The 60,948-nt window shown below is 40.5% G+C and overlaps 2 protein-coding genes across 3 annotated transcripts; one reads left to right on the forward strand and one right to left on the reverse strand.

Moving 5' to 3' along the window:
• Window positions 1-37,329: 37,329 nt before the first annotated feature.
• zic6 (zic family member 6) lies at window positions 37,330-60,665 on the reverse strand. Of its 2 annotated transcripts, none has more exons than XM_072717348.1 (3): window positions 60,527-60,665; window positions 39,847-40,822; window positions 37,330-38,049 (listed from the first exon to the last, which is right to left on the reverse strand). In XM_072717348.1, exons 2-3 carry the CDS (start codon window positions 40,802-40,804, stop codon window positions 37,445-37,447), a joined length of 1,563 nt encoding a protein of 520 aa, XP_072573449.1. In that variant the 5' UTR covers window positions 40,805-40,822; window positions 60,527-60,665; the 3' UTR covers window positions 37,330-37,444. The 2 variants fall into 2 exon arrangements, with proteins under 2 accessions (XP_072573449.1, XP_023650721.1); XM_023794953.2 differs by lacking the exon at window positions 60,527-60,665 and adding an exon at window positions 47,883-47,947.
• Window positions 48,068-52,743, forward strand: zic3 (zic family member 3 heterotaxy 1 (odd-paired homolog, Drosophila)). The gene is made up of 3 exons (XM_023794954.2): window positions 48,068-49,345; window positions 50,060-50,223; window positions 50,391-52,743. Exons 1-3 carry the CDS (start codon window positions 48,346-48,348, stop codon window positions 50,571-50,573), a joined length of 1,347 nt encoding a protein of 448 aa, XP_023650722.1. The 5' UTR covers window positions 48,068-48,345; the 3' UTR covers window positions 50,574-52,743.
• Window positions 60,666-60,948: the final 283 nt, after the last annotated feature.

Raw genomic sequence — 60,948 nt, forward strand, 5'->3', positions numbered from 1 at the left:
AAAACTCAAATTTGGAGAAATTTAATGGAATCCAGCTCTGGTTTCCTCTGATTTACCACTGAATTTCACACCTTCTTTCTTGAACACAAGCCACACTCCATTTCCTTCCAGGAGTGTAAAAGACACAAGTAAAAGTCTCCCGAGTCGCGATTCTCTCTTTATTGCCCTTTAAAAAGCATTAACAGCTGAATCTCGAGCCGCTAAAATGCTGCTGATGACGGTAAATGTTTTAGCCTGAATCGCGACGCTGTTACTAGCGTTTGCGGCTAAAGGGCGGAAACACTGGCAGCTGCCAACGGAAACAGTGATCACAGATCAGCTGATCAGGTGCACACACCTCCCCCATGTGCCCCAAGGGCCAGCCCACTGCGCTGGGAATGCTAATGCCCCGAATCCTCATCCAGGGGTTTGTGTTGCTCGGCTGAGCCCGGCTTTCTCAAAGGCTTGACCTGCATGCTGAGAGTGCCCTAATGGAGCTCAGTTTGAGTCCCTGCAGGAATGGCTGCCCCCCCCCCCTCCCCCGGATATAAACATTATTCTAGGCTACAGCAAAGGTGGGGGAATAGGGGGTGCAAGACCAATTAATCTCTCAGACCCAGTTGCTCATCTGCACTGTAATTCTTCAGAAAGTTCTCATGAAGTAACCTGCCTTCAACACTACATCAGGGGTTTTGAAGAGTGAGATCACAAGGAGTGCCATGGGTGAACAGTTAGACAGCCATGCGACCACTGATGGCATCACCCCGCTGTCATCTTCAGCAAGAAAACAAACACAGGGAGCAGTGACAGAACATGGAACACGAATGACGAGACAACAAAGCCAAGGAGCACCATTCTGATTGGTCCCCAGCAGAGGTGAAAAAAACACACCGGCTGCTTTGGATTGCTGGATGCTTGACAACTTAGCCTAGAAATCCAGAAAGATCCTCGCATTTAAAAATGGGACTGCGGATTTATTTAAATTAATGCCTTCATAGTATTAATAATACGATGCCCTTTAACTTGAATCAAATGGAGCTCCTCAGTATGAAGAGAAAAATGGAAGTGTTACATAATAGCATGTGAAAATGCCTTAAGAAAACTCGATTGGTAAGTTTCAGTGATGTGAAGCTTCCAGTTGTCTTTGCTTTGATGTCACCAGGCATCACCTCCCTGTGCTTTGAAATGAAACAACCAAGAAACCCTAACTTTGTTATAGTGGTAAATTCTCAGAAATGTAACTATTTTGAAGGACCTGTCTGTTGACAACTGGTGAAAAGGTGTTCAGCGCTCCTGGATTATTTATCTGCTTTGCAGGAGTCTATTCCCAAAGCAGTGTTTCCTACTTCTATGGTTTCCCCATTTCCCAAAGGAAGCAGCAGTGCCCTACATGCTAAAACGAACAGCTTTGTTTGCTTAAAACCACAAAAACGACCGAGTTCACCATTGGTTTAGTCAAAGCTCAGACAATTTTTTTTTCAGTTAGCTTCTGATTTTTTTTAATCTTCACAAATCACTAATAAGAGAAATGAGTGATGTTTACCAAATGCTCGCTCCCTGAGTTATGGGAGGAGGTACCTTGTACTCCGGAGCTGTCTGTTTCCCTGTGATGCACGTTATGTAGTCAGGAGAGGATCTTCACAGAGCAGCTAAGTGTTTTGCATGAGCTGAATCACATAAGAAAGTGATTTGCCAAAACGGCTGTCACTGAACAAAGTCTGCTTTCATCTCACACGTTCATAACTTAACTTTTCTGCACTGTGAGGCTTGTCACTTGTCCTTTGTCTGTGTTTTTTTTGTTTTGTTCCACTGCTAACACCACTGACTACAGTCTAAATGCTAGCACTCTTGCTTTTGTGCAATAATTTGGTCCCCAGTACCGCGTCTGAGGATTTTCTGCTGAAATGGCTCCTTTATTATGGTGTTGAGCTGATCTTTACCCTGCACCCTGAAAAATCTTGCCTTCAGTTTCATGTTGTACTGTTAACTTCCTTGTCCAAACAGTTTCACATATATGATTTCAAACTTTAAATCCAAGAATAGCATTAATCTCCCACTATCAACTTAACAGGAAGTGCTCATGAAACAGCTTCATCCACAATTTGCTTTTTGATCCACGATTCCAGAGCTTTTAATTCTTCATAACCCCAGTAGCTAGTCCCTAGTATGTCTGTGATGTACCATTACAGTACGTGTCATAGCAGAGATTGCGAATAGATTTGGTTCAATTTAATGTGATTGTCTTTTAAAATTTAAAGTTGCTTAATATTTGTTTTGCCTTGCAGGTCCACCGCCCCGGTCCTGCCCCTCTTAAGGTGAGTGCCGCTTTGGTGAATACATCACTCACAGCCTAACACAGGACTAGGCCGAACTGTGTTTTTTTCAGCCACTAGAGACAGAGAGTTTAGGCTTGGTTGGAAGCCTCCCCAAAAGCCCTTTTAAAACATACTTATTATTTTACGTTGTTCTTTGCCTACTGGTGACTGAGGATCACAGGTGGGAGTCTGCCTCCACGGAGTAAGCTAGTTCACTAAGGACGGGATTTGGCGCTGTTATTTTTCTATTAGGGAAGAATTATGCTAAGCCTTTGGAAGCCATTTTTGCGTTGCTATGGCAGCGCACATTTCCTGCGGGGTTGCGACCTTGAATGACTACAGTGCAAAGCCAAGTACCACTGCGACCCTTTGAGGATTAGAAACGTGCAGCGCATAGTTATGCAAAACACCTCAGATATGACTGAACCTTGTAAGACTGAATGACAAGTTCATTGAGATAGTCGCTCTTTTCATCTGATCATTATCATGCGAATATTGCCGATCGTTTGTTATTTCTCTCGGCGCTATTTTACCCGTTTTTCTTAGTTGTATTGACCAACCAATGTGTAATTTACTCTTTGGAGAAGTGTAAACCTCTACATTATCTACGCTACGTAGCGCCATATAAAATTCTTTTTTAAGAACTTGCCTTTCTAGTTAACATCAGACACGGCGCTTCCTTTCTGTCATATAATTGCAGACACAACAAGAAAACATGCAAATAAATTGAGCAACGACAAAACGAACGTTTGCATTATGAAGAAATATAAATGGGCATTTCCTCTGTATTTTTCCTTTTTTAATTAACATTAATTTACGGGAACAAAACATTAAACTGGAGGCTCAAATTCAGAGTCTGAGGTACAAGTTTGACATATACTATGGTATATGTCACGCCTGGCAAACAGGCAGACTAGATTAAACCGTTTTGTATTGATGTTGACTTACCATCATTTATAGGCTACACCAATTAAAAACACGCACGTTTTGTGTCATTAGTATATTAAAATATCAATATTCTTAGAATTGGTAAAATTATTATACAAAGGATAACATGCTAGTTATATGCTAATGCCCTTCATTATACTTTAATTGTTTTTTTTTTTTTTGGGGGGGGGGGGGGGGCGACTTTAAATTATAGTCTAAGCAATCAACGTGGACAACGGACATAAAGAAAAGACGGCATTTAATGGTATGACATTGGCACTTGTATGCATTAAACACGCGACAACTTTGATTTTACTAGGGTTTGGAATTTCTGTGAAAATATTTAACGAAACGAATACACGAAAAGACCTGCTAAATTGATGTAGCCTATTAAATGTGAGCTAGCCGGTTTTTCCCTTCTCAGCCCATGTCGCATTTGCACAATGAATTAGAGACAAGTTTAGACACATTTCTGCATGCTTTCACCATTTGCTGGCCGTGTCCAGTTTGTAGTCAATGTAACCCACAGTATGTAAAGCCACATTCATTTCGTTATCGGCTAACGCTCAGCACCATCTGCGTTGTCACCATTTAGTTAGGGACTGACATCACGGCCTCCTCATTTTGATGGTCTTTTGTCACAAAGCCATCCCGCGTCTTGCTCCTGTTCATTCCTACGCAGGTTAGTCAGCTTTGATGGTGGGATCTCGCCAGAGAGAGTATAAAGGCGGTGCCCTGGCAAAGGTAGCGCAAAGCGGTATCCATGTGAATTATGGGAAAACCGAAGTTTCCCACGTTTTGTTTTCGGAAAATAACGAAATGAAACGAGCAGCCAAAATCTGCATGACAGGTATTTTTCCGGGAGTGGTAGCAGCATATATACTGTAATGCACACATAAACACAGATTGACATTGAATTAACAACAACGACAATAATAATAATAATAATAATAATAATAATAATAATAATAATACTTTTTATAAATTTAACATCGCGAAAGACCAACACCTAGCCTAACCATAGCCCTGTCTTTGATGTCATAAGGAAATTATTATTGTTAAACGTCACCATTATAGCCTTTGACACGTTTTTTAACTGAGTACTTCAGAAAAGCGTCTTATGTTGAACTTTGAACTTGCGTGTCTCTAGTACCAAGGACAGCTCCGTGTCTCCCGAAAAATCACCTGATGTGATACCTGGAATTCATATGAGAACTTCTATTGTAACCTGTATGTGCATTAGTTATACATTTGGTAATTACTAACAGTATAAGTAGTTTAAGCTTAACTGTGCCTGTGTCGTTAAGGTGAATAAGAAACATATTCTTTATTATATTGATATGTTCAGCTGTTCCGGTGCAAAACTTAGGTATACACTATAAGTTTCAACTGAATCTCAAATCTCAGAGCAATACCATTTAAAAGGCCGTTTTACATGTTATTTCACATTTAATTGCATGCATACAACTACTAATTTTATTTTACGTGCAATACTATATGTTTAATTGTTAAAACAAGATTTTCTCTGTGTGACGCGTATACTTTTTACTCCGATGCAATATATTATGCTGAGTAATAAATACACAGGTCTTTCGAGCTCGTCGAACTGTATTCACAAAAATGGTTTATCTTCCTTTGATATGAACATTTTTTAAATATGTAATAGATGTCCTCAATAACGTCATTATGAATTTCACCATATTTATTGATAGGCCCATTTAGAGTTTCTCTGCGCAGCACACGTACAGTATGTAGACCATTAACAGGTCTTTATTGTTTGGCAGTAAAATTTGGGCTACAATACCTACTCACATGGCGCTTGCATTAGGCATGAAACATTTCTTTATTGTACGTAAATTAATCGATTAGATTATAGGTCTTGGAATTATAAACACGTAGGCCTATTCATGCATAGAAAAAAAAACAGTAGCTACCAATGATCTCTGTCTCCTCGAAAGACCAATATTGATATATAAACCTTTTTAATCCCTGGATAAAATTACTGTATTATTCTTGATAAACCAAATTCAGCATGCAGCTCATAGACGATACTAGGCATACTAATGCATTATACATTATAATATAATACATTAAATGAAAAATACGCCGTTCGATTCGACTTCAGTATTTTTCGACTGTATTGATGTGCACCTTCAAAGCGGATGGTTACTTTTGCTTGATGAAATGTTTGAAGTAAGCTATAGTCAGATTAATATATGTGAATGTTTCTGAAAGTCCCTTCAGAACATTTGATTTCCTTAATAGGCCTATATCAAAGGAAATTGGAGAAATTTAATCCAAGATCAATACTTTTCATTAATAAAAAAAATATTAAAATTTACAGAACAGCTCGTTTCTAATTGGTTATTTGCTGGTCGGATATTTTCCTCCTTCAAACCGTTATATACCTGTGACTTTAATTTGCTACGTGCCTGAAACACATGCCGACTGTACCATCTTTCAGCACGTAGCCCTGGGTGAGATGAGGTGTGACGTGGAGATTACGAGCCCCCGGTGTGTCCTGCCTACACCCCCTTAGAATGGGTTTGCATTGGCCTGCATCTCTGTTTATGGCAGACGGGAAGCACCGCTTTTCTTTACATTATGTAAACACGGGCCTGCGCCTTGTGTTATTCAGTCGCATGACTTCCCTGTTGTGTCTGGATCGCATGCATTTGTAGACGCGCAATCGGCCTCGCTGCGCTTGGAAATCGCTTTGCTCTTAAATGTCAGTGATATAGCGTGGAAGCCTTGTTTTCGTTTCCCACACAAGTTTCGAGTTGAAATCAAATGATTACAGAATGTTTTGCATTGACTGCAGAGACCTTCCTTTTTAATTAATGACACACACGTTAGACTATAGTTCATTCCACTTCTTCGCTGTCCTAATCGCTGTTTTAAACAACCTTTGTGATTCAACAATTAACGCGGGTTGCCTATTTAGGTCACGTTTGCGCATTAAAGCCGAGGTCAAACATTCTTTACATAAAGCGTGGTGATTAAGCTTTTAATTACTATTGATCTTTCGTTCCGATTTGTGATTTAATTCATTATCAAAATACGCTTTACGTCAATTAATTAACTACAATGAACTACAGCTAAAATGGTTTACAGGTTTATTCAAAAGTTAACTTTAGCCATTGTTCAAAATAAGCCTACAATTAAAAATGTACTACGCTGTCATAGGTCGGTTTTAGAGAAAAAACAGTTGAAAACAGTAGCGCTGCTGTTCTTGACATATCGCGCAGAACAGATAACCAGGAATAAAATAAAATCGCCACGGTCACCATCAGTTAGTCTTACAAGCATGTGACGGCAACCAGATAAGGTGACTGTTTCCTAGTGTTCAAAATTACACACGGCGTATTTGAATCGATGAGTTTACAGGGTCTGTGAGTCCTGCATATAGGACACGCGGGTAAAGGAAACGGATGGCGGTGTCTGTGAGTCGTGAAAGGATCACCACCTGCATTTTATATTGGCCCGCATATGTCATGTTGGGTCCTTGCATTGCCGAATATTATATGGGTGATAAATATGTGAGCTATGTTTAAGTGTTAAATATGTCAATATTACAAAGAATCAAGATAGAATTCTTCAAGGAACCGTCACAAATAGGAGAGGGCTCACAGACACAGACAGACAGACAGACAGACAGACAGACTAGATAGATAGATAGATAGATAGATAGATAGATAGACAGATAGACAGATAGATAGATAGATAGATAGATAGATAGATAGATAGATAGATAGATAGATAGATAGATAGATAGAGAAAGACCGACTGAATTATTCGATTGGTTATTCCAATAATAGAATATTCTGATTAATTCAGTTCAAGTTGTTTTTACTTATCGCTCTTTGCAAGTCGATCTAGGGCATCTAAAATCTTTATATATAACCTAAGGTTTGAAATATCCTCGAGTCATTTGTAAACAATACCCAGAGCGCAAAATTTTCAGTATGTTCAAAACAATATTCAATCACCTATACAATTTGCAGTATTATTATTACTTTATTCAATGAATTGAATGTGCATTAATCATGTTTCAGAGTAGGCTATTATGTATGTCAAATAATTTATTCGAACATTGTAAACTACCTAATTGCACAATAATCAGTTAATAATCTTACCAATGCAGAATCCGTTAATAATTTGTCGGTACGCTCTCCTGTATTCCAAGCAATTTAATTCAATCTAATAACAAGAAATGTTAAACGAACCACTGCTTAAATTACTGAAATATTTCTAAAATACGAGTTATGAACAACCGAAACAGACATAGCACCAAAATGACTCCGAATAGTAAGTTGATGTAACAGGACTTTCAATCCCATTATTCGTACCATAAATTTGCGCTTCGTTTGATAACTCCCAATGTTTAGAGTAACTGCGAATAAAATCTGAGAATTAGTGTATCATAATGAGTAGATTTAAGTGGAATTTAAATTGAATTTAAGTTTTATTTAAAAAGCTGCAAAGGTTTAGAACTTCTGGGAAAGCAAAGTTCTAACTGAATACGCATTTATTGTGTCATAGTACAAGGATTCTGTACTTGGTTGCCATTTGTATTAACGCCGTTTTGATTAAAAGCATCGGGGCAATCACCTTATAACGTATCCCCTATGGGTGACTTAAATAAAGTCTCCTTAGTAAATCATTTTATTTATGACGCCGACATTTTTTGGTCAATTTTGACAGAAAACATTTTGTACATCGTACAGTATATGTATGAAATCAGTTCATACATTATAAAGATATGGCTATTTTTTACACGTCGTTAACTTTAAATAGCAATGATCTACCTGTGAAAGAATATGTTAGATGGCGGTCAGACCAAATCAGAAACCAGATCAGTGTTGATTTATGTTTTATTTTAAGTATCATCAAACTGAATCAAATGCGAATAACCTGCCCCCTTTGGGCTGTAGGATGAAAGGGCACGGTGTTTCCTAAATAAAAACCATTACATCCATCCATCCATCCATCCATCCAACCAACCATCCATCGATCCGTTTTTTCCCAAAAATGCGTATCGAATGCAGGGTCGAAATGAATCTGGAGCCTGTCATTGGATTCAGAGTCAACAAGCTATAGTGGACACCTTGGATGAGATTATAAACTTAATTTCTTCATATGAAGTTCAGATATAGACCCCTGAACTTATTAACTTAAAGTTGTTTGTCAGATCAAAACATGTGAATCTTAAAGTGGGGTGTTTCGTGTCGTTTCCACAAAAATCTGGCATTTCATTTATTGACATAGGTTTTGTCTACATTACTCATAATCGAAAACGAAATGTATCCTACTTTTGGAACTAATCGAAAAACAACAGCGACTGTATTTATAATCTTCACAGGCCAAGGGCAGTGCAGAATGTACTGACAATCGTGACTGGGAATTTTAATTCATATTATTCGAAGCCAATGTTATTCAATTAACATTTTAAGGCGTCATAGAATTATCTGAGTTCGTCTTCCATAAAAATGTGATATTAAACATCTTTAATTAGTCTCTATGAGTTATAGGCAAGCCGTAATTTTGAGTCTGCCAGATGTCTTTCTAGAAATGTAAATCTGGTGATTTCTGAAACTGGTATAGAAGTAAAATTCCCTGACTATGGATCAGGCGTTTTGAGTAGTTAAGTAGGTAGATAAGCGCTGGCTTTTTTGTAACAGTTTTTGATCACTCGTGTTTAGTTCCTATGAAGCTAAAATGAACCACTGAAATAAAATAACCAATGATACAAATTCTTTTATATTTGTAATTGTTTTGTGATCTGCGTTAATTACTGTTTCTGCTGTCATTATTGCCTGATGTTGCTTATGGTTACTTTATATAAACTTTACTGGCAGTCTGCAAGGGGGTTGCAAATAAGCATCTTGTATTCAGAATATATCACAATAAATTGAATTTGAACTTAAAATGACCTCCGGCATTTAAGACATTCCACCAGTATAAGCCATTATGACTGCGACTCTTATGATTAAATGGCACATTTTAATTATGTTCACTAAAGATCCGATTACCGGTTTAATACGCGGTCTTGACCATTACTTACCATTAAAATAGACGTATTTCGTTCACCTGTTGGAAAGGCACACGTAAAGGATGGAGAAAAGTTAAAAATCCTGATCCAGCAAACACAAAAAAATGTTTTGTTTTATTGTATTTATACTTTATGTTGTCAACACAGATCAATTACAATTACACTATACAACAACACTTAGTTTTGAAGTAAAACACTGTGCATTAAAAATGTACATTACCGCCACATTTAATCCATTAGCCTACATTATACATTAAAAGGAAATATAGATGATAAATAAAATTCTTAATCTGAAAGATTTCTGTAAGAAAGCGTAAGAAATGGTACTGTACGGTGATTTCGAATATTCCGTTACAAGAAATACACATCAATGAAACAACTAAGTGCTGTAGACAGTTCTGTGCATGCCCGTGTTTTAGTATAAATATTAATTTAATAGCTACATACTTCAAATGTACATTCCCTATTATTTATAACATTCGACAAGAATTCGGGTATTTAACTTCGATCCAAAGGCACTATTGATATTTAAAAATTAATGAAATCCCCGGAAAAAGAAATTATACGTTTTTTTTTCCAATGTTGTCATACAACATGCAGTATAAGTAAGTTTTACTAGACATGCTTATACGGGTTTATTAACGTTTTAGAAAAAACTATAAATTAAATATAAAACTTGAAATTTAATTGAACCTCGGAAACAGAATGTAACCCTGTAGAAAATAATGCAAAGTCTTGCTTGATGGACTGGGCTGGCGCGAGCCGCTGCCCGAAGACGCTAATTTAAAATCGCGACTTTATTTTGCTTGGGCTTTTATTGATTTGTAGGCAATTGTTCAGGCGTGTATACCGGAGTGTCACTTCATCAGACACGTTTTTGCAAACGAACAGTATCCCACAATACATAACATGTTTGTTTGCATGTCAACTCTGTGGAAGTAAATGACATAGAAGTGCGGGGGACACACGTCTTTCGTTGGAGTACGTTTCTAATGTTTTAGATTATGAGGCAATCAATATTAAACCCCACGTTACTTGGGCATTACCGTGCTGCGCGTAAGCAGGCGGGCATTTTGGAAAATGTGGGAAGCTCTGAAAACTTTGCATCGTCAGCAAGCTTAATGCCTGTGATGAAATTTACTGCAATACCAGACATGTAATTTATTTTACTGGGTTATGCTTGCAGATTTATGATGTAAAAACATTCTAACAAATTCAAAAAGCCATCACTTTTAAATGGGGAAACAGTCCGTCGACTATTAAATGTACTATTGCGTTATATAATTAAGTTGAGTGAGTGTAAAACGATGACACTTTTCACGACTGAATTGAGAGTAGTTCTTCAAAACCCTGGTCATTCTCATTCCTTATTTCTCAGAAACTAAAAGATATGTAACATACAGCCACCTTCCATAGCTCACTGCCCAGCGTCACCGTGAGCCTGCAGCCTGTCTCTGGAAACACTAGGCACGAGGCATGGGGACACACCCAGCAGGATGACAGCCAGTCACAGAAAACACACGTTATGGAATGTTTACAGATACCAAAGTGGCAACTGAATGTTTATGGACCATGTGAGAAAACCTTATGATTACCAATAGGAGAACCACAAAACCCCCAGCGGCCCCCCACACAGGAGGGACAGGATGGGAATCAAACACACGACCTTGCGAGTGTCAGGCTGCCATATTGTCCGCTGAGCTGACGCGCTACAGGAAATTAGCTTCACAATCAATTATAATTTTCTTGGTTACCCATTATGAAACACTTTCCATTGTAAACCACAAGCACTAGCCAATCATCAAAGAAGAAAAATAGGACTTTCATCTGTATCGATCTATTTGTATCTGACATACTTTGAATTTAAATATTACCTCCCTCCCCCCATCAGTCAAAGTACACTACTAGGAACAAACCAGTGCTTAAGTGTCATGGTATATATTATTATAGAAAAGAAGAAAAGTGACAGGAGAGGTACCTGATGCCTGATTTATTGTTGTAAACTGGCAGGTCTTAGCAGCTCTCGACTTACGTGAAACTATATATATATATATGAGACAGTTAACACAAGCGCTAACAAAAAAATCTTTTATTCTTGATATATCTTTTCATTTATTATTATTTCATTTATTACTAGTATATTTCTGGCTTGTGTGTTTTTTGCTACAAGGTGTATTGAATGGTACGGGAAGGTAAATCTGACTCAGGTGAAATTTGACTTATGTGTGCGTTTGTGGAATGGATCACTTACGTCACTGGAGAACTGCATGTGTATTAAATCTTGATGTCTTGTTTGAGACACGCATCAGTGATTGGGGCGGTGGGCTGGGGGAGTGGACAGGCACACCCCTTAGAGGCAACCTCAGTCTACAAATAGCAGCTGAATAAAGCAGAGCTGGGTGGAGACTGGGCATGACCAGGCAAGCAACAAGGTGATGCACATCTCCACAGGCAATGCCCGGCATTACAGATGGGAGGCAGATAACACAGCTGCTTAGCAGAACGGTGCTAAGACAGAGGAGAATGTGTTTAGTGTCCATCTGCTAAAAGCACTACTGTGACATTCATTCATCAGTGCTGTGAAACTATGAAACGTTACTGTAATATCCACCAAACAAAAACAGCTATTTTTATCTATAAGGAGCTGCTGTTATCCCTATCTGATGCTGATTTTTTAGACCCTGAACACTACTGTAATATATAGCAAGCACTTTCATACTAAAAACTGTTGCAATATCCACAATACTCTGGTGTAATATTCGAAACTGTGAGAAACAGTGGTGTCATATCGAAAATGTGATACAGCTCCAGCAAGCACTGAAACATTATCATAACCACTAAACCTACATTGTCAATGTTTTGGGGGGGGGGGGGGGGGTGGGAACTGCTAGGTTAAATCTAACAAAATTTATTCCAGTATTGACCTGACACAGCTGTCCTGCAGACCAATCAGTACTCTTTATTTATACTTTATCTTTTTATAAAATAAAGTATACTAAAAAATAAAATTATAAATAAAGAGCACTGAATAGTCTGCAGGACAGATCAGACCAATCAGTACTCTTAAGTTGACCAAATACAGCTGCTGATGTATTTGTTGTTTCCACACTGCTGTGACACCTACAGTATCTCATTAATACTTTGAAGAAGTCTCACATAAGCTTGATTCTTTTGATGATGAAAAGGCAGGATACAAATAAGGATAATTTAAATTAGAATCACTATTCATTTTGGGCATACGATCCCAATGCTTGGTGGAGATAAGCGTGTTTGCTGGTAGGATGCCTCTCCATGTGTGAGAGATGGACAGCAGCTTGCTGGTCCACCCACTGGTGCACTGTTCAGGATTTTCCTGATGCCTGGGGTAAATTTCTCAAACGGTTTCCAGGGAAACACTCCAATTGAAAAAAAAAGAATGTAGATTAGATGAATGACAGACAGACAGACAGACAGACAGATAGATAGATAGATAGATTCATTGATTCAGAAGGAAATTGCTGGGATTTAAGCAGAAATATAGCACAACTAGGCCATAAGTGGCACTATGAATCGATCCAAGTAACAATATTCAAAAACAGAGCAGTTTAGAATTTCCAGTGCAAGCCGGGGTTGTCACTTCATGTGCCTCCCCTACACTGCCTGTCACACAGCTGCAAAGTTCCCCATCCAGGCACAGGATTCCCGGATGGATGCCCATGCGACGCTTTCATCTGCAGCCGGGTGCATCGCGTTGGGCTGCGTCACTTCATCGTGACTCTGCTCCGCCTTCTAAATGTTCACATTCTGCTCGATTCTTTTCTTCTCTTCACTTTTGTCCTTAGAGGGCAATTAAGAAAACAAACGTTTTCACTGAGATTAGCTGACTGCCAGCTTTGCATACTAATGTGAAGGCGACTGATAGCAAACGGCAATGCTCTCTAATTGCAGGCACTGTTTCCAGAGGGAAATTGCCCCATTTGCTGGGATGAAGCCCCTGTGGCTGGATTGAGAAAAACCACATGCAGGGACACACTCATCCATCAGCACACACAAATGCGGATGCTGGGCAAGGCAGGAGAGCCCAGTTCGGGAATACGGCGTCATACGTGCATCAGGCTTTCCTGCTGAAGCTCTCCTCAGCGAGTACCTGTGCAGACGCAGATACAAATGCAGTTACGGACACAGACGCAGACACAGACGCAGACACAGACGCAGACACAAATGCAGATACGGACACAGACGCAGGTACGGATTAAGACACAGACACAGATCCAGGCACAAACGCAGACACGGATGCAGATGCAGAAACAAACGCAGTCACAGAAGCAGATGCAAACACAGGTGCAGACGCAGACGTGGACACAAATGCAGACACTAACGCAGACACAGAAGCAGATGCAAACACAGACGCGGCTCACTTCAAAAAGCCCACACTCATCCCAACAGGAGAAATCAATTTCTGCACTAGAGCTCCACAGTGTTCAGTGCTGCAATTACCCAGGGCCGCCCCCGCGCCAACGCCGGCCTCATTAATGTAAAACATACGTGCTCCCAATTCCACGCTTCGAAGGACTGAATGCAAAACGGCGCCTTTGGCGACGCAATTTAGTTTAATTACGCAACCGCCGCGGCCGTCTGCGAGCAGGGTACTGCGATCTTCCTGCAGGAGAGCATTGTGTGTTTGGGGGGGGGGCTCCTCTACAATGGGAGCCCCCTCTAAAAAGACAATTATAAAACGGATAATGTGTCAGATGGCAGTGAAAGCGGCGCCACCCGCAGAGCCGGCCGCGACGGCGAGGAGGCGAACGCAGCCGACCACACCATGCCTCCTAAAAATTATAGAGCAGAGGTGTGACTGTCATGACTGGTAATTCACAGCCCCGGCTTAAGTAATAAGATACATGAGCTGAGAGAAGCACTAGGGATCACTCGCGTTTCCTCATGCAGAAATCACCCCTCTGCACTCCAGCGCACGTTTATCCACTATTTTTACCTGCTTCTTTTTATTGTCATTAATATTATTGTTGTAGATGTTGTTGCTTGTTTATGGAAAACCTGTCTTTCCAATAGCTGGACGGTTGCCTGGGCGATTAATTACAGCAATGTGGGTCACCGAGAGGGTGGCATGGTGTCTCAGTGGGTGGCACTGTTGTCTCATACGTCTGGGGTTGGGGGTTCGAGTCTCACCATCACTCTGTGTCTGTCATGAGGGTCTGCTCCCAAAAACATACAGAAAATAGTTGTTTCTAAATTGCCCATGGAGTTTAAGTGTGGGAGGGTCAGGTATACATTAAATCTAAAAACTTGTTATTCTGACATTAGGGGACCATTTTTGGGGGGCAAGCAGAAACTCAATTTTATAAAAATCTGTGACTGTAATGGAAAAGAAAACAAAAAACGTCAAAAGGGAAGGGTTTAGGTTGTCATTGTTGGGATTAGTTTTTCCTATAGAAATTAATGGACAGTCCCCACAAAGACGTGAATACAAACATATGTGTGTGTGTGTGTGTGTGTGTGTACTCAGTGATGAATTGCCATCTGGTCCACCAGGAACCCCTACCTCAAGCCCTCCTGCAACCCTGAACAGAATAAAGGGTAAGAAGATGGATGGAGATAAAGGCTGTTAAACTAACAGCATTGGACTGAGGGCCTGCCTGACTTTAGGTATGTAATTTGCCAGAATAAAGGAACCAATCAGAAACACTACAGCAGCACCTTCAAGAAAAACACCTGTACGATGCTACATTGTGTGTAAAAACTGCTAGATTTTATATAAACTATGTCCATCCATCCGCTCACTGCTGATCTTGATCAGGGTCTTCAGAGGGCTGGAAGCCTAGAGCAGGGCACAAAGGCTGGGGTACAGCCTGGACAGGACTCCTGTTCATCACAGGGTACAAACATGCACAGCAATAGCATCTCAGTATGAGAACCAGCTTAACTTCAACATAGCTGGCTCTAATACTGAGATATTACTGAAGGGCCCGATTATCTATATCAGGGGTGCTAAATTAGGGTTGTACCTAAACTCTGAAAGATGGCAGATGTCCAGGAGCAGGGTTGGGAAGCCCTGAGTTAGCCTAACTACACATCCTGAGATTGGACCGGAAACTGGAGGACCCGTAGAGAACTCACACAACTAAGGGAACACGTGCAAAGTCAACCCACAGAGCAGAGGGAGTTTGAACCCTAGACTAGAGGTGAGAGACATCAGCGCTACACACTGAACCACTATGCCAGTCATAAGCATGCCGAAACAAACCCACTGCATTAAACTTTACAGACTTTACCGTAAAATGCTGCTTGAGCTGTATGGAAAGAGGTTTTGAGCACAACAGTGTAGAGTTAAAGATGAAGCACATTTAGCCTCAGTTGACCTCTCACTGTGCCTTATATTCCCAGAATATGTGTCCATCAGCATAAACAGAAGGCAACCAGCAACTCACACACACACAGACACACACACACTCATATGACACTGTGTACTTCCACGAGAGTCAGCGCGTCACACTCAGTGCGTCACCCAGCCTGTGCCAGGTGAGGGGCACCACGAAGACAGCAGGGTCTGGCCTCATTGTGGAAATTCCCTCGCGCTCATGTAATGGGCAACCTGGTCGCCAATACAACAGACAACCCCGCGCCATCGAGGTTTAAAAAATACAGACTGACTTCCAGAATTCGTATTTGTGCTTCCTTAATTTTTCACAAGCTAAATTAGTGTTGTATAAACATACACGGGTGTGCCGAACGGAGGGCCATCCACCCGCGTGTGGGGCAGCGCCTCCTACTGCAGGGACTGTCGCTAACTGAAAGCACCCCTGTGTTTCCTTCTACTAGCATAGATGGGTCCTGAGCTCCTGCCCCCTGATGGGGGGGTGAGATTTTACGCTTCACTGAGGTCACCCCGGCCCGTTAACCTGCCCCACCCTCTGCTGTGACAGATTGTGATTCCTCTGAGTCTTGTATCTTTATAAAAACTAATACATCTTTTTAAGGATACTCTCTCTCTCTCTCGTTCTCTCTCTCTCTCACACACACACACACACACACTTTTCCTTGCTTTTCCCAAGCACTGTCCTTTAACGCGAGTTGGACACAGGGGATGCTCCCGTGGATCTGAGGAGCAGTGTGGTTGGCTCTCCTTGGGCTCGGTTGGAGTTGTTGGAGTGTGAGAGGAGGATTTTAGCACAATGCGAGCCACGCCAGAGCTGCAGACTCCTCGCCATCTGTCTCCCCTCCATCCCGATCTTGCCAATTTCATCAGATCTTTTTTCTTTCCAATCCTCCATCTCCACTTTATTCCTGTTCACCAGGGTTTTGGTGAAACCAGATATGAGATCTGTAAAATGAATTTGAATAGAAAAATGGCCCAGGAGCTCAGATAAGGCAAAGCTCACGGATGGAAAAGCAGTTGCACAGAACATTACTGACACTTTCAAAACACAAATTGGATTAAATGACACCTTTGCCAACAGCATATTGCGGAAACCATTGCAGCAAAGTATTAATAGCTGTAGGAATAAGTGAAAATGAAGAATGACCCTATTACCTGTTACAAACACATTCAGGTACCCTGGCTGATATATCTTACTGCTATACATGATGCAAAGATTACATTTTGCAATTTCACAATCAAATTGACCTAAACTTCTTTTCTTGGCCAAAACTAATCAACAGAATGTTGAAGTTTTTTTTCTAGAGCTGTTACACAGTCATTTTTTTTATATTTTATGGACATAATGCAGAAGGACCAACACCGGGCTTTATTTGCTAGAAGTTCCATGTGAGTTCTGCTGTTGAGGATCTACTTTCATATGGGGTCTCCTTGTCGGTCCACTATCCATCCATGTATGAATTATTATGGAAAGTTTGGAAATTAAATCAAGTACTGGTTTATCAAATGCACAGCCGTACAGCAAATAGCGGTAGATGCAGGTAATGAAATGAGTTTCCCAGAGCGCCCCCTATAGTAAGTAATAGTAATTTGTAAAAAAAAAAAAAAAAAAGCAAGTAAATAGTAAAATACAATTATACATACATATATATTTAAAAATCTACAAATATATATATATACAATATATATATTGAAAATCTATACAAAAATCTAGAAAAGTAAAGAAATTTGTCAACTGTCCATACTAATAGCCTGATTGGCTGCTGAGTAGCTTAACTGCCTGAGGACAGAAGCTGTCTCACAGTCTGTCTATGAGGCGACGCTCCAGTTCCGTTTACCTGACGGTGGCCCAGTTTGTGACTGGGATGGCTGTGGTCCTTGGGGTTAGATCTGGCTTAAGGAATTCACAGTCACTACTGTCAGTCTGTAATACGTGTGCATATGTGATCCTTTCTTGCTGATATCTTTGATAGGTAGATATCTTTATTGCCATTTGCACAGGTACAGGTCAGTACAAGTACATTAAATTCTTGTGTGTTTCTCCCAGTCGTTTTTATAAAATAGAGAGACAGAGGAGAAGAGACAATAAAAGAAAAATATGAAATAAAAATAAATAAAAGCAGTAAACACTAATTGCAGGACGGAGTAAGTAGATACACACTGTGTACAGATGCAGATACAGGACACAGAGTGCATGGCCTGGGGGGGGTGAGTGAATTATTTCACAGAAATAATATGAAGACAGTATATTGTACACAAAATCACTATTTGATAGTGAAAACTGTAAAATATCATGTGTGGAATTACACATTGACCAAACTAAATCAACCTCGTGCTTTAAGCTCGTCAGAACGGCCACCCTCTGCCTGGATGGCGGCTCTGCATCAGCTTGGCATGGTCCCAGCCAGCATCATGACGCAGCCACCTGGGATGCGCTTCCAACTGCCGGGGAAGGGTCCCCACATATGCTAAGTGCTTCTTGGCTGCTTTTCCTTCACTCTCGCATCTAATTCATCCTGAAGCGTCTCTGTTGGGCTGAGGCTGGGTGACTGTGGAGGCCCGGTCATCAGCTTCTTTGCCAGACAGTTTGTATTAGCATAGTGGGGTCTTTTTGGCACCTGCTTGGTTTATGTGCCCTGTGTTTTTACTTTGTCTACTGTCTTTTCATTGCATTTTCCAAAAAGGAAACGGAGGTAAAAGGCTTAGAATTGACTTTAATCAAAGAAACCCAAATACAAAGATGAGTTTGCACCACCATGGATCTCCTGGCCCCCTGTGGTGGTCTGATGAGGTTGACCTTTGACCCCATAGCCTTGGGGCAGCTGGGGTCAAGGGGACAGGAGATCAGACAGGGCCCATGTATCTGGCTTGTGTTGACGGTCAGCCTACAAGGGGGTCCTCGTGACACCAGCCCACCGGCAGGTGTCCAAGACTCAAATAGGGGGTCTTTGATGCCGACCCAGGTCATTCTGCTCCGACGGATCCAGCCCATTGATCCAGCCAAAGATCTGAGGGCGCAATGCCAGGTGTCCCCCACCCCCTGGCTGGCTGTGCATGCACTCGGACAGGGAGACGGCTTGTCTGAAAGTCCTGCCGCTGGGACAGACACAGAGGAAACGCAACAACACGGCCAACCTGGGCTTCAGTCCATCTGATCTGGTGTGGAACCCCACATAGGTGGGTTCTATAAATAGAACAGCCAATCAAAATGCAGATTATATAAACTCTTCAGGACAGAGTGGTCTGTTCATGATTCTGCTCAAAACATAGACCTGCTTTTAGGCGATTGCTGGTGTTGGAATGGGGAAGTGTTAGTCTGTGTAAAATATCCTCCTTTTTTGGTGTCTATCGATCTAAAGTGTTTCCCGACCTCCTGCCCTAAGGAAGGCAACCCTGGAGTACTCCTGAAAGACAATGCCTAAAAGAAACCATTTTAAACAATATATAAAGAAGCCATCATTATTAATCGGGGGGGGGGGGGGGGTGACCCAGTGTCTGGACTCAGTGGTCAGTCCACCAGGGTCAAACCCAGATCCAATTTGTAACTGCTTTCAAGTCAGATGTTTGTGTAACAGTTGATAATTTAGTTGAGCAGGGTATTGTTTTAAGAAAGTGAGTCGTTTGTCTGAAGACAATGAAGAACCAAAATGGCTTGTGTGAGAAACAGGAAGTGAAAGTTTTCACCCTGGTATCAAATCCAGCAGAAATGTACAGTGACACTGCTGCATCGACCCATCCGACTAGGACAGGGGACCTAGAGTTTAAAAACAGGGCTGGTCTTCTGTTATATATAAGGCAAAAACAAACATTCACCATTTATGATATGGATAAATCTGCCCCTCTCTTTCATATTAAAAAATCTATGATAACTAATGGTACTGTAAATGAAAAGCAACAAGAAGATCTGGATAAAACGACTTCTTCCTCTTCAACATTAATTCTGAACAGAGGCATTTTAATGACTCATTACAGGAAAATACCACTACAACTGGAGTTTCATTGATTCTGGGCCAGCAGTGGGGGGGGATGCATTTATTGGTCCAATCCCAGCACCTTCTGTGCCTCCGAAATGCTCAGTATGTGCATATATACAGCAGGCAGATGGGCAGAACAGACTCCTACATCACCGCTGAGGCTTTGGGTCTGAGGAAGCCGCCGTTCGCTGGAAGCAATTGTCTTCTTCACAGATCCTTCACATCACGAGAACAAGCAGAATCGCCACTCTGAAGCCACCGGTACCCACGCAGACGTCGTTCTTGTTTGCGTCTTACGACCGTGACATCTCATCCATCGGGACCAACACTGCGGCCAAACGCCGCCACTGGAAACTGGCAGGTGAGGTGGTGTGTTGTTATTTTTAATAAACAGTGCAGATCAAAGCCCACAGGAGCTACTCCAACTGACATGAAAGTGACACACTCTGGCTTAATGCTCCCCAGGGCGCATTATGCCAATGCTCTTTGATTTGAAATTATTGTATGAGGAATGGATTGGTGCAGAACCAAAGCAAGCGGACGCTGTGGCTACAGACCGATCTTTTAAAACCTCGCCCACTGACTCTTCAAAGCCTCTGAGAGCACCGGTAGCGATGACTACTGATGGGAAGAGGCATGCACCAAAACAAGTGCAACGCATCATGCAATTCAAAATGGCCAACCCCTTCCTCATGCGGTGACCCCACCCCACAATAACGCCTTTGGGGATGACGGCTTGTATAAGTTAGTTATTTATGTAAGTCGCTCTGGCTAAGGGCGTCTGCCAAAAGCCGTAAATGTAAATGTAATGTAAATGGCTTTTAGGGGAGTGAGGGGACGGAGCAGGGAGGCCGTGCAGAGACCTTCTCCTGCTCATTAACGATGCGCTTTTGCAGCAGGAAACAGCGCCAAGTCAGGCCTCTCCTGGCACACGCACACACCCTGCTCACCATCCCTCGCCACTCCATCTGCACTCCCCCCGAGAAGAGAAGGAGGCGCATTTTAGCAAAAGACCTGCACAGAAAAGCCTGCATGTCCCTGTTATTAACTGCACTGGTGATGTTCAATTCAGAACACAAGCCAAAGTGGAGGGTTAGTTTGAGGAGGCAGGTCCTCTGCGGGGGGGCTGGGGGGCCCGGCCTGCTCAGGGAACTCACCACTGATGCGTTCAACCCCACCCCCAGTACTCCTGGAAGCCGCCCGTCTTCCACAGAAGGATTGGGGGTGGGCTTTATTATTCTCTTCTTCTCCTGCGAACAACACCCTCCGACAATTCAGAAATCAAGGGGTCCCTGAACAGATTTCGCTGTTTTAAAAATAAAAAGCGTGCGGCACTAAAACACAACGGCGGACATTTTAGGAGCCCGTCTGAGCCCCGAGGAGCTCAGAGACGTGGCACCCCACCCCCACTCCTTCTGTACCATCAGAAGAGCAGAGTGTGTGTGCGAAGACGAGACGCGCGCAGTCACGCGGCCCCGAGTGCGCCACACACTGATGGAACCACTGCGTGGTCCTTTAAGGACACTGGCATTCAATCTCAAGAAGGCCCAGGGTTCTGTGGATGGATGGATGGATGGATGTATAGATAGATGGATGATGCATGGATAGAGGGATAATATAGAGGTATGGTTAGATGGGTGAAGGACAGACAAATGGACTTTTGCTAATATTGCAGAATACAAGATCTCACCTACTTCACAGTGTCCAGCGTTGTCGTCCTGTACATACAATTTCTACTTGTTCATATTTAAATACTCATGCACTGTCCTTGACAGACACTTAGCTGTCATGTCAATAAGAAGGTTAAGTCATAGGTCACAGGGTTTCTCCTGCTTCCCTCCTCTGACCTGCTGTCTCCTTGCTTTACTTTTTGTTGCCGTTCTCCTTGCAGACTCTGTGTCACACCTATGGAGGTGGCACTGGGTCTTCTTGCCCGGCCCTGCATGCTGATCTTGTGTTTATATGGGTTTCCTCTGGCTTCTCCCAAGCGTCCTCCCGTTGGCATGCAGGTTAGACGGATTGGTGTCTCTAAATTGGCCATCTGTGTGTATGTGGGCGGCTGCCCTGTATTGGATTGGCACCCAGCCCATTGATTCCCCTGTTCCGGCTTTCCTGGAATCTGCTCCAGGCTCACCGTGACCTTGCACGGCATAAGTGGATGTGCAACACGTGCCCTGAGCTTTTCACACTTGGGGTAAATGCACCAGTATGACTCCAATCCCGAGCCACATGAGTGTGGAGCTGTTACTGGGAAAGCTAAGCGAGCCAGAACATTCCCACTGATACGACATCACAGGGCCCAGTCCACCTCACTTGTAATTTACAAAGCGGGGTGAGATTGGGGGTTAAGGGCCCTGCTCAGGGGCCCAATGGTGAACCGGTTTGAATCGGTGACCTTCACATCACAGACACAGCACCCTAACCCTAACCCATGAGTCAAACACTCACCTTGATAGTTCCCCAGTTTGTGCATCAATGTGATGCTGTAATACCCAAGGGCTAGTGCCGCCCACCCATTGACTAATGACTGCACGCCTTGCGGATGCCGCGGCACGTCGTGTCCATCTGCTCCTCACAATATGCTTAAGCTCATATTGGTGTAAAGTTCTCTGGGAGGCTGGAGTACCCTGTGCTAATGTAGTGGGACCGTTACAATGCTGTTATTATAGGACCTGCACTCTTATAAGACCCAGCGCCGGTCAGCCCATTAGGCGACATAGGGGGCGCCAACTTAGCAAACAAACTGCCGTCACCAAGGCATGCTTCCCTGCCAGCACCATTCCCCCCCCCCCCCCCAGCACGACCATCCAAGACAAAGTGAGATTGGCCAGCGATCGCCTGGGGCATCAAATGGCTTTCAGGCGGCACTCGTAAGACCTCAATGGAATCATAGCGGAAGAGTGCAGGTTCTATGACAGCTAAACGCTGAGAATATGTGTCTGAGGCTGTATTACTTTTGCTTGTATATAGGGCTGATTTATAGCCTCAAGACCCAAAAATGCATCTCCACACACATGAAGTTTCTTAGGTGGAATAAAGTCGATCCAAAATCACACAAACACTCATGCACACACACAAAGATTAATGAGCTTGTGTGTGAATATTCTAAAGGCTTACCGACAAAAAAATAGGAAACACATATGTATGTCATTTAAACAAAGGCTAAACACAAAAACGTAGTGAAATATATTTTGTCACATCCAGCCTATTCCAGGCAGCAGAGCACACAAGGAATGTTTACAACCAGAGTGGAGGCCAGTTACATTTCATTTATGCAGAGACTTCATATAAAATGTGAACTATAGAAATATGTATAAATGTGTATACAGTTATATATGTATTGCTGGCTCTTCTAGATGAGGCACAGAAGACATAACGGTACATAAATCGATGAACGCTTCTGTCACATTTTTTATGCCGGATATTCTTGGAACAAATGAAGATTTGGCGGCTTCAAATCACTTGGGATTAGGAAAAGGACACGGACAGAGGGTGTAATGCCCACTCAGCTCTTGTCCCTGTCCCAGATCAAAGTCGCTGCCCGACCAGACTCTCCGCGGGAAACTCGAAAATCTCCCGGCCTTTGTTTGCCGTTGCTAGGAGACTCGGACACAGTCTAAAGTATTCGCGGTCGGCTGGGAGATCAAAAACATTTTCAAAATAAATTTTTGAGACTGCGATGTATCTGTGCCACAGCCTTACAGAAGGCAGGCGTACAGACGACGTTCTCAACAGAAAAGACATAATGATTTTTGTGACTTGCAGCCAGGTCCTGCAAAGCAATCATTAAAGCAGTAAACCAAGGCTTCCTGCAAAAGGGCAGGAAAAACAGACCTCAGCTCAGGCTGTACGGAACACGGGGGTCAGTGAAGCTGCAGTACCAGGAAGTTCTAGCAAATGAACCCCACCCGATCTTCTCCTGTGCCATTCATGTGCACTAAAATATGTCTAAACATTTAAATGAAATAGAGAAATCAAACAGAGCAGAAAAGTACAAAGACCAAAATCTCCAGAGCCATATTCATATTTAAAAATAAAAAAACATTAGCACGGCTTCAAATAGAATCAATGCCTTTAGCATCTAAATACTGCGACCACCTCTGTTGCTCACTGATAGCAAGAGAAACACTCTGATTAAATGAAAAGCAGCTGTGATACAAGATAACTTGTGGGTTCTGGGTTCAGAATGCTTACACTGAGATGGCTCATGCCTGGCCTGCAGCGGCACCATTGTCATTTCAGACATGATTTCACAAGCCTAGCTTGTCCTGAACATGGAGAATTACAGGTCCAGTTCATTGCACAGACTTATTTGGCCATTAAATGAACTTCCTTTTGTTATCTGGCCATACACTTATCCTAGTGTTATCTGGCCAATCCCAGGCAGCTTATCCCAGGCAGCGTATCCCAGGCAGCATATCCCAGGCAGCGTATCCCAGGCAGCGTATCCCAGGCAGCGTATCCCAGGCAGTGTATCCCAGTGCACAAGGCTGGGGTGTAGCCCAGTCAAGATACCAGCCCATTGCGGGGAGCACAGGCACGCTACAGGAAACTCGAAAACTTGAAAAAACCCAAATGGACAGGATGGGTTGTGTAGGTTCTAGTTTGTCACAAGTAACTAGGGACCAAATACACCAAAAGATTACAACATAATGGTATCTTTAACACATCTGTCTAGTATAGGTCCCAGTGAACCGGTAGCCTATCCCAGTAAAAACAGAGACCACACATAAGGAGCATCCTGTCCATACAGCGAACATCTCACATACCACCTATTGAAGCACCACGTTCTCCAGGCTAAAACCAGCTTTAAAAAGGGTTAGGGTTAGGGTTAGGGTTAGGGCTAACAACTACTCTACATTCTATTCTGATTCACATCTGTGTCCATATTGACGAAATATTTCCTGTTGTTAACTGGATGAGCTGATTAAAGCTCACGGTAACGACGTTATCGTGATGACCAAACATAACTGTATCCGCGATGCGAATGACCCGCACGTCCGGCCCGATTAAGATCAGCGCAGCGACAGCGTCGTGTTTTCAGACCGGGAGCCAGCTGGCACAAGTGGGCTGCCAGCCTCCCGTCTGTCGTGGCGACGATGACAAGCAGCTACCGCATGTCGCGCGAGTACGAGGGAGGAAAATCTCTGCGCGCCAAGGAAATTTGGTAGCTTTGCTAGCAGAGAGGACCGTCACAGCATGGCTTTTGTGTTGGAAACGCATCATTCCCTGACAGGTCAGTGCCGAGCCATATGACAAGTAACTAAACTGCAAGGACACGAGATGCAGAAGTGAGCGGTCTGACTTTAATTTCAGGTGCTTGGTGAGCGTGGTGAATAACATACTCGTGTCTTTTTTCCAATAAACTAGCTTTGGTGCGGGACGTGCAGTTTCACTGCTTGGTTAGCAGGACATCAGAGGGAACCACATGATAACATGGAGCTGGTGGCTGGCTTCTGCCACCCTGCAGCTTCCAGAGCGGGACAAATTCCCTGTCCTGTCTTTCTCGTTTTGAAATGCTGCTCGTTCTCCAGTCACAACACCGTAGCAGCTTTCCTCACCACTGCAAACATGCAACGTAGCGTCACTCTCAGAGGCCTGTACCTCTGGCATTTACCCTTCAAAAAGCAGCTTCCTGCAGTGTACAGGGGCAAAGCCGTACTGGGAATGCAATGGGCCCAAATAAGGGCAATACGAGGTTTTGATCAGTATCCTAACATGATCAGCAGAGACAAGGATCAATGCCGGTGTTATGCCGAAAAAAGCATCCCTGCCGTAGAATGCATACCTGTCTCTAAATTACCGATTGGTCGCTAATCTGAAACAAGTTCAGCTACTTTGTCGAGTTAGGCTACCGTAGTGCTAATCGATAGCCCTAAGCCTAACCCTAACCCTAACCCCCAAAAAACCCCTAAAAGCTCAATTCGTCAGAACACCGGCATGCATTCTACGGCAGGGATACTTTTTTTGGCATAACACCAGAAATGACAGAGCACACCGTTTGATATGATACCACCTGTAATTTATCTTACAGTCACAATATTATTCTAATAAGAAGTACCTGGTTATTCTGAGTCAGCTAATACAATCACCTTGAGCCCCTCGCTTGGTCTGGCATAGAATGAATTTACAGAGCGCGTGGGAGTCTCCCTTGGTTGATTTTGCCAAGGGGGGGGGGGATGGGGGGCATAAATGGCTGGGCCCCCTGAATCTTCCAGGGTATCCGTGCCCCTCCGATTCCCCTGAGGGCAGCATGAGTGACCACAGAAGTGCCAAATAACGTGAGCATAAGTCAACTGAAAAGACATTTAAACTCATCTCTTAAAATCCATTTTATTATAAGATAATTATCTGGCGTAAGTGAAGCTGTGAATTACTTCTTATTAATGACGCTGAGAAGTGCCCCATTGAAAAGCATGGCAGCTGAATTTGTGAGGCTTTTGTGATATCGCGCAAAATTGACACTTTCCAACATCTTTAAATCAACACTGATTCTGAAAACTTTGAGCATTTGTGTGATGCTTTGGGTATCCATCAGCTTCTGGGTTACATTCTTATATATATATTTGTGTGTCATCCAAGTGGATTTCACCTTAATATTGTGATGAAGATTGTTGAAATATATCACTTTCGGTTATAGCTGAATTCTCACAGAAAACAGACATCAGTCCTTCATGCTTAATACTGTGTGTACTGTATTCCAACATACTGAATCTGATTAAACATTTAAATTAAAACATCATCTGTGGTTAAAATACCAGTTAAGCAGGGTGAATGTAATTAATCAGAGTTTTTCCTGGGTTTTATATTAATAGGCTGTATGTAGTTGCCAGGTTAGGGAGTACAGATCCCCTCTCAAGCCTGCAGTGTTAAAAGTTCATTTCCTCTCCTGCCGCGTGACCTCGGCTCCCCGCAAGGCGACACTAAAATCCTTCAGTTACTCGTAACTTTGTAATATGTTATGTCTCTAAGTGATTTAGCCAGGCCGACTAGTTCAGAAATGCGATTGTCGTGTAAGATAACAGGAGAAAAATGCACTACGTGGAAACGTTCAGTGTTTAATATATGCAATATGGAGATTTTAAATACAATGTAATATAGCCTATTTTTGTCTGAAGAGACGTCATTAATAAACTAAATAGACAATTTAAAGACTAATTCTTGAAGTAACGATTTATTCACCCGAAATAATAAAGAATATGTAACTGTTTCAAATCCTAGTTACACTATTAAATGTAACTGCAAATCCTAACACTGATTAAACGCACTTTTGTTTATGTCATTCCTCGTCGTTAACCTGGTGCGCAGACTTGGTACTGCTCTGTTACAATTTAGCACTTACATTTTTTTTAATATAGATTTGAGTATCGTTACTTTCGAAACAAATGTGCGTTTTTCTTGTAGGTCCCGACCTACGTGCATACATTCATGACAATATTTGCCGATGCATGAATATTAGTGAAGGATTCAAATAAAGACCTTTATTCATGAACTAAGTTGGTGAGGATGATTTGGGGTGAGATAATTTTCTATTGAGCCTAAAGGCATTATAAAGCATAAAGAGAGCGGACAGAAGGGCGTCGGAGCCCAGGAGTCACCCGCCGTGTGCTCGGCGTCTTCACCTAAAGGCTTTCCGACCAAAACTTCGGGCTGACAATGTGGGAGGACAGCCCGTGAAACTAGTATCATCATCAGTTTTGAATGAATGAAAGAAAACATATCTGCCACAAAAACGGAGGCTCATTCCGATTCAGCTGCGTTGTTAGGACGACGCCAAGTATCCCTCAGATGATTAGTTCCACTTCAGAAGAATTTACTTTCCATGGTGAATGCGCCGCTTTTGTGTCCACACACAGGGTTTTCACCGCCCCAAAGACGAATCGTATGTTGGCTTCGTCTGTTTATTTTTTCCCCTGTTCACAGTACAATTGTATTAAATAAATAGAGGACTAGTCACAAAGCGCTGTCCCCTATAAATACACTGAAAAGACAACGTCATAAAAAATACAACAAAAAAGGGCTGAACGGAGTTAGTCCAGCGATCGGCGCCCCAAAGCCATTAAATAAATGACAGAGATTGAAGGGCCAGAGACGTTGGCACCAAGCAGCATTGGTGGATCGCGTCCATCACCTGGAATAACAAACAGCTTGGATTACAAGCAGCTCTCTGGCTCCATTCGCGGGAATACCGAGCATCTTAATGCCAGTACTGAAGAAACCGTCACAGCAGACGTGCCTTATGGAAGTAACACATGTTGCTATCCTTTATACAATTGCTTGCAGCTGTCTTTTATTATTAATTTGCTTGTTTGAAGATAGTTTTATGTTTTTATATTCCTTAAAATGATAAATAGCACAAATGTGAAACACAAACTTCTGCATTCTGCAGTGCTTCCAGTTTAATTACTTAAACTTTTAGTCATTTTCTGACTGATGCAGATACATGCAACCCTTAGTGATGAATATATCGTTACTGGGTATGTGATTGTGGGCGGGGCAGTGGCTCAGCGGGTCGCACTGCTGTGTCACAGTTCCAAGGCTGCACATCTGCTTTTTTTGTTGTGGGGAGTGTGCTCGTTCACCCCCATGTCATAGGGGCTTCCTCCGGGTGCTTCTGGTTGCCCTGCAGTCTAAAGACATGCATTTAGGCTAACTGGTGTCTCTAAATTTCCTGTGGTATCTGGGTGCATGTGTATTGCAATAGGTTGTCAAGGATGCCCCCCCCCCATGTATCCTATGCTGTCTGTCGAGGATGAGTAGCTGGAGACCGACAGATGAATGGAAGTTTGATATACATATTGTTGGAAATCTATAGCCCACTTGAAGCAGCACTTTTCAGATCATTGTAACTTTTTTGGGGATGGGGTTGCTGACATCCAGTCCATTTATTAGATACGACTCAAGAAAGTATGAATAATTCTTACTTGGAAAACAGTGATTCAAAACTGTTAATGTTATCGCTTGACCATGGGACTTAAGGAATCTTTTTGTTAATGATGCTGTTATTTGCACAAGTATATCGAAATGCTCCCACTCCTCCCCAGCTCCCCCCACATATCACATCTTGCATTCCTTTGAGATAGAGTCACACACGCATACAGCAAAGCATGAGTTCTGAATGCAGGGTTGGGTCATTTACCCAGCAGCCCTAGAGCATTTCAGAGAGCTAAGGGATTTGCTCAAGGACCCAAAAGAGACGGGGTTTCTGCCAAGGCCCGATCTGATAATTACAGCCACAGAGGTCTAACCCACTGAGCTGACAAGTATTGACCAGGCTGGTCCCTGCTTAGCTTCCGAGATCAGGTGAGATCAGGCATATTCAGGATGGTTTGGCCTGATCTGGTGACCTTCTGATCACAGGAATGCAGTCTTAAGCTACAGATATGCGAAGGGTTTGGGGGCACCTGTGTGAATAAATCATGCGATAATAAATATTGTGCTGCATTAATTCAGTCTCAGCCAACAATTTGTAGCAGCAAGTTCCAGAATATGCACCATGCAAACCATGCAAAGTTTTTAATATTCCAACTGCCAAGGACCAAATGTTAAGGACTATTACAGTAACATTTAAAAGGCGCTGACATTGTGACAACGAAACCAGGATGATTAAAATGATTGGTAGTAAGTAAAAGCCTTAGTATAGTTATGTATAGTTCAAATAAAGTGTTTACTGTACAATGACTTCAAAACATTTGACAAATAATTCAGTGTTGAATATTTTGTGTAGTGGATGTGGATGTTTTGGGGAATGGGTCAGGTCTGGGGACCACCCCTTTACTCACCTGTACCTACTTTTGATAAAAGTGTAGAACAGCTTCCAGGCTGTGTGCCAGAAGAGAGCTAAGTCACTGGGTCTCGTGACTTTGCCAGACTGGCTGGTTTAAGTTCGCCATTTCCTTCTACGTTGTTCACTTTACCTTCTTGATGTGTCCTGGCTTTCATCCTCCAATCATCATGTCCAGTGGGCCACAAACCATTCTTTTTATTGTTAGTAAGTTTTGATTTCCAAAATGTTTCGTGTTATGAGAAGTAGGGTGAAACCATAGTGGTTGTTCATTAACTGCTGTCACACTCTTCCCTTGGTTCCTCAGTTGTTGCTGTTCCTTTGTTATGCTGCTGTATCACGGTCAATACTAGTGTTTTTTTTTTTTTTTTTATTGAGCCCAAAACACAAGCCTTTACATAATTGCCTAACAAAGTTTATTCTGATTGCGATCCTGAGTGAAAGCTGCAATTTCCAAAAGACATTTTAAGCTTCCCAAAGCCATTGTTAATCCATGTTCAATGTCCAGACGACATTCTACCTGGGTACCTTCTATAGAAATGTGAAAATGACATCAAATAAAGGTTAAATACTGAAAGAAAATTGTTTTGGATTTATTTGTGTCATAATATAACATACATTGTCATAACTTATAATCACGTATGGGTTGTAATATTGTGATACCATGACTAAGTGCGGCATGGTGGCTTAGCGAGTAGCCCAGCTGCCTCATACGCCCAGACTCCCCAGAGCTAGAGATGCGATTCCCGTCTCGGCACTGTGTGCGCAGTTTGCACACCCTCCTACTGTCACATGGGCTTCCTCCGCTACCCCAAAGACACACAGTTAGCCTGTCTCTAATTTGCCCATATCATATAGGTATATACCCTGCAATGAACTGGCATCCTGTCTGAGGCGAACCCTACCAGTCTGTGTAGGAAAAGGCCCCTCATCCCTCCCCCACAGATAGCTGGTTAGCAGATGGATATTGAAACTTCTTTCTCTACATTTAATCCTGTCCTCAAAAAGGCACCATATCTCCACTGTGCTCAGTTTCATTGAACTTGTCATTGTAGTGTCCCTATAATTAAAGTTCTTTCATTGCTGTTTTTGCAAACATATGGATATACAAGATCAAAAGACAGTACCATCCAGGAAAAATGAATACAATTTATTTATCTCAGTGCAAAAATAAATCAAAGCGGCATGAGAAAACAGTGTGTTTTCCTCCTATTACCAAAGGAAGAGGAGGATGAAGAAAAGTCATCCGTAACTAATTGCTTCTTTCATCTATCTAATTAGAGATGGAATTTTAATACAAGTTTATTTCTTATTTCGATAACTTGTCTGAATGCCGGAGCCTTTTTAAAACTATTTCGGAATGCAGAACCAGTGTTTTCACTTCCTCTTACATTCTCCGTTGATTGGGCTCAATTCAATTCTTTATTGTCGTCATTGTACACGTCACCTCCATATGATTCACAGCAAATTTGGTGATCATTGCCATTTTCTGTTACTTTCCCAACAGACAAGTCAAGTTAGTTTAGAAAGATTTATATACATCTGGATTTTTATAAAGAATATACTGATGTCTGGGTTTCTTTCATCTGACTGGGGACTGCTCACCCAAGTGACTTCATTTTTGGCACCAAAGATTTGCGATTCTGCCTTACATCTTCATTCTCATTACTAGCTTATGAACTTAATGTTTAATTGAAGTTGTACAATCATTACTGTTGTATTTTTTTGTGCAATACAATATTTAGGTCAAAGAGACCTTTGAAATAATGAATAAAAGGGAGAAAAATAAACCGAAAGTAAAATATACATTAATAACTGCAGATCTAAAAGAAACAGCTGTGATGAAGAAAATTATTTGGGGAGAAAAGATCTTTAATTAGAGTCTGTTTTACTTGATCAAAACCTCATTATTGTCAATAGCTGTTTTTGTGTTTCTATTTATTTTTTCTTGTTTTAATTGCTTAGAATCTGAGGTAACCAGGACACTTTAAACGCTGAGTTTAAACACTAATAGTGTTCTTTGACACTGACCTCACATATGGTCATGTCAGCTTCTGGAAACATATTACTGATGCTGCACAACCAGGACCATGAGGGTCCTTCTGTGTGACCAGAATCATCAGGGTTACTCTGCATTGCAGATTCATCTAAATGTAGCAATAAGTTGCCAATGTAGTGCAGGTTAATCTCATTATAATATCGGGTTATACCAATTGCTGTAGCTGTCTGCAATTAGCACTGCAGTAGCACAGGAAGCCCATTAGCTTCTAGCTAACAGTAAGGTCTCCAGAAACTAGGAACATTGTTCTAGCAGCAGACTCTCAATCTGAGGGCAACCATCACACAGTAACCCCACACAATACCGACGGGAATTATGTTCTGCTAACACTAGCTGTATAGGTTATCATCTCTTCAATTACAAGATAGAACTATAATAATCTAAATTCCTGATATGAAAGCTGTTTGTAGAGATTATGCACATTTACCATCACTGGTGTAACAACAATCTTGCCATTCAGGTCACTTGAGTCCAAAGTTTACTCTTGCGAATCCCATGGCCACTCCTGACCTGGAGCGTCAGGAAAACTGTATGCAGAAAACGTGAATAATTAAAAGTGGTGTTTTCCTTTTGAATTTTAAGTTCAGAAGCTTGACTACACTAAACCCTTCACCCCAAGTTAGTACACAACCGGCTTCTGATGCAACTGAAACCTTTTGAACGCAACGCTGCTGTGAAATATGCTGAACCCCAATCCATGTGTTTCTGTATCTCATCTCTCCTTCAACAGAACAGTTTTATTTTATTTTTTTTCTTCAAATGAAATCCTTAATCGTAATGCAACAGATGCAAATTGATCATTGAAATATGAAGCCACAGAGACAACGGGCAGTTGAGATGGTGCAGTATTTACAGCAAGGCAACAGAGGACTGGGACACCTTAAGATCCAGTTCCAGGTAATGCTCTCTATGGGAGACCAGGACCAACAACGCTGGCCGAATTCAGTCCTGGTGATCACTGTTAGGTCCTCCACAGGCTGAAGCATCAGCATCTGAAGCTGTGACTTCAGGAGTACAGGAAACACGAGCCCTGTCCTTGTCCCCAAGCCCCTTGCTTCCAGTTGAGACCCAGCATCTAAATATTCCCCCGCCATGAGGTCATTCATGCTAACAGTGGGGCGAGGCAGTGTGCAAACTCCCCAGCCGCACATGCACCAAATCATCAAAAACTGTCAGAGATCTTTGGTGCTTTGAGGGTATATGGATAATAAAAAGAAGCTGTCTGCGTCTACTGGGAGGATTTGGAAACCCACAAATGCTTCAAAAGAGACGGAGAACGGAGGGAGCATGGGAGGAGGAGGCTGATTGTGCTTCATGCTGTTCCTGCTGCACAGTTGGGGACTGACATGTCTCTTGTGTTTAACTCAGGTTATATTTATATTGGAACGCAAGACATAATCTGACATGTAAGTGGAAGGAGTTCGCATGACAAGGGGGAGTGGGGGGGGGCTGGGGGCTGGGGTGCAACCCCAAGTCTGTGTGCTGCTTTTGTGTTACCATCTTCTTTTACTTCCCCCCAAAACATGGTTCAAACATAAGAATATATCACAATGCGCACAAAAACACTACACCTCAATCGCAGCTTTTGATCACGTTCATTTAGCGAATCTAAAAAAATCTTGAAGAACATGAGAAACGACAAAAAAGTTCAAGGAAACTCTGAGGAAATGTGATATGCAGTGCTGGCTCATTAGACAGTGCCATGGATTAGAATGGGCACTGGGGGGGGGGGGGGGGGGGGGGGGGGGGGCAGCATGTGAGCTACTGCCGGTCCAGGAAGGAGGACTTGTTCACATAGACTGGATTCTGTAAGGACAAAGGTGGGACTAAATGATTCATTGGGACCACACATGGGATTTGGAAAGAGAAAATACCCCAGAAAAGAGAACGACAAGAGGGTAAAGTGAGAAAAGGGAGTGTGGTAAATGAAAGGGAGAAGAGCAGACACATTGCTGGCCTGACCTGGGGGGGGGGGCTGAGAGAATTAGGACTCCAGATAAATTCCTATTCCACCACCACCACAACTATAAGAAATGTCACACCAAGCAAATGCAGCTGTTGTTGATGCCGTCGTACGGTACCAAGGTGGACATACATTGGTGTGACTATCAGAAACAATAAACCTAAACACAACCAATAAGGAATCACAGCCACTGAGCCACTCAACCTTCTGCACATTCTGTCTTACATGGTATGGTCCCATTTACGCGTGGACGGAGCAGGGTTAGAGCAACCAAAGCCCTGTAAATTGCTTGCGGTACATAACCCACCAGCTCCTGTTGCTAGGCAGAGGGAGCACTGCAGGAAGGGAGGACAACGACTGGTGGGGGAAACAGGGTTTCAGTCATCTCATGCTGAAGATGTGAGCAAAGAGCAGGGGGAGTCGGTTGGGGCGGCAGTTAGTCAACGCGCGACTATACTGGCAAAAACCCAAATCCATCAATCACAAAAACCACAGCGGAAAAGGAACATCATCTTTCAAGCAGCAGATACCGCCTCCTGACACTAACACAGGGATCCCAAACACTGGTGCATCACTGTCCTTGGTTGGAACAGTAAGATGTTCCTGTAACCAGACGAGCAAAAAATGTACAAATGGGTAAATGATCCACTTTTTTGGTCCCATGTCAGCTTGCTGCTGCACTCATGCAAGTACAAACCTTCTAATCTCCTGGACTCCAAAAATCCAAAGAATCACACCAAAGCTTCACATTCATGGACCCGGAAGGTGAACCAAGTCCTTTGTTTGTTTGTTGTTGTTGTTGTTGTTGTTGTGTGCAGCTCCGAAGAAATAACTTCAAAAACAGCATTTTGTATGTCAACTTTTTGACTTTAATTGTATACCAAAGATTATCATGTTATTGTTTGAACATAAAACAACCACGTCAGCAATGGTCAGCAAGAAACAGTCCTTAGTTCTTACTAAAGTTTTCCATCATCCTTCCATCCATCCGTTTATACCAGGGGTGGGCCATCTTACCCAGAAAGGGTCGCTGTGTATGTGGGTTTTCACTGCAACTCCCTAATTAGATTACTAATTAGTGGACTGATTGGCTGAAGAGTCCTCACACCTGGGTTTGAGCAGCTGACCTAATGGTTATCCCAAAAACCTGCACACACACCGGCCCTTTGCAGATATCATATAATTGATTTAATTGATTAGAGGACACACCAGTGCATTAACACAGCCATTTTATGAGCCTGCAAGCTGATTCTTGCCAGTTGAACTAGTTACAAATGTGTCCAGTAACATAAATCACTTAAAGAAGTGTAAAGTAATGAAGCATAAATACTTTGTAACTGTATACTTAAGAAGGATTTTTCCGGATTTGTACTTTACTTGAGTATTTTAAGTTGCAAATTTTACTTAACTTTGACACTTTTCTGAGCCAAATAAGTTTTTTACTCCAAAACATTCTACACGACCATTGTTACTCACCCAATTAAAATATATATATATATATATATATATATATATATATATATATATATATATATATATATATATTGCACACAGAGCACCTGAGTTGTAGGGCTGCATGAATCTGGTTAAAATATAAATCACTTAATCAAAACTTTCACCCACGGTTCTTGAACATTTTTCTGTTTCCTCTTTCTATTCCCTTATATTATTAATTATTGTTATTATTATTATTCATTAGGCCTACATATGGTCTTTATGAACACCGATAAACAATAAGCAGCAGGAGAGCTACTGCTGAAATGATGGTGACGACTGGCTTTTCCGTAGTTTTACTGGGTAGTATTTTACTGGTTTACTTTACCTTGAGTGACATTTTGGTGTGATATCTGTATTTTTAGGCCTGCTGAAGCATGATAATTGACTACTTTTCCCACCACCGATCTCTTAAGATTAGTACATAAGCCTATATCTTAAGTAACACCACATAAATGGAAGGAAAGTTGCTTTTTACATTTTAGTCTCATTTGCTGTAAGTCGTCACTTAGAAGTATGGGGTCACAGTCCAAAGTCGTCTTTTGGTCACTAATAAAACGACATAATAGCATGCAGTGAATTATCACTGACTGGGCGCGGGGCCGTCTGTGAGATCACGCATAATGTAGAGCAGGTGGCCCTCTGAGCCGCAGTCTGCAGCCTATTTTCACTTTCTGTGCCGCTGGTCAGTGGGCCCAGGATTCGTTATTAAAACATATTTGCACGCCACTGGAAAATCCAGCACACTATCAAAGCTTCAATTTACAAAATGAAATTACAAAATGTGTAAAACACGGAAGACCGTTTTCCGCCAGCAGAACCGAGTTGTTCCCTCATAAAATAACTGATTCGGCTAATATTCCAGTAGATCCCAACTGCGAAAAGGACATGCGCAACATAATTTTATAACTCCACCTGAAACCAAAAAGTTCATTAATGTTGTCCTGAGATTTCTATATCAGTAAATGAGGAGGCTAGAGTTGTCTTTATTGTAGCTACCGTCAAATTGTTGTCCAGTCGTTACGTAGTCAAAAATGGTTATATTTTTATGCCATAACTTTCAACTATGTGCCCTTAACACGTAAAACACAAGAAAAACTCTAACTTCAAAATCATAAATTAATGTTTCATTTTAAAACGTCGCACTCAGCTGTGGTGCTAAATTAATCTTTAAAGCTGTATGTCTATCAAACAAACTACGGAGGCCGAAGTATATTTGCGAAGGCAAAATGACTTTTTCAATAAAAAAAAAAAAACATATTTCATTTAATTTAAATGGCAATTAAATCCAAACTTCCTGATTTACCTTAAGTTACGCAAAATTTAACAATGTTGCAGTAAACAGGGAACAGGAGCTTTGAGACATGCCTGACGTAACACATTGGTCTTAATCACAACCGGTCTGATCAAAGAGAATACAGATACTTTAGTAAAATATTACATGCATAATTAATAGTACAATATATACATGTATATTAAATATCAGTTCTTACTATGAAGACGGCAGCTACATTTTAGTCAGACACACTATACATATCTATACAAACAAACGGGATGAAAATGGCGGGACACAGAAGAGCGTGAGACAACTTACTCCACACTAGCATCCTCCCGCCTCCTCCACATATATTCGACGCGAGTGCTCGTGTGTCGAAGACGTTTGCGTGCTCGCACTACCCAGAGATCACAGGAGAAACCCGTACAGATCGAACTTCAGCATAACAATGATACGCACCGTGCAAATAGATGCATATGTACTTCAACAGGTGACACTGCTTTAAAAATATAAACACCGAAATATGAAATACACAGAAACGCTTCAAACAGCTCATTTTATTATGGATTTCAGTATCCTGAATTAAATTATACACATTATGATATCTGGATTTCACTCTTCACAAGTTACATTTTATATAGGACTCCGCAGGTTTTTTCTCATAAAAAAAATGAAGACAACCTCGTTTTAAATGTTAAAGTGATCCGTTGTTTCAATATCAAGCCGCCTTAATATTGGGCCAATTAATATGGGTCCATATTAAACCTTGATTAAAGACTCTTCGGTTACACAATTACACGCGACTGCGGTATGTCTTCAACAAACATTCCAACTCTTGCAGGAAAAAAATAGCCTATTATAGTAATTTATAATTCAAGTAGCCTATAAAAGCTAAATGTTAAAGGCATTAACAAGTATTACAAACGAGTTCAGAAAATCTAAAAGCCAAAGAGAAATGAAGGTGTTATATTTTTGCATATGAGGGGAACGGGGTTAAAAGATGGTCATGAACCTTCACAAACGCCTTACTAACACAGTCAAAAACAGAGTAATATACATAATTTAAAGCTTGTCAGTCCCCGATTGCACGACATTAAGTCACATTAAAACGCAAAGATTAAATAAGAGCATCGTTAAAAAGCAAAGCGCCCATTTTATTACTCTGTCAAGCTGTACATAGGCTACTACACTTTCGTATATTTCGAAACACTGCTTCAAACAAATCACTTAGAGTATTATTCTGATGATCTACACATCATCATTACACTGCTTTGAGAGGGCCGCTGGCCCATTATGACAAGTGTACCATCCGTTTGCGATACTTTTTTGGAAAGCGGGCCCATGAAAAGTCCTGTTACTCTGGGCACCGATGTGGGACTGATGGCTGGTGCTATATTGACCCGAATCAGTCCTATAATCGCCTCTCTGTAGCAGCACTGGGTCCAACAGGGGCTGTGACCTTTCTGCAGAATATCCCAGGCTTCGGTCGAGTGTATAGAAACTTGGCCCATTTCTTGTTTCGGGTGATAGCGAACCTCGCAAGGACCGTGAATTGGACGGAGCAACTTCAGAAGAGGAAACGCCTCGACGAGCCGTTTCGTGGGGCAGCCTGACCTTGTGAAGGTGCTCCCCGTCTTCCCCACTCCCCTCATCACTTTTGGCCATGTAACCCTTGAAATGAAGCTTCATGTGCTTGCGGAGTGAACTTGGATGGGTGTAACGCTTCTCACACCCTCTGACTTTACACATATAGGGTTTATCACTGGAGTGCACGTGGGAATGCTTCTTCCGGTCACTGCTGTTAGCAAATCTCCGACTGCAGCCATCAAACCCACATTTAAAGGGTTTTTCACCTAAATGTAAAAAGGAGGAGAGATTACCGCGTGTTATGTGAAGAACACTGCTCTACTAATGCACATATAAGAAAACCTCACGGCGACATAACGTTCGTTTGGTCAATTTCTTATTTTCTAAGTACTATTGACAGAACGATTCAAAATTACCAGAAAGTTAAATACACCTGGTTGAGCCCTGCAATATCGCTGATTAAATATCACGTGAGTGTTCTGAGTGCCTCTCTGCGCAAGTTACCCTCCCACTGCTCACACGACGCGACGCTGTCAGCCATCATCCAATACGTACATACATTTTTTACGGTGTCATAAAAGTCCAGGGACTTAAGTCCTTTAAGGGTCATTCATTCATTCCCCGCCCCACATTACAACCACCAGATAGGCCTATGAAGAATTTCTGCAAATCATAAAATAATAATAATCGATACTTTAGTATTTACTAAGATTAACGTGAACACGAATAGATCTATACTGTAAATTGTACATAAAATTGTTAATGATTCTACAATAACGGTAGCATTTCTGCAGTTTAAATGCAGAAATTTAACATTTTGCACCCGCAGCTATTTTATTCGTACTGTAAAAGGATTGAATACTAGATTGCAAATTCTATTGGTGATAACGAATGCGCCTTAACTTCCACATCAGTCTACAGTTCAGTTCTTCACAAATTAAAACCCATTGTTTAAGATCCCGCTACGTTCGTATCGTGAGACTATATCGAACGCGCGTGTGCTTTAATAATCCGTGGCGCTCCTCAGAGCAGCAGGAGCTTTCCGCAGGATTCCGGGGCGTGCAGCTACGTCACAGCTCTCCGGTGTCCCGGCCTTTATTTATTTATTTTATAACTGACGAAGGGAGGGGACCAAAATCGGACATGTTTTATTCTGTCAGACTCAACCCATGAATGTACAGAAAGAACATGCTACTCGTCTTCTGCACGGAAAGATGCAGAGATGAAGGTGGAAATACTGTATACATCTATAAAAAGCAATGATATAGGGGGGCTAACTTAATTTAAATGTAAAGCTCTAATTTATGGTGGGACAAATGAAACCAAATTCATATTAAGGGTTACACAGCCCCCAGTCCCATTGGTTCCTAAGCCCTTGGGTGTATATTTTGGTTATATGTCATGTATAATGTCGGAACTTTTCATTGTACAGCTGGTAATATTTAAACAATAAAACAGAATACTGCTGCATCTAATACCAATGCTATCCAGTAACGTCGGCAAGTAAGAGTTATAATTTAAGTTTTTAATAATTGATATTTAGTAATGAATACTGAATGCCATAATAAAAATTTTGAAGACTGTAGGTTAATTCTTCCTAACCCGTTCTTAAATGGGTTGAACGTGTAATGATTTTGTCCAAAGCCTGCATTGTACAGATTAAGGGGACATTCGGTCCCATATAGACCACACAAGCATTTCGAAATAGCATTTTTTGTAACTAGCGAATGCCAATCCATTTTTGAACCTATACTGAAACTTCAACTTTAAATTTTTGTTGAAAATACGTGACCATGCCATAAAAAATTTGTAATTTACCATTATTCAAGCTAATAGATATATTATAGTATTAATATTTACACATTCTAATCATAAAAATCAGATTGACCGTTGTGTTATGGCTAGTAAGTGCATTTATTTAAATGAAAACCCTGGAAGAAATTGTATTTTTGAATTTAATACAGTTCAATAATTAAAAGTATATTACTGTTAAAAATCATATTGTTTGGCTTACTGGTTAAGAGGCACTCATGATAAATTGCTTTAGCATTATTGTTACCAACCTGTGTGTGTTCTCTTGTGGATCTTGAGGTTTTCTGACCTGGCAAACACTTTCTCGCAGCCATGAAAGGGACACGGGAAAGGCTTCTCTCCAGTGTGGACTCTGACGTGATTCACCAGTTTGTACTTGGCCTTGAATGGCTTTCCTGACCTACAGCAGCTCTCCCAGTGGCAAATGTACTCAGACTGGTCATGTCCTCCAACGTGCTCCACAGTTACGTGTGTCACCAGTTCATACATACTGGCGAAGGTCCTCATGCAGGGGCTCTTCCCAGCCCCCTGTTGGCCGCCACTCCACCTGCAGACCAAGTCACGCTTTGGGTTCTGCCTGGAGTACCTTAGAAGAGAGTCACTTCCTCCATGGATGGCCATATTGAGAGGCTTGTAGAGACTCAGGAACTGGGTGACAAACTGCTGACCGTGACCCCCTGAGCTGCCCAGGGCTTGGCTGTACGGCTGCGTTCTTGAGAGAATGTCCCCAGGTAGAGCCACCATTATTTGACCGCCGAGCTTCCGAGCTGAGTCAGAGGAGCCGTGGGCCTGTTCTTGGTACGCTGTGAAAAATGCATGGCTCCTGCCTTCTCTAGAGCTGGGAAGGTCACGGTACCTTCCACTGGTACCATGTTGGGTAGCTCTTGGTGCAAGTTGGTCAGTGACTGGTGACATGGTTGTTCCAGAAAGATCTGGTCCACCGATAATACCCTTAGAGCTGCGTTGTAGACGGCGACTGGCGTATCCAGAGTGTGAAGATCGAGGACCCAAATAGTCAAGATACACACTGTATCTTGCCTCAGGATCGTCTCGTAAATTTTGTGCGGGGCAGAGTTTTAAGGAAGTGCCAGTGGGGTGTCCTGTGTGCTCCGCTGCCAAAGGTGGCAGCATCACGCTGGCTTCAGTATTGCTCTCCCCAGGGTACAAGTGAGAGAGAGGGCAGCCACTAAACCTCGACAGGCATGACATGTTTTGTTGTTAGTTTGGCTGTGAAATTGGAAAAAACAACCATCTTATGTTAAGAATTTACCTAGTAGTTCCCATCCCTTTATCCCTGCTATATATTATCTGCGTGTGAAATTCGCAAGCTGAACAAGACATAGTAAGTTAAAAGTTGGTATGTGCCTCATGCCGTTCACTTTGCTCTTGTGATTTGTGGAAGTAAGCATAGTAGTAAAACTGGCCGAAACAGGCCGTGGTGCAATATAAAAGCACAGCAGGCAGAACCGCTTTTAAAATAGAACGCTTTGGGATTGGCTGGAGTCCTGTATGATTGATGGAGGCTAGGGTTTGTTTTAAAAGGGACACGCATGCGTTCGCTGCAAGACTCCGTTTCAAAAAAAAAAAAAAAAACTACAGAAAATGCTTTGAAATCTGCCGCGCATGCAGTGCCAAATCTGGCCGCTCTTTGACTTCCAGACGCTGCATCAGAAAAAAAGAAGGACCGGTTAAGTTTCAAAGTAAGAACACGGAGGCTCGTCACTTTAGTCTGGACATCCCAATGAGGCCAAGTATCCTCTCCATGACTATTAACCTAATCATACAACCTCATTTAGCAATCAGTGTCACAATTCGAAAAAAATAGACATAAATAGGCAAGTAAAACAATAAGAAGACTAAATTGTTTTATTTACAAATGAGACATTATTATAGTATAACATCTCACGATTAGTTAAAATAATGCTTCTCTAAGGTCCAAGCAGTTTTAGAAAAACAAAACTGAATATTTTTATGAATACATCTTACTTTTTAAATATTTTGTGAAGCAGTGGGTAAAATTACCGATGTATAAAATGGATGCACTTTTGACTTAGCAGCCGCGGGCAGGAGCAGACAACTAGCTAATCCACCTCGTGCACACCCGCAATACACAAACGCGTTCATACATCCTGCCAGTAAGGAATTAGTAAAAATCATTTGCACGTGATAAAAGTGATACACACCAGTGATGTTTATTCATATAAATGGATAATATAGTCATGTATCTTGTTATTAGCTGGCTTTCACGTTGATCAACTCCAACTTTTATATTAATCCACTCGATTACTTTAATTTTCCCGATTTACTCGACTGATTACTTTTTTGATTGTTAATATTATTTCATTTTCTTTAAATAAATGTGTTATACACATACTGCTACAAGCATTTTTGCCCTAAAAAGAACGGTCAGACATCCTAATTTGATTATATAATGATTCAGTAAAACCGCACGTAATACAAATCCAAGTCACATATGCCAGTGACACAAGTCTAAGGGTGCACCTTGACAAGCCTTGATCTTAAAGTACAGGTATAGCATGTAGGCGTCAAACCGATTTGTGGTACCATTATCAGACGCGCTATTTTATCATGGCAGTTATTCACTATAGTACATGGGCTAACGGGAAAAAGATTATATTCTGAAAACCTACAATTTAATGTACAGTCTTTAAACTAGTAGTTTAAAATAAAGAACAAGACACAGACTGACCATTTAAACATCATTCAATCGATTCCCGAGATGCCTCCGTCAAATTAAATATTTTTCACAATTTTTCATATAGCCTAGTGTTTCAGCGGACTCCATTTTCACGTAGTTTGTCGTCTAAACAGTAACATTAATTATATAATATTTAAACAGACGAAATATTTTACAAGTGACTTGTGCATGGTAAAATTCGCAAATGAATGCATATGGAAAATTTTGTCGAGTTTATTATATAAGCTACTTTCGCACGTTACAATGTTATTTTCAAAGTGGTCTAAGATTTCTAGAAGACAATGTAGCCTAATTAGGTCGGACTGCTAATGTCGCCCAAGGCATTGCACGTTTTCTGTAAATTCAAAGTGCACGTAGTATGAGTAATTTTAAAGTAATTTTAAATTTCAGGCATACAATCGTGTGGTGCAGTCATTTATACGTATTACACGATTTTAAATCGTGCACAATATATTCTAAATCTTGAAATAGTCTTTAATAAAATACATTGCGGGTGAATACGTTTTAACGTCATTCGAAATATTTCCTAGGACAAAATAACGCTAAGCGAATTAGCATAAAATGAGCTGCTCATCAAACCTTGCACTGAATGGACAGTGTGTCAAAAATTGGCCATTCCTCAAACAAATTACTAATGTCGCCATACACATGGGAAAGGTGGGCAAAATAATTTCAGATCTAGTTTAAAGATAAACCTTTCACAAAAAATATTAATCATGTGTATATTCTTCCAGTAAAACAGACCTTGTTATTATTCGAACATCAATGTATAAAAGCGGAGTAAAGAGTTATCCTTGATAGATATTGCTTAAATTAATTATTGTTTATGAGTTCGACTGAAAGCGTTTGAAGTTCTTTTATGAGCTAAAACATCTTTCTGGGGTGTGGGAAATGACGCTCACCACAAAGCCACGCATCTAAAGTCTAAATAATAATCAATTATTTAAAAAATAATAATAATCGTTCACCTTATGCGGAGACGATCGAAGGTCAGATACTAGTCCAGGAAACAATTTTTCAATTCAAATTTAATCTGATTTTAATACAGCCCACGTATAAACGATCCAGCACTGGAAACTGGAATAGAGTATTGGATATCAATACACTAAGGAACATCTACATATTATAACACAGCATTTAACAAATTTCCATGCACACGCGATGCTAATGCTATATACATGGGAGACACTAATATGACATATTTAGCATTGCACAGTTACAGTAAAACCAAACTGACATTAATAAGTTGTAATATACGGACCTAAGAGTAATCCATCACCTGATAATTAGTTAATTGGGTAATTGATATTAAGCATACATAAATTATTCTCTCTTTGGCTGAGCAGCCCAAAAGGTCTGCCCTGCTGCAAATACAAAATAACCAATTAGCCATATATTAAGGTACCAGCATTTAATTTAATTTAATTTAATTTCATATATTACATTTGGGCCACCCAGTTTTATTGGGTTAGTAACAGGCCTACTGTACATTATGTCCAATTCTTTATGTTGTTGGGATCTAAGTCTGTACCTGTGTATCAATTCTGTTAAAAGCATTAAAAGTGAACACAAACAGAATCTGGGGTCTTTTGAACTGTGGTGCATAATTAAATAAATACTGATGTACTTCACACCATAAAGACACTACCTTAATTGTAATAATTAGATTCAAAGCCTTTAAGTTATAACTTTGGTAGTAAAACTAATCCAACTGTTGAGTTCATTCAACAGACACAAACTTCTCAGCTCCTCCATTGTTTAGTGAAGTGAAGTAGAAGTAAATAAAACACCCGCTTACGTTTGGGGGAGCTGCAATGTAAAAGTATTGTAGGGTCCCTAATTATCAAATCAAGGCAAAGGTTAGATGGTAGAGCTAACAAAACACAGCGTCAATAAAGAGGAGAGGAAGAAACTAGGAAAGGGCACAGTGACGGGCGGCTAGACCGTGGTTACCTTCAAACTCACACACATCTGTAACAGAACCCTGGGTCGCCTAGGAGAGAAGAGGTGAGCTCCACAGCTGATCATGCCAGACAGTGCGAAAGTGCACAAGAAGCAGCAGCGGGATAATATAACAAAATAGCAGAGGAATAGTATCAACGTGAAGTCAGAGAGAAAAACAACACAGTGCTTCAGACCAGTCCTGTTACTCAGCAAGTCAGTTTATTACTCTGGATTAATAAATCATGTTCAGTTAACCATTGCCTGTTACATAAATACATGATACGTTAAGAGAATTGTCTAATAAAAATATAAATGTATTATTAAAACCATTATCATTATTAGTAGTAGTTGTAGTTCCAGTAAGTAACCTCAGCAGTAGAGGTATTTTACTTTATTTCATATGTTGGTAAAGTCTAAGACATACTCTTTCTAAATGTGGAGTAGAAATACATGCTTCACGCTTGTGGAGGCTCATACACATTGGGACGCCATTCAAGTCGCTCTCATAGATACAGCTTAACCTACAACTTCTTTTCCCAGTATAATCTTATCACATGGCTTTAACAGCGGGTGAATTATAAGATTTCTCCACATATTTAATACTTTTCACCAGTTATTTGGAAACAAGTTTCCATATTTTAAATGAAAAAGTTGGAGAATTTCTGCTGTATTCTGTATCGTCTCTGAGTATTTAATTATAACAGTTGAGTATTTCTATATTGTTTTGGTTTTTGTAACTGGTGTTCAATCTAGTAGTATTTCCTCCATACATTTTGATCCACATCTGGGACCTGAAGTAAGTTATTACGGGTCATTCCATGAAGTGAACACTACCATGTATCACGTCTACAGTAACACCGTTTATAATGCAGACTACAAGCAATCCCTCAAGTGTGGCTTCCAGCCATACCCAAGCGAAGCAGGCCTTCGCACACAGAGAAGCCAGCCACTCTCAGGCTACAGAAAGATTAATGTCCTTAAATGTTAATCACAGGACCAGTGTTTGTATGAATCCTTAATTAGCCTCCTTGAGCTTTCGAAACTCCCATGTCATTAAACAAAGAAATTCTGTGCATACTTGACATGAAGTCTTTAACTGTCAAAGGCAAGTTATAGTAAATGGAAGATGTATCATATGGAGAGGCGATTCCATGAAACACGTCTGTCTTGTCTGACAGCCCACTGCTCACGGTGGCATAAAGTGCAAACATTCAAGTTTAACAGAATGTAAAACTACAGGGCCACAAATGAAGAACAAAAAGCATATTTAGAGGATGTTTACAAAAACTGCCTCCTTGTATTAAATTATTATGGGACACTGTTACAAACAGTCAACCACTGAACGTAAAATCCAAACAGAGGTAGTAAGTATGAAGGCTTTTTTGGCAGAAAATGTACAACCTCTCTGTGAATTACTACTGCTTGCTGCATTTTCAGTCTATGTAACTCCAAAATTCTGTTGGACCAGAGAGTAAAGGTACTCTGCTGGACTGAAGGAACAACCATTATGTTCTGAGCGGATGTCCCTATGGGAAACCAGCTTAAGCGATGGGAGGAAAGGATATCATTCTGTTATAGCCATTTTCATTAAATTATGTATCATTTAAAGAAAACTTCCCCTGTACTTTTCTATGCAACACCCCTGGTTTCTTGTTATTAAAAAAAGTTTTCTACTGCAAACAACAACAGAACAAAAAAAGGATCTACTGCAAATGAAACATTTCTTGTGGACTCCTGTTTGTATAGCCATTATATTCTATAACTGCCATATTCGCTACATCTGAGGGGATTTGTACTAGGAAAAATCAAGAACACTGGGAGAAAATTAAGTATTGTTATATACCATAATACATGCTGGGGTCTCTTTGGCCTGCAACAGTTGATTTAGATTTTTTTGTTAAGACGGTAACCTAGAACAACACATGAGGTCATTTCTTATTTCTGAGGCCAAAGGTCAGTGTGCCTCCTTGGCCTGATGGTCCGCAACTTCAGAAGCCAAGTACAACGGAACAGTCAGCTGACGATCCAAGTCAATGATTTGCGTTTGTTACGGAGGCCACGATGCACGCGCCTACGCTCGCAAATTATTTTAAGCATACAATCCTACTGCGAACATACCGGGCGTAATAACCTCTCCCAACAGTTTCGGTTCAACGGGCTAATAAAATATGGAAGACCGAAGTTAAGAAAACTTAACTGCCTGTCAGCTGTGAAAGTTCACACAAATCAACATAAATCTCAGAGTTTAACAGCTCCCAATATATTTATCTCTCACCGCGTGAGCGGGGAAACGACAGAGCTACTGATGTTACTTTTAAAATATTAGCGAGACCGATGGAGCTGCATGGTAGGTGTGATTAGTGACTCCATAATTTACAGGAAGTAGTAATTGTACTTACTTTCCATAATCTAACATTCCGCTATTTATTTTGCATTACAGACCAGTATATAGAAATATAAAAGGTACTAAGAAGTACTAAGACTTCTTGTGGGTGATATTTATACACAAGCAAAACATTCCGCACCCTCACTACTTAAAACTAGATATTAAAAATAAACAACTAAAGGGCAAACATCAGTTATTACATTTAAATATTTTAAAAGCGTCGTTTTTAACACATATCAATATCAAATACTTCGGTTAACTCACCTTACATTTTAAAATACTAATTTGGGAGGAATTACTACGGAGTAGAAGAACGAATGCGAACTGCAGTGATATGAAGATTTTTCTCTTTTTCTCCCAGGATTTGTAAAATAAAGAATGTGAACTCCATCCTGGGCCAAAATGGGGGAAAGAGACGGAATTACAAAGCGACGCTTGAAGCACTCAACGCGTCTCTGAACTTGATCAGATTTTATGTTTCCTGCAGCGATTCGGCGGCGGCCCTGTGAAAGTCGCTGAATAGCAGGAGTTTTTTGGTTCAGTGAAAAAATCTCAGGATATTACAATTACTGCCATCTTTCTTTCTGTCCTTTATTCCTGCATCCTACACCCTATAGTGCTTTGGAAAAATCCCCCTCCCTTCCCACGCGGCAGAATAAAGCTGAATTTCGGAACTCTGCCAAATATAGAATACTAAGACAAGGAAATAATAAAATTATCCACATTCACAAATCAAGCTTTAGACAAGCAGGCAAACAAAAAGATAGAAGAATAACGTTTTTGATAGATCGTTACGATTCAAGCACGAATTTTCGTGATGTGCGTTACCACATTCAATTTTATCTTTTGGTGCGTTATGATATACATACATTCTGCTTAAAGGCATCGTTGCTGTTTTTACAGACTTTCAACTTTGATTTTAGAGCTTGCAATATAAACGAAACTTCCCTGCTTGTCACAAATATTTTCTTTGACCATTTTCAACGCTATTGAACACAGCCGACTGATAGGAAGTTAAGAAAGCGGCACCATGTCAGTCAGTAAATGTGTGTTTTCCCGTTAAGTTACACTGCTATTTGGTAAACACTCGTTTTTTCCGCCTGCTCATTTTAGACGAGCCTGCTAAAGAGCTAAAGGTGGATGGTTATACTTAGGCTATAAGTTTCAGAACATTTTACATGCTTAAAACGGTAAAGGGAGCATAATTATTCAGGGTAGATAATGTCCAGTAACCTTACCTGTAAATAATGCTCTCACTGACCAATGGAATTCAACCATTTGAATAAACTGCCATTTCCAATACTCAATTGTGCCAATCAACGCATATCTAGCCAATTAACGCCCTGTTATTGTGTCACGTGCCAAGGCAGTGGCAAGCTTCTTATTGGGTATCGTAGCGCTGCCTCCCGAGCTCATTTATCTCCAAGGAGTGAGTGATTGACTTTATCAGTCCAAGGACATCACTCGTTTGGAGACGGGGGAAGTCTGATTCTCAGATGCAGGGATCCCATTTGCGGGAGTTTCTGCCTCCCCGTTAACTGACAGACGGACTGTCATTTAATATTTTTTAGTTGTGCATTGCTTTCCTGAACAAACCCCCAACAAAATAGTAAGTTAGTTTTGTCCGGTGGCCAACAGCAGCCAGTCAGTCTGGATTTTTAAATTTGTTTTCTTTTCCCCCTTTTTTGTCAGTTGGTCACAATGACCATGCTGCTTGAAAGCGGTCCGCAGTTCTCTGCGATTGGAGTCGGGGGCTTTGGAACACCAAGGCACCATGAAATAGGCAACCGAGATCCCGGACTGGGGCTAAGTCCATTTGGAGATACTTCCCATTCTACAGCTTTCAAGCTTAACTCTGTAACTCACGATCTAGCATCCAGCCAGACATCTGCATTCACTCCGCAAGCCACCGGCTATGCTGCCGCCCTGGGACACCACCACGGTGGCCAAGTGGGTCCTTACAGCGGAGGCGCCTTTAACTCCACCCGAGAATTTCTGTTCAGAAACCGGAGCGCCGGCATTGGGGATACCGCATCTACCAGTGCCCAGCATGGGATCTTTGCTGCTTCGGCGGGGAGTCTGCACGGACCCCCTGGAATTGCCGACAACTCTGGGCACATCTTATTTCCTGGACTACACGAGCAAACGGTGAGCCATGCTTCATCGGGAGGTCATGTAGTCAACAGCCAAATGCATCTGGGTTTACGCGGGGACATTTTTGGAAGACCTGACCCATATCGCCCGGTCGCCAGCCCCCGAACGGATCCTTATAGCGCTGCTCAGCTGCATAACTATAACCACTCAATCAATATGAACATGGGAATGAACGTACCGACACACCACGGCCCCGGCGCTTTCTTTAGGTATATGAGGCAGCCCATTAAGCAAGAACTGTCCTGTAAGTGGATAGACGAGAACCAGATCAACCGACCGAAAAAAACCTGCGACAGGACTTTCAGCACGATGCACGAGATGGTGACCCACGTCTCTATGGAACATGTAGGAGGACCCGAACAGAGTAACCACATTTGCTTCTGGGAAGACTGTCCCAGGGAAGGGAAATCTTTTAAGGCGAAATACAAGCTAGTGAATCATATTAGAGTCCACACTGGAGAAAAACCGTTTCCTTGTCCATTCCCTGGATGTGGGAAAATATTTGCAAGGTCAGAAAATTTGAAAATTCACAAAAGAACTCACACAGGTAAGTGTGTTCTATTTAATGTATGTCTTGTAATTTCACATGAAATTTCCCAGGTTTTTAACGTTCGTCTTTGTGTGTGTGTGTGTGTGTGTATGTATATGTATGTATTTATTTATATATATATATTTATTACTTAGTAGCGGGGCGGGTTCGGCAATACAGAGAAAAAATAATTTGCGAGGAAACTATTGATAGGAAATGAAAAAGAACCATACAGTTATGGTCTAAATCGAGAATTAGTGGCCGCACAACCCCAGCTTAGTTTTTAGTTGTTCCGGTTTTAAATATATTTTGGGTGACATTTTGTGGCCTAATCACGAAACTTATCGGCGTTTCAATTATCAGTTTATATGGCCGAAGGATACATTTCTCCAAACATCCAGTAAACACGTGCCCTTAACACAATAGTCTATTTGTACCAGAATATTTTCATGTTTAAGAATACCCACTGGTTTGTGTTTCTTATGTCATTTTTTTTTTTTTTTGAAAATAGGCTACATTTTTTAATTAATGCATATCCTGTTACCAAAGCTAAGCACTTATTTTTGCCACTTTTCAGGATAATGAATTTTCCATTGACATATTCTATACGTAATAAATAAGGACAGAAATTTATTTTGTCTCGAGCCTATTAAAATAAGTTTTATGTCATTTTAACATTGATCGATTATTAGAGGGAAGGATTTATGTGCACGACGTGTTTTTTCCTTGCAGGTGAGAAGCCGTTTAAGTGCGAGTTCGAAGGGTGCGACAGACGCTTCGCAAACAGCAGCGATAGGAAGAAGCACATGCATGTCCATACTTCAGACAAGCCATACATCTGCAAAGTGTGCGACAAATCCTACACACACCCCAGCTCTCTCAGGAAGCACATGAAGGTAATTCACTTCCCGTGGGTTCGCATATTAGTGCCAATTCTCTCATCTTCTGTGAGAAAGTTGGTGAGGTGTTTGAAGAATGGCATAATTCCACAAAGTAATATAGAATTTGGTCTTGTAGATTACGTATATCTATGCTAATCGATGCGTCACCGTTACTATTACAGGTGCATGATTCTCAAGGGTCAGAGTCTTCTCCTGCTGCCAGTTCTGGATACGAATCCTCCACTCCACCAGCTCTTGTCTCTGCCGGCACCGAGGAGCCTACGAAAACTCCGCAGTCAGGCGTGCAAAACACTTCGGCTCACAGTGACGGACTTCCAACTAACTTCAATGAGTGGTATGTCTGAATCGAAAAAAGCGGGGTTCTAGTGCGGCCCGTAAGTTTATGGACCTTACGAACTTTCAAGAAGGTGTACAGAATGGAATGGGAGTAACCATAAGGAGGTGTGATGCCATGACCGTCCGCCAACAGGCCTCGTCCCTCTCAGGATTTCAAAGTTGACTTTTCCTCTGAAAGGTCTGAAGAAAAAAAAAAGAATTTCTTTAAAACCATAAAGGTTTCCTCTCTCCACTTTCAGATTATTTTATTTTTCATTTTGTGTATTTTTCTCAAAATATAAATTAGAAAAAATATTGAATCAATATTTTATATATATTATATATAATTAAGCGGGTTTTTAATCGCTTTTGAATCGATTGTTGAAATTGATGAAGTCTTAAGAAATGTGCCAAAGTCTTTGTCTTGAACTTGAACAACAAAAATAATAAATCACTATATATTCGTGAATGTATTTTGCTTGTTTGATGGGGTCGAATCTGTTGTGAACGTCCGTGTTCCGGTGGAGAAATGTGGTATTAGAATACGATTGTTACAGGTGAATAAACAGTTGCCTTTTGTTTATAAATATGTACATGCGTATCCACGATGCCATATTTATCGATTTGTAATTTAATTATCAGCGAAAGCTCTGAACTTAAATTATATTTATGAAAATGTTTTCTAACAAGACTATGTACAGTTTTGGGTCATGACCAGCTTAATTTTTTTAAAGAGTAAATTTAACCTTTCAAATATGCGATTGTAGGCTACTTTTAAATAACGTGTCTTATTTGGGTCTAAAAGAACTCCAGTATTTAAATATTATAGATTTACCTAATGCTGTTTTGTTTGTCATTTGCTCTGTTTCAGTATGTATACGCACTGATAAACCTGTGTACCGTCAGCTATATGATAATATTATAACTTAAGGATATACATGTATTCATTAAATATGCTATAATATTATCATACGGCTATACTTCAGTCCCATTAGTTCTGTAATGCTCAGTTGTTCATGGTGACGAATAATTTGCAACGTTCCTATGATAATATTTCTTATTTGGACAAAATAAGTACTTTTAATGGCTTACAGTTGGTACCAGTACAGTCTAAGTTCCGATAATTCTTCACAAGTTAAAGCCACTCATTGCTAGCGATGTAAATTACACAAACTGTACTACAAGCAGATTTCCAGTTATGCGCGTACACATGGTTTTCAGCCATAAATGCATAAGTATTTTGGGGTCAAATACAAAAATGCAATCGAATAAAACGTTAAGACACCACATATATGTATGTAGATGGAAGTTTGCAATTCGGTATGAGGCATCAAAAAATGAATAAAGCAGGACCATAAGATCATTATTTACAACAACAGCAGCAACACTCATATTTTCAATATGATGAAAATAATATCACGAAGACGGAAAGTTTCTGTATGTCTGCTTGCATTGTTTTAATTGTAGTTCTGTGAAAATGAGGGTGTTATGTCCTGTGATATAGGGCGGTTTGATTAATCATTAGTCTGTTTTATGTGAATAAGCTTTTGAACAAAACGTGTTTGTATGGATATAATAGCCTGAAGAATATGAAACACCATGAGGGAAATACGATAACGTGGCACACCGAGTTACAACATTGCATTGTAACCTATTTTTACGAATTGAACATTATGCATTCATAAAATATATTGTGCATATAAAATGATTTCAAATCACCAGCACTACTTTCAAAATAAATATGAAATAGTACCTCGCATGTTAAGTGATATATAAAATAAGCTTATTTATATGAATTACTGAATGTTTTATATGCTATTTTCTATACGTTAATTTAAAAGACAAAGTTTTACTTTAATTGCCTTGAAATCCTATATGCCCTGGAGACTTATCGGAATGTATTTCTGATTAAAATGCAGCTAGAATGTGATGTTGTAACGCTTTCTGGGGAAATGGGTCACGCATCAACTTATTCCTGAAAAGCAAATGTTTAACTGATTAACTGTGTTACTGTGCCACGTTCGAGGCCGATGATACTACAGAACGGCCTACTACGACGAGAGCAGAACGAGAAAAAAGGTCCCTTGTACTTTTTTGAAACTAGCCTTATTATTCGTTGATATGTTTGCTTCACAAACTATTTATGGAGAAATGTGAACATAAAAAATCACTGAAATTAAAAACCTGAATCCATGTGAACTATTTTTGCCATCGCCGTTCTTACTGTATTTACTAATAATTTCAATATTGGCCTCTGTTGGACATTTATGTCATCGTGTGAGATGAGTTATCGCATGGACTTGATATTGTAAAGGCGCCATCTTAATATCTTACAGAGACAACGGAAGGGGAAAAACTTTAACGCAAAAGTGCTTGTGAGGGCAGGGCTAGCTGGGGAAAAAACCGTAGTGTACTTACGCTCGTTTTTATCCCTGTGCAAACGTGATTAAAGTATCCTTTGCTTTTTAATTTGTTAAAAGCATAATTGTGGAATTGAGCGGAAGAGTATGTTCAAGTGTCACCCAAACGGGAACAGAATCTCCAACCTGTATTCATTATTCATTCCTAGTATGACTTCTTACAGGGCCCTTTTCCGTGTTGCTAGAGGACAAAGAATTCTTCTATATAAAATTAATGGGCTGCTAAAGATCAATAAAATAAGAAAATATTACTGTATAGTAACACGAATTGGCATTCTTGAATAACAGCCCAAAACGAAAATCTACTGTTCCTAAGAATGTGTGGCCAATAATAAACAGTAAAACCTCACCTAGTTTTCTGCATTTTTTTCATCTTACTTAAATTCAAAATATTTAATATTGCACATTAATTACTGTATATGAATAAACGTGGATGCTTGTGCCGTTGGACACATTTGTCTGCAGAGACTTATGTTGCATAAGTGGACTCAAATGTTTTATTGACACGTCAACAGGCGTGAGCTAAAATATTATAAATTCCATTACACATTAAAGACTCATGATCATAATTTTTACTATATGTCAGTGGATTGCCATCCTTTCAGGCTAATCCCAAGCATTTCAAACAAATCGTGTGAAGAAATTATTTCGATCCCCAGCTTATAGCCCGCGCATGCGTGGTAAATTATTCTTCTCGAACGGCTTTCCCCTGTTTACCGAACAGTTCAAGTTCTTCCTTACCAACTTCGTGGCATCCAAAGATGGCGTTCCTGTTCCTAAAAAGCGACAAAACGATGGACAACACGAAAGGTTACAATATTTTTAAATGGGTTGGTTTCATTTGTAAGACCAACGCTACCTGTAGTGTCATTTAAGCTGTAGGATTGTCTTAGAGATCTCAGCGATAGGTTTAATAACCATTAATAAGAGTGAAATTGAAATTGTGTGCAGTTACTTTTTGCCTATAAATTGTAATGTACTCAGTTTATATACGCATCCAATGATTGCGTGTCAGCATTCCTTTCAAAGGTTTACTTGTATGCCTAGATCTGAATACAACGTAGCCCTATGAACGCGAATATTGATTTTGATTCCGCTTTCCATGGATATCTGATCGATTGCTAAATTAGCCTACAGCCTGCCCTTACTAAATCATGAAGTGTATCCTGGCCAAGCGAACCGTCAAACTCTAAGCGGATAAACCGAAATATGCAGGATCCTGCGTTTTTCCGTCACGCAGCCCCGGTCGTACACGGTAAATGACTAAATACCACTCGCCTGGCGCAGTGATGGGGGCGGCTTACCTATAGGTATGACTTAAGGCACGTTTCGCAAACCAAAAACCGTGGTCTGTTATTGTTTTAACCTTCACACACATATATACACTATATATATATATATATATATATATATATATATATATATACATAAGTCCAAACAGCCAAGTAGAAGATTAGGCTAAATATGTAACAGTATGATAGGTTTTATATTTTATATATCTATATATCTATATATCTATATATCTATATATATATATATATATATATTATTGTGTTTTTTGTAATGAAAATGATTCATAATCATATCAGTCGTTAGCCTATATAATCTTGAACGCAATCGAATAGGCTAATTTGTGTAATAGAACAAGTTACGATGTACCCCCAATCTATTTTAAAATGATTAATATTCATATTAGTCATTGCGTTTCTAATCTGTTGCGGATAACATAAACTAACAGGCCTACTTCAAAAAATGTCCAGTTCGGTTTTGTATGTAGCTAGTTAAATCACCAGTTTTCATAGTTTTCTATTTATTTTAGGAAAGACCCATGCCTTTCCTAAGGTTTGAAAATAGAACGTTCTGAGAATTGCTTGTTTTGCCTTTTACTAGAAAGTGTTGCACTGCTATTGTAATGTAAAGTAATACGGACAACTGAACTTTTGGTGTACTGAAAAGAACAAAGTGAGGTCGATCAAGCTTTTGAGAATAATTTACACTTGTATGTCACTCACAAGTGATCGGAAAACAATTTATTTTAAATGACAACAACGCACCGACAGAAGCATGAGTGGCATAACATTTAAGTGTAAATATTTCAATTACGTAAAAGAATTCCTGGTCCTAACAAGAATCCGGTAACCGGCACACACTAGACCTCGTTGGCAGCTGAAGTTTGCGTACCTCTGACGTCTTTGTTAGTATGTGGCACTGAGCAACACGTATTTCACAATTATATATCAGAACCGACTTGAACAAAAAAATAAAGCCAAACAGTATCAGTGACATTAATATTATCAAATATTTGTCTTTTATGTTTTTAGGTTAATATGGATCTGGTAAAGGCTGTTTCTCTTCTCACTGCTCCAGTTTAAGTTATCTCGAAATGATATTTTGTTGTTTTCTACTGCTAACGACACTAGTAGTTTAATTATGTATCATATGGGAAGGTGTCTTGATTAATATATCCACCGAGATAACACATGAACACGACAGGGATGGGTCCCCAGAGCATAAATGGAGATTTTTACGATAAAACAAGCCACGTCTTCAGAATTCCCATTTGTCATTTGATGGATTTATTAACACTAACCAAAGATTAACGGATTCTTCCTACTTGCTCGTTGTCATATATTTGTATATTTGGAATTGTTTGGTTTTAGGGAATGATTTTATATGTGACAAATGTGTGGCAGCAATCATGTGTAGATATATTATGTAGCCTACATAAGTAGGCCTATGAAACCGCAGAATTAGGACGCATGATAATATGCAAATGTATGCCACGCTGTGTTCACCCAATCCACATTTTTGCTCCTTTGAAAATCACAATGAGTTATTTGCCATTTGTAAAACTTGACGGGACAATGTTTGCGCCTAAATAGCTGCCTCTCTGGTTACTTGGTAGTAAAGATGTCCCACTGTTATACTGCATGCCTTAAGGGATTGGTTAACGGCAGAGCCCGATGCTTTTTCTTGTGATGCATCTTCTAAGATTGAAATTCAGCAGTGAATGTTAATGACAAAGCACACTAAATCTCTTAATTTGAAACGGCGCATTTCATAGAAAAAGATAAGTTCCTGAACAAAACGAAAACTTGAATGAATGGATGGATAGATGGATGAATTAACAAATTAACAAATGAATGAATGAGCTGAGCTCATCTGCAGTTCAAATCATGTAGCCTTTACCTCAGTGAGCAGCGTTGGGGAAGTTACTCAAAATATGATCCATTACAGACAGAGGTGGAAAGTTCAGGTCCAGAAAATAAAAATCCAGACCAAGGTTTTGTTTCAACCAACCAGTTCAGTACTCCATGACTGTAACTCTTTATACTAAACTGTTTGGTTGAAACAGAAGCTTGGTTTGGGTTTTTATGTTCTGCACCTGAACTTTCCACCTGTATGTAACGGATAACTTTTGTGAGTAACCCCTAAATCAAATGTACAACAAAACTACCAAGACAGCATACATAATACAGGCATCCTAAAAGTAGTGACATTTCAGTGCAAATTTGGTGACTAACAGAATTAAAAACAGATTCTTGGTCTGAAAAAAAGCCAAAATTCAAATTATCCGTGACAAATGCATAGCAAGATTAAAAGAATTAGCTAAATGCACAAGCATTTCAAAAACTTGACAATACCTGCTGAATCAGAAGATTCTTGCATGAACACAATTTCCATTGTTTTTTTTAAACTGTATTAAGATGCAAATTAAACATAATGTTAAGAACCAACACACCCCAGACTAAAATTATCCCAATGGTTTAAATGGAATGTGTTACAATGTTTTGTCAATGCCAAAAAACTGTCTCCGTTTGCTCAGGTCCTAAATTTATTGCCTCATCTCACCGAGAACCAGCAAACAGACATTTCAGTCTAAACCACAACATTGGAGATTGTCTTAAATTGCATAATGATTGCACAAGCAATTATAAAAATAAAAAAATTATGTTTTGCAAAATAATATCAAACATAAAAGCCTAGAGAGACAACTCCGCACTGTTCTAAGTAATCAAATTACAAATGGTAGAAAATTAACTGGGCACAGATCCTAAGCAATAAAAGGTTTACATCTTGCGCTGCCTTTTACATGCATACTATAGTGGTTGAAGTACCAACAACAAACCTCAAAACTTCATTACTGCTCCAACAGCACCAAGCGACATGTTTTGAGATAATAGTGGCTTGAGTTCTGCCTAAGAACAGCTATTGGATTAATTCGTAGGGAATGTTATTTTCAGAATGCGTTACTACTGCTTAAACTGGAGCAGTAAAATGAGGACCAAAATGTGGTGCACAGTATCTTCACTATTTTGAAAGTACATTTCCTAAACTTTTCTACGGAATATTTTACTGGTCCTCTCCATATGAAGACAATGGCGACAGCATCTGCAGTTGAACACTAGCTTTTAAGTCCCTCACCCAGGAAGAGGAACATACACACACACACACACACCAAGCAGACCAACCTGTTCGCTTTTTACTTAAATTGTTTTCTTACAGCTGCTGTGTGTTTCAGAAGTTCAAAAGTCTTACATCATGGGAAGTGAAGTTATTCACCTTTGGTATGTATACTTATTGGGTCTGTTTACGATAGAGAAATGGTCTCTGAGGAACATGTTTTTTACCACTGCAACACAGTAAATGAAAATACGCAGCCTGAATTCAGTTTCACTCACATAGGAATACAGAATGTCTAAAGAAAACATCAGCTTGCACTCAACAGGAGACCACATTTAGCTACATACAGGACTTGACCAAAAAAGTAAAAAAAAAAAAAAAAACTTTATGTAGGCCAAATCCTGTGAATTCCAGTGAAGAACTACAAGTACCTTGAGGTATAGTTCAATGACAGTCTTGAGTGAAGGATTAAAATAGAGGCTGTGTACAAGAAGGGTCAGAGTTGGCTGAAATTTCCCGAGGAGACTGAGGTGAGTGAAGGTCACTCCTATGTGTCTGGTGTGGCCAGTGCAGTCTTTTAAGTGGTGGTGTGTTGGGATGATGGCATTAGTAGAGGGGATGCCAAAAAGCTCAACAAACCAATCAAGAAAGCTGGATCAGTTCTAGGAACCAATCCAGACTCACCGGAGACAGAGCTGGAATACAGGATACTCAGAAAACTGCTGGCTATACTGGACAGTGACTCACACCCTATGCTAAACAGAGAAGCATCTTCAGCAGCAGACAGACAGTTCCCCTACTCCAAGGAGCACTACACAAGGCCATCCCTACCTCCAGCCATTAGACTTAATGAGTCACCGACCAACAACTGTCTGAATGGATCTGAACCGCTTAGGCACTTTTCATTGGACATTCACAGAACATTCATTCATTCACTGTACAGCCTACTGTGTGATACTATTCTGAGCCAATACTACAGAATTCTTTTTTCTGACATCATTTGCACCGTTAGATTAATCTATTCATTGTTACGGTGTACTGTCTGAATGTCTGTTTAAATGTGTTCTGTGCTACTGTAAACATGCAATATCTACCTAATCTATAGTTCAACTACTGTGTTATGCAAGTTCATTTTTGTACAAGTTCATATGGCGAAAAGCATCAATTCAATTTTTTCCTTTGCTAAAACCTGTTTGAAATCAAGATAAAATAACAGAGTTGGACTTTGGCAGGGGGCAATTACAGGAACACATCCTTGACATGGTTACAACTGCGTGAAACTCCACACTGCGGCTGTTACAATTTTTGTTCATATGTCAAAACTATGAAAAGTAAATTCCTAAATAAATGCCAATATAATAGGTGTGTAATGATTCTCCAAGTCTTTGGTTCTGTTCAGACCCTGATATTTGAGGCACGGTTTGGTTCGTACCTTTGCGTCTTTTTTGGGGGGGGTGAGGGGGGAGTGAATAAGAAAAAAAAATCCTGGGTTTTATTCTTCACTAGCTAAAAATAGAACCCTGAAGAACATGATAGATTACCCTAACTTCACATAATTTAATTATGAAATAAGTTAAAAAATAATACTATACCCTACTAGATAACCAGAATGTTCCCATACCACTTGGATGTGCCCGGGCACTCTGCAATCTCAGGGTTATTATCCATCTTGAGCTAATGAAACAAGCCTAGCCTTTACTCCAGGCGTGATTACTCGATCATGATTGAACGACACAGCTGGAAGGTGTAATGTGTAATGTTTACAGAATATGCAGCTTGCCCTAACTTTAAACAAAATAAAATTTTATGTGTGTTGTAGTGTTGGTTGTGAAATGACATTAGTAACATAATGAGAGTTTAACAGGCTGCACCAGCGGCCGCAGGTTGGGGGTCGGGGGAACTGTGACATGCGATTGCGGTTAAAACTGTTACATCACTACTATATAATATTTAAGTGTTAAGCCAATACCAAACACAAAAGTAACATTTCCCAAGTTGATGGCAAAGCAGTACATGTGAAGAACTCATTTAACCTTAAGCAAGAAACAGGCACTGCTGTTTTAACTACTTGAATGTCCTCAAAATTAGAACAAGGGTCAATAAATATTCACCACTATGAGGAGTAAAAACGAAGACATCTAAATCAAAAAAGTATAGGTGTGAATTCTAAGCAAAGAAATTCTTATTAAGGTGAATAAATTATGAAGAGGTTCAAGCTCAGGTATGGTGGCTCGTACACAGAGGGAATCAGCAAGTGACCCTTTCAGTCACAGTAATCTCAGCATCACAAAATCTTCAATCCATAGGTGTTGCGGAGCTCAGAGGCACAGAGAATATGGGGCACTTTCATATCCTACTCTACACGACTCTTCTGCTCAATCTTTCCTTTTGGCTTTGGGTAATGGAAAATAAAGATGGAAAATAATTATGGAGCATGTATGTGTGTATTGATCTATGTAGAAATGATATGCTTATAGGTAACAGTTGTTTCACAATTTTAAGACTTGTATTTCACTTCTGCTTTGTGCACGTGGATTTACACTCAAGTGCCAAGTTGCAAGGACATAACTAAGGCAAGGGCACAGATTCATGCAGGGAAGACGAGCAAAAGGATGCAGGACCCTAAACTAGACAACAAACTATAGAATGATCCAGAACCAAGAACAACCAAGGAAACCAAAACCGGAATGTTAAGACTGAGAACCTAAGCACTGACCAGTGATCTTAAGGGAGTTGATTAGCTGATTTTGTGATTAGATATTGGAATCATCTATAGTTGGCTGTAGTGGTGGACGATGACTGTCAGTGGCAGATCACTATTAAACTGGATTCTAGATCACTGTGTACCAGCATAAGCACTTTAAACTCCCCTGTTTTGGCAAGACAAGTGTGACAAGTTTAAACTCAAACTAATGCGCCTTTTCCCATTGGGTCATTAAATGTATTATTGTCACAGAGAATAAGTACGATGCAAACAACTGTTGACCTATCGTCACCACTATTATTCTTACTTGACACTGTTGTTAATGTCTGCTAACACACTACTTGCTACACACTCAAGTAATAGAGGTGATTTTTTTTTAAATGTAATCTTGTAGGTTCAATTAAACTAGCAGTCATAAACAGCCCATTTCATACATACCCATTTCTGTACTGACCTGGAATCTGACAGTTTGGTAAAAGCTCACTTGGATGCTGCTGAAGTAAAACGCCCTACGTTTGCAGTTAAGATACCATACTTCGGATCAGCAGCCAGCAATTCTGACGAAGCGAATTATTTACAACTCACTTGGCATGTCCTTGAATAGCTCCTGTCAACATGAATGCGAAGAAAATGTCAGTCAAGCACTGTAGGTCAGACTGCTATTGGCCTTTACTTCTGTAAGCACTTACCTGCTGTTATGTTTGAAGGACCACACTCCACTCCACATCAAAACGAATAATGAGCCCCATCCTAAAACTGTGCTCAACTGCTTCCTCTTTTCTCAAGATACATTTAAATAATCCATTGTCTTCCGTCTGACTGCTAAATTTCGATATATTTTGTTGGTGTTCGTGAAATAAAACTGGGAAATTGGTG

The sequence above is a fragment of the Paramormyrops kingsleyae genome, chromosome 10 (genome assembly GCF_048594095.1).
Source record: "Paramormyrops kingsleyae isolate MSU_618 chromosome 10, PKINGS_0.4, whole genome shotgun sequence".
In the NCBI taxonomy this organism is placed as follows: Eukaryota; Metazoa; Chordata; class Actinopteri; order Osteoglossiformes; family Mormyridae; genus Paramormyrops; species Paramormyrops kingsleyae.

What these genes read in the sequence shown, in the direction of transcription:
- zic6 (XM_072717348.1), bottom strand. Translation starts at nt 40,804, where the DNA reads ATGTCATGCCTGTCGAGGTTTAGTGGCTGCCCTCTCTCTCACTTGTAC. An exon ending in CCACAAGAGAACACACACAG is followed by an intron (nt 38,050 to 39,846) that starts GTTGGTAACAAT and finishes TTTTACATTTAG; the next exon opens with GTGAAAAACCCTTTAAATGT.
- zic3 (XM_023794954.2), top strand. Translation starts at nt 48,346, where the DNA reads ATGACCATGCTGCTTGAAAGCGGTCCGCAGTTCTCTGCGATTGGAGTC. An exon ending in TCACAAAAGAACTCACACAG is followed by an intron (nt 49,346 to 50,059) that starts GTAAGTGTGTTC and finishes TTTTCCTTGCAG; the next exon opens with GTGAGAAGCCGTTTAAGTGC. An exon ending in CTCTCAGGAAGCACATGAAG is followed by an intron (nt 50,224 to 50,390) that starts GTAATTCACTTC and finishes TTACTATTACAG; the next exon opens with GTGCATGATTCTCAAGGGTC.